Source organism: Etheostoma spectabile, chromosome 7 (assembly GCF_008692095.1).
Source record: "Etheostoma spectabile isolate EspeVRDwgs_2016 chromosome 7, UIUC_Espe_1.0, whole genome shotgun sequence".
In the NCBI taxonomy this organism is placed as follows: Eukaryota; Metazoa; Chordata; class Actinopteri; order Perciformes; family Percidae; genus Etheostoma; species Etheostoma spectabile.
The window spans coordinates 30790697-30853084 of record NC_045739.1 but is presented as its reverse complement, the minus strand read 5'-3'; the positions used below and the strand labels follow the sequence as shown (position 1 = coordinate 30853084).

The 62388-nt window shown below is 41.7% G+C and overlaps 1 protein-coding gene across 4 annotated transcripts; it reads right to left on the bottom strand.

The window, feature by feature from the left end:
- Window positions 1-28349: 28349 nt before the first annotated feature.
- Window positions 28350-62178, bottom strand: nfatc2a (nuclear factor of activated T cells 2a). Of its 4 annotated transcripts, XR_004332719.1 has the most exons (11): window positions 60073-60371; window positions 58800-59724; window positions 58492-58660; window positions 53977-54179; window positions 53717-53889; window positions 51220-51360; window positions 48466-48521; window positions 48206-48338; window positions 46712-47452; window positions 36394-37374; window positions 28350-28361 (listed from the first exon to the last, which is right to left on the bottom strand). XR_004332719.1 is itself a non-coding variant. In XM_032520864.1 (10 exons), the coding sequence occupies exons 1-10, from the start codon at window positions 61690-61692 to the stop codon at window positions 37319-37321; spliced, it is 2655 nt and encodes an 884-aa protein (XP_032376755.1). In that variant the 5' UTR covers window positions 61693-62178; the 3' UTR covers window positions 36145-37318. The 4 variants fall into 4 exon arrangements, 3 of the variants coding, with proteins under 3 accessions (XP_032376755.1, XP_032376753.1, XP_032376754.1); XM_032520864.1 differs by lacking the exons at window positions 28350-28361; window positions 60073-60371 and adding an exon at window positions 61635-62178 and having other exon boundaries at window positions 36145-37374; XM_032520862.1 differs by lacking the exon at window positions 28350-28361 and having other exon boundaries at window positions 36145-37374.
- Between the last annotated feature and the right edge of the window lie 210 nt (window positions 62179-62388).

Genomic DNA, 62388 nt, shown 5'->3' with positions numbered 1-62388 from the left:
TTAAAGTCCTTCACTTGGGGTCACTCCCTACCTGAAGAAAGCACTCCATCAGTTTCCTGCTAAGAACCATGGCCTCAGATTTAGAGGTGCTGATCCTCATCCCAGCCGCTTCACACTCAAACCGATCCAGTGAGTGCTGAAGGACGACCGACAAGGCCATCAGGACCACATCATCTGCCAAAAGCAGAGATGAGATCCTGAGCCCACCGAACTGCAACCCCTCCCCGCCCTGACCACGCAATTAACCCGAATGTAACCTTGTTTTTTTACATTCAATGAAAAGAGACTGTCATGATGTCCAATGCCATCGAGGAAATACACACATTTCAGTATGCGTGGCACATTCTGTGCATTACATCAAAACTGTGTTAGGGTCTATTATTCCATTATTGATCTTACTGTCGTGAACCGAATGGAAACTGCAAGAGTAAACACACACGACAAGTCAATCTCAGTGTATTATTTCCACTCCAATGGCGTTATGGCTTGTAATGTGAAGTGAAAATACCTAAATATGCATCTTTTTTTTTTTTTAGTGCAGGTCCAATTTTCTTCCCATGTCTGCTTGTGTGTGTTTAAAGTGATTATTCTTTTACGACTGTGGACCTAGCACTGAGTACGTGTGTTCATAAAGAGACATATTGTAAAGGAAAGGAAGCATGTAATTCCAGTGAGCTATTATGGCTCCCGTGCACAGCTGTTGTCCAGCTGGGCGACCAAAGACAACTGAAGATAATGATACAGACCGAGAACAACAACATTTTTGTTGAAGTAAGAGAGAAAGCAATCTGTAATCCACTGTGCTGCATGGGGAGTTTGAATTCTTTTATATTGAGCGATATGAGCGAGGCAGTCTTGGTCAAAACAAGTTAAATGATTATTATCTCCATGCACTGTTGCATCCACCGGGCTGCATATTGATTTCCATTTGACTGAGCTTGCAGCGCACAGCCAGGCCACTGTGGCAAACTTGAGTGCTGTGTGATATATGGTCATGTACCATGAAATCAAGACAATGCTATATTCAAGACCATCCTTTACACAATTGCTGCAATGTTAAGGTGAATTACAGTGCACTGATTGAGAAAGGTAGGATTCTGCAGTAAATGGACTGTATTTTTAAAGCACTTTTCTAGTGCCCATATTATGAAAAATACACTTTTTCTGGGATTTTGGGGTTATTTTGTGTCTCTGGTGCTTCCACACGCATACACAGTTGGACAAAATAACATCCATGCTGTTTTGAGGGAGATCCAGTTTCTGAATGTCCTCTGTCTTCAGTCTCCAGGTGAGCTGTTCAACATCTGCACGGCTTTCTACGTCACTAGAGACAAGTTGGCTAACCGTAGCATGCTAGCTCATTCTCAATGGCAAAACACTGCTCCAACAGCCACTAGTTGACCATAATCTCCAAAAGAACTACTTCCTGTCCCTGTTGTGCAGGTATTCCACAAGTGGCCCTAGTTTAGAAGAAGTCTCCTAGCCAATCCTGCCTTGGACTAACCAAAGCTGGAGAAAGTTATCTAGCTGATGGGATCTTACCTAGCTACTGAGCATGTGCAGCTCCCAACAAAGATATCATAGAAGTGAGACGTCTCACTCTGGAGCTAAAACAGAGACCTAAACACAGGGTGAAAAGAGGATCTGAAGCAATGTGCAGTACAACAAAAATATGGTGCTTTTTGAAAATGAAACCATGGAAACCGACTCTGGTACAACCTCAAAATACAATTATGAACCCAAAAATGAGCACAATATGGGAACTTTAATGACTACTCAAAGCACAGGAACCATTCACACACTGTGGCCGAGGCTGCCGTACCAGGTGCCACCTGCTCACCAGATACACACTCACACTCTGGAGGACTTAGGGTTCAGTGTCTTGACCAAGAACTCTTTCACATGGGACTTCGGGGCCAGGGATCGAACCACCGACCGTCTGGCAAACACTCTACCACTGAGCCACGGCAGTCCCATTTATGCTATCAGCACTGTGAAGCAGTGTTGCAAACCCCACACACACACACACACACACACACACACACACACACACACGTTACACGAACAGTTAACTTAATTTACTTATTATGTGCCGTTTTCTTCGTTTTCTCGTTTTGCCAGGTGCAAAATGTTCAAAGCAAAACAAGTTCCTTCTCAAGCCTATTTCGCAGAGCCAAGGTCGCTGCGTCCGGGGACTGTGATTGGTTATAGAAAAGCAAACAACCCAGAGAGTATTTTTCTCTTCTAACCTAGAATGTATGGCCCTTTCACCCATTTATCTACTAGGGATTGTTACAAAAATTGCCCCCCTAACTGTCCTCACTCCTGAGCCAAAGACTCAAACACTCATTCTCAGGACTGGCTTACTGTCACTTCCTGTCCCTGCAGTAAAAAGCAATCATGGAAAGACAGGCTTTTATTTTATTTCCAATTATGCTTGCATACTGCTTAGTGTATCAAGTGGAATCCTACAGATGTCTAGGCACAATCATCTAAATTAAATTTCCAGGAGAATTGTGACAACAGTGTCTATGCTGCTTGAGAAAATTGTAACATTTTCATATAGACAAGACCATGATGACATTGTTTTATCATGCATTTATTGAATCCATCATATCTTTCTCCTTAGTGTCATGGTCTGCGTGTGTCTCAGTGTCTCAAGCACAAGAATTACTTAAATCAAATTGTAAGCTGGTCAAGTAGGCAGACTGGGGACAGAGACCCAGCTGGACCCCACGTCCCTGTATGCTGAACAATTACAGCGGATAGCTACGACAATCTTAGATGATAGCCTACACACTTTGAAAAGGGAATTCCAGAGCCCCTTGGTTTTAGAACTACAAGATATAAAAACCATTTTGTCCCAGCAGCAATCACTCTGTTAAACAAATATTAGCATGTAGCATTACTTGCACACAACGCACAAGCACCTTGGTCATGTACTAGCTGCAAAATGTCTGCATTTACCTGCACAAATCAATGTGGTCATGTAGTGTTTTTAGCCATGTTCTAAATGTTTTAATGTTTTGTATTTTATGGGATGTCCTGCCTCTTAGACTGTAACCCTAGTTTACCTACAGATACCAATAAGTTATTTTTTGCCCCGCATGTTTCCTTGGATCAGGGAGGTTCCAAAATCATGGTAGCAGCTGTCGCCATGGTCCCGCTACACGTTCTGCGGTGCCATGTTCATCCTGCCACGCTCTGCGGTGCCCCGCCACGTCCTGATGTGCCTTGTAATGCCGCACAGTGCCCTGCTATGCCACAATCTACTACAAAGAATAAAAAACAACTACTCTTTTTTTGTGACCGTTATTGCCACTCTTCATTCTAACCCCAACCGGCCCCTCAGACACCGCCTACCAAGAGCCTGGGTCTGGGTCTGTCCCAGGTTTCTTCTTAAAAGGAGTTTTTCCTCACCACTGTCGCACTGTTGCTTGCTCTGGAGGGAACTACTAGAACTGTTGAGTCCTTGTAAATTATAGAGTGTGGTCTAGACCTACTTTATTTGTGAAGTGTCTCGAGATAACTTTATGAATTGATACTATAAATAAATTGAATAGAATAAAGTAACATGAACTGACCTATTGTCTTGATATTACTTAGTACAAGCTCTTATTTTCATTTGATTGTATTTTGGTTTGATGTTTTACTTTGTACTCAGGTCTCACTTGGAAATTGAGAAATTGATCTCATTGTAATTTTCTGATTAAATGAATTAGCATATACAGTATGTGTGTGAGTATGTGTGTGGTGTTACTAGACCTTACTCTACAGTGCTTTAGACATAGGTCTTGCAATGCAATAATACAGTCTGGATCAATCCAAAGAATCCAAAGTGGTGGACCGACCAGAACCAGACTTACATTGCCATTCATAGACCCATGCAGCCAATGAGGCTAAAAATGTAACACTCACTTTCATCATGTTACAGCTTTTGGTGGCAAGATTGTGCATTTGTAATTTTAAATTAAATATGGCATGTTGTCTTTGATGACTAATTATGACTTAATGTTTAAACTTGTGGCTTTCCACTTGAGTGGGCCAGTTTATGGGTGAGAACTGAGCTTAACTTTGACTGCATGGCACAGACAATGGTTCAAAATATCCAGAATCACATCAAAAAAAAAAAAAACGTCCTTGCAATCCATAACCCCAGTACATTAGTGCTTTCTAGAAATGGAAATGTACAGTACAACTTAGAATATTAAATCATCTAAATGGCAGATGTAATAGGAAGAAAGAACAAGTGGTTGTCAGCTACAGCAGTGATTGCACCTACAGGTGTTACAGGTTCACCAGCTGACTGTTGATTGCTAATTACTGATATAATTGTCACATGTGTCGCTCTTAAGATTAGAAACTTTTTCTCTGACAGTTTTCTCAGTGGTGAATTTCTCAGCAGCTGTTTCTCTCTGCTGCTTCCTACAGCTTAAAGAGTCCAAATATTCAGCCTTCACCTTTAATCCTCTGGCTTGTGGAGAACTCCAATGGTTTAATAATCACATACCCTTTTCAAAGTTACCTTTTATCTCCAAAACTTGATAAAAAAAAAAAAAAATCTTGAAGGTAAAAAAAGTCATTTGGGTGCCCCCACAGGGTTAAAACGACTATTCAAAGTTACACATAAAGGAGATCCCACTCCCAAAGCAGATGAAAACTCGGGTTTAGTTCAAAAGCATTGAGAAGTTCAGCCTAATTACTTTTGCAATGTATTTCAGCTGCTCTGTGAAAAAGATCCAGTGAGTTTTTCACTGGTAGTCAAGGATCGTGGTCTTGAGAGTGACTGCGTGTCTTCACAGATTGGGACCTGGCTTGGCCACTGTTGGTCTTCAGTGGCAGGATTAAGCTGTGGCATCATGTGAGGTTTTATTGATCCGGAAGACTCATACTCTCCTGTTGGTACAGACCTGACTCCACATTAACAAAACTTGTGGTACACATTAACAAAGCCTGCTAATAATCATTCAAATGTGTCCAAATGTCTGAGTTCTCAAAAGACATTTGAGAGTAATAAAAGCCCTCCAGTGTGTCCTCTTTTACAGATTCAACCATGCAAAGAATGAAGTAAAGCCTCTGTGGGAGGCATACTTTGAATAAAAATGGACTAGTTCTTTATTTCAGTGCAAACAGACAAACAAGCTCTCTCACTCACTCACATAATGGCATGGATTCAACAGCTGTTGTTCCCCACCATTGTCATCAGAGTAGCTGAAATGGCTTCTTTGTTGTGAGCAGCAATTGCTCAGTGCATCGTTAATGCTGGTCACGCAGCAGGCCTGATGACATTAATTAAGGCAGCAAAAGTTAGACAAAAGGTCTTGTAGTTAATCAGAAGCACGCTCATTGTCCCCCTTTGTTTTTACCAGTTCACTGAAATGACAATGTATTCTGGGAATGGCTGCTTGGGGTTCTCAGAACAGAGATCAGCATGCCCTACATCCTGGCTGGGCTGAATTAAAAAACAACAACTGAATGAGCGTAGGAAGGAAAAATAAGATTGATCATCTACTTTTCTCATTAGCTGACCTTCTGTGGCAGGAAACATATGCTACGCTGCCCGGAGCAACCAAGGGTCGATACAACAGCAAAGAGCCAGTGTGCAACCTGCAGCGGGGATAAATGAGAGCTAAAGCACAGGGGCTTTGCTTCTGTGATTTCTAGAGATGAAAGAAGAGTGCAGATGCTTACTTTAGTAAGTACTGCATTCAAAAATCATCATTCAGTATCAGCAAAATTTAAAAAAGTACAAGTAGGCATTCTGCAGAAAAATGGCCCCATGACGGAATTGCTGTATGGGCCTACAGTATATTACATAATACTAAAGCATCAATCAGTACCTTTACATGCACACCAACATTCCACTATAATTCTGAATGTGACAATTTTCCGAATTTGATACCTGTCATGTAAACAGCATTTTCGATTTGGATATTCCAAATAAGGGCATTTTCCGATTATGGCATTGTTCGATTAAGACGTCGGGTATAATTCCAGTTTTACAGGCATTCTTTGGCAACCCGGTCTCATGCAAAAACAGAGTGAATTGGAAGGAGACAAGTTAAGCAAACATTTGTAATTAAGCTCAGTACTTGAGTAAATTTACTTGTTTACTTCCCACCACTTGTGATTTATAGATGACACAATATTTAATGTCTGCTCATAGGAATGTAAAGGTCTGAAAAGCTATTATCCAAAGTGAGAGAATCGTTTCGGTGGCGCCAAATATCAATATTTTAAAGAATAAAATAAGGGGCTTTGAATAGAATGTGGCACACAACACATGAATGAGGAAAACTTGAACATAAGTTAACTGGCCGAAGAGGAAGAGATGTTTGAGGAAATAAGAGACGCCCAAACCATGTTAAAGTCCAACGTCTCGACCCATAGTTGCGTCATTTTAATGCATGGATTGAAAAAGTTGTGCTGCAGAATTGTGCTTTTTTCCAACAGTTTGGAGCTGCACTTAACTTTAACACATGCATTTTGCATTCATAGGTAGACCAATAATAGCAAATTTCATTATTGGATTGTCCAGTGACATATTACAGAATTTCTGAAATGCTTATATTATCGTATCCTGAGCCATGTAATGGTTTCATATTGTGATATACACCGTTTTTTCCACTCCTACAGTAGAGGGTACTTCGTTTATATTCAGCTGCGGACCATTGGCAGCAAAAATACTTCAAAAAAAAAAATCCAATGTGTCTGTTTGACTGCGGCCACAACTTTACCTTGCAAACTCAATAGCGTTTGAGATCTTGCTTTACAAGTGGGAAAATTGTAACTTTTCTGAGCGCGAGTAGAAGAAAAAAACATGCCCTCAGTGTGTATAATCGAATCTCATTCAGGAGAGGCATGTTTGCAGATATGCAAATCAAATTTACTGTACAGATTTATTACACAGCTCAAATAAAATGTGCAAAGTCTTTGGCGATTGAACTTCAGCGCCATGTGAATATTTCGTACGTAGCTATGTATAGGGGGTAGAGAACCATCAGACCCCCATATGGCATCTAGACACTGGTAGTGGCGACAAAGGAGCCCAAAGACGAGACCGGAGGCGTCTCCGGACCGGTCAGCTGGAGTAGATGACTGGAGGTGGAGGGTTGAAACTCTTCTCTGCAACGACAGCTGAATGGCAAGAGAAACAGATTTAAAAGCAGGGTTGAGACTCTGTGATTGGCCCTTGCCATTGTGTAACGATTCTGATTGGTTTAGCAGGAAGGTGAACACCTCCAACAGAGGATTTGAGTTTGGTAAAGCAATGATTAAGAGTGAGGTATTCCTGAAGGATTTACACTGAGATACGTTCCAATCGGGAGAGACCAGTGCAGATATGCCACAGTATGATAAAATACACAGTACCTTTGGATAACAGCTAAATCGATTTAGGCATGCATCAATTTAGGTTAGGTATATTAGGTAATAGTTAGGTGTTTCTGAAAGAATTTACGCTGAGCTACATAAGAGAACGAGTATACAACATAGTGAGAGCTGCTGTCACGGAGCAGAAGAGTCAGAACACATTGAATGACAGTGTGGAAACGTGTGGGAGGTGTCTATGACCTTAGCCTATTTCTGACAGCTGTCAGGTCGCAGTGTTGCTTCAAACAACACACACTTCATGCTACTCACATGTGAAGAACATTGGATACTTGCACCACTGAGGGCTTTGTTTGTGTGAAATCTATTTATTGTGCCAGGTTCTAGCAGATTGCTGTTCTCCACCTGTAGTCCCCGGGCAGGCTTTATATTGAGTATGGGTTTTTTGGCACATTGCAATTATTTGGTTCAAGGTCCAAATTAAATCTTCGGGATATAACATAAACAACACATTTAATACATCTTTACTCTTTGATTATCTGTGTAATGGCCCATTTTCACTCATGAAATGTTAAGTCGTCCACCTGGATGCTTTAAAACTCCTCCAGAAGTAGCCCAGGGATCTATTTCAAACCCAGTTTTTTGGCAGGTGGAGTGGTCCATCTGTCGGGTGAAGCGGTTTGGATCATTCCTAAAATATGAGCACGTTTTGAACATTTTCCTCTTGAAGCGATGGCTTATTAAGCAGCATTATAAAAGTGTCCAATGAGTACGCAGTGGGCTCAAAAGCAGCCAGATCACAGCGGTGGAAGAGGTCCATGGCAGAAATACCAGCACTCATCTGATTCAAGTGCTTTCACATTAGCCTGTAGCTGTGTGTCACACACACGCACACGCACATGCGCACGCATCAATATTTAAGGAAATCTTTGGTGCATTGATGCAGGTGAAGCTTTACTACCATTCATTATTTCAGGGCCACTTGCAATATTCACCATTAAAAGACATTAACAAATCTTTGTTTCATCTTAAAAATCTATAATAATATACTATGGATGACACAAGGCTGCCTTTGCATATTTAACAGGACATTGAAGCTATTTCGGTCACCCCTATGAGGAATTCTAAGTAATGACAACACGGTTGGCGCATCCAAGAGGCACAATTTCAAGTTCTGATGAGTGTAATTTACACTCTTGCATTTCTTTACACACTGACCATTAAGAATATCTGGAGATTTGGTTTGCAAAGAATTCACAAGATAACCTCACAGTACAGAAACCTCGCACAGTTGGAAGCAGAGCCCCCGCCGGCCTTTTACTTTCACAGGATGACTCAGCACATCATCTCACCGGCGCTCCGATGGTTTGTTCACCAGGTAAACACACCTCCGAAGGTGAAAAGTGGACCAGTTTCCTGTCTTTCTGAGACGCTCTGATCCAATCTTCAAAAAACAAAAACAATGACGGGATCAGGAGTCGGGACATCTCAGTCATAATATACATTTCAATCTACAGAAGAAGGGGAGCGGTAGAGAGCAGTGGCAGAGTCATGATAAGCAAAAGGTGTAAATCCAGTGAAGGGGGGAAAAATGCGCTCATTGTGTTGCCTTGATTTTGAAATATGAACTACAATGCTTCATGTTACAGTGTGGAGAAACATGCAAAAAAGGCACATTACACTCATTATGCATACTGCAAAAAAGAGCCATTAGAAGGTCAAATGTAGAACATCCTGAACGCACTAACACAGCGTGTCACATGTTTTTAAAGTTTATACATATGAGAAATTTAAGATTACACAAATGATGTATAAAGCAGAAACAGAATTTTTTGATTCAAGAGTAAAGTTTAATTTAAAAAAAAATGGTCCAACCATTGTGAAGAGTCTTCTAATTTCCACTTTGTGGGGCATATGGAATGGTTTGGATATTAAACTTGACCTATATCAAATGTTCTTTTTAATTCCCTAAAATAACATTGGCAAGTACACATCTCTACTTTCATTCATTTTGGGGCGTCTTATTTAATTTTATAGCATTTGAAAACAAATTGAAGTGGTTTTGAAATAGTATTGACTAAAAGTTGACACATTCCAGTCTGATTATCCATCAACATCCATTCCTTAATATTTTAGTCTAAATAATTCCTAATTTCTGCTTTTCTAACTCAAACATTAGGTATAATTTCCTACAAATGGAGGTTTTTGACCATACAAATCCCCAAATAACTGACAAAAATTGTGAAAAAACGTGAGAAAATGTTAAAAACATTGATAAAAGCATCAACAAAAGTGTTGATTTTCTATTTTGACAGAAAGACAGCACAAGGGTTTAAGAGAAAAGCACTACCACACAATTGTCCACAGATTAAAAGCAACCTTCTACTCTGAGTTCAAATGTGTGTGATTTTGTTGTCATATAGCACTTAACAAGCTGCGGTGAGAGCATTACAGCACAGGTCTTGGTGTTTTTGGTAAGTGTTTCTGCCGAGCAGCATGGGAGTTCAGAGTACACCCTGGCAGCTTGATGGTGTTCTGGCACATTACCTGCCATCTTCGCCATAAAACATATGAGTGCCACTGAAAAGGTGAACAAATTCCAGATGGTTAATAACAGAGTCTGAGTTGTGAAATGAGGAAGTTGTCAAGAGTGATGAAAATCCTGTTCAGTTTTATCCAACTCTCTACTCCACTGTATCATAAAAATTCCTTTAACTATGTAAATACCGTACATATTCACACTCCTTACATTTCTACACTGATATTTATATACACTTGCAACTGGAACACAGAATTTCCCTTTGAGGATTAATGAAGTATTTCTGATTCATTTACTTTTCCTATTGTGCTATTCTTATTTGTATTACATGGGTCTTCTCATTATATGACAAACAAAGACTATATTGAAATACATTCACCTTGACTGGTCTTAAAAGGGAAAATCAAGTCTGCAGTTAAAATATGTTAACAGGTAAATATAAAAAAAAAAAGTCAGGGTGTCACATATGGCTTTTCACACTGTCTGTCATCTACACATGAACATATTCATACTCTATATTGCAGCAGAACAGTGAGTTCTACAAAAAAAAAAAAAAATCCCCTCTGGAGCCGAAACTGCTAAAGCACTTAATATTCAGCAAGAACCAAACAAAAGCGTGAGCTTTTAAAGAAATAATTAGTTTCAGAGTTTAAGAAGGTACTCTAATATACTGTAATCCCTTTGTGTGTTTCCTGCTCTTCTCTACCAGAAGAATGCACAATTTAAAATATATATTGTTCAGCATTCATAATTCTTGTGAAGCCCCTTTGGCTGACATGACATTTTGAGAATATGAGTTTGACAGAACATAATGATATCAATGCTTCACATAAAACAAAAGTAGAAAACACAGTTGGCATGGTAATCATATCCACACGCAGTATCCGCCGCTTCAGCAGGGACGTCAAATGGCTTGAAACCAAAAATAGCACACAGTCTTGGGCTGGCATTGTGTTTTAGTCAAGATGATGCTGCAGCTGAATAATATTGTTTTGTGTTATGTTGTTATGCACACATTATTTCCTTTGCTCCCTGCCTCCTCTCCAGAGACTGTATCCAGCCTGACCTGCATGTCTGGAACCTTAATTCCCTTAACAAGCTAATTTTAGCACTTAGATTGCTTTTAAAATCACACAATGCCCTTAGCAGGCTGATACAGACTGAAATCTGTTTATGTCAATATCGTTTCCCAGAGTTTGATGACAGTCTCATGAGTACATGTGGCAGAGCTTATATCAATATTTTATGTCTGTGTCATAGTGTCTGACAACATTATGGAAAGGATCTCTGCAGAGATACACCTTTAAAACGTTTTTGCGACCTTTCTGTTTAACCAAAAACAGCTTTGAAGTAGTTAGCGTTAAACCAACCAGACTCGATTTATAAAACCAATCATTTTAGTGTGTATAAGGCCAACATATTTTTACATGTAAATCAGTTAACTGTGTGTTTATTTTAACCAAAACTAGAGCTGTGATGGTAGGAAAAGTGGAACAACAAAACAAAAACTGCGTTACATAGTTTAATTTTGTTTGTTCACTTTAAATGGTTTATTTTACGATACTAAAATTCATGTTTATTTACATGAAGTCTGGTGGGTTCAGCAAACACAATTTCACGGAAATTAACAGAAAGGTTGACCTTCTTAAAAATCATTTCCATAATGTTGTCAGACTCTTAGAATATTAATCTGATCCTCTCAGTGGCATAACAAGCACTTTTGTGAAGGTAAAGACAAGCTGGACAGTTTCCTATTAAATCCCATTGTTGCTTGTTTCTCCGATGCAGACTGCAGCGATCTCGCTTCATACAGGACCGATGTCAAAGATTGTTGTTCCCATCAGACACTTATGAAACACAACAACCACAAAAACACCAACACACACAACACACCACACAACAACCCACAACACACACACAACACACACACAACACACACACACACACACACACACACACACACACACACACACACACCACACACACACACACACACACACACACACACACACACACACACACACACACACACCACACACACACACACACACCACACACACACACACACAACACACACACACACACACACCACACCACACACAACACACAACACACACACACACACACACACACACACACACACACACACACACACACACACACACACACACACCACACCACACACACCACACACACACCACACACACACCAACACCACACACACACACAACACACACACACACACACACACACACACACACCACACACACCACACACACACACCACACACACACACACCACACAACACACACACACACACACACACACACCACACACCACACACACACACACACACACACAACACACACACACACACACACACACACACACACACACACACACACAGCAATGAGAATGCAGTATGAAGCGTGAATTGTGATAGTTATATATAAATGTGGAGTGTAATGCAAGAATGCTGAATAAATGCTCTTGAATAGAGATGAGAATAATAAATAGTGAGGTATGATAATGAGAATACATACTAAAAGTCTTCATAAATACCACTTTAGTGCATAGAATCCATAATGCCTGTAATCTGAAGTAGCTCTTAACCTAAGGCCCATAGCCATCATTTGTTCCATCACAAAAATGCTCATTTATATTTGCTAATGTTGGCATTGTCTTAAAAAAAACAACTTTCAAAACGATAATTGAATGGCCCCCTGTATTACCTCCAATGACCCCATAGAGGTCCCGGACCCCCTGTTGAAGATCTGTGTTGGACAGCGGGCAAAACCGTTACATACTGGGGGCCGAGGCGGTCTTCCACGTACAAACGCCAACATAGGTAATTTGTTCAAGCAGCAATTATGACCAATGTTTGTGTATAATGACACGCCCTCTAGTGGATGTAGTAGTTATGACGGGAGCAAAGCAGAAAATGAGGTGGCAAAGTATTAGACATCAAATGTCCTGGTAAGGAGGCAGGTTGGGGTGGTGGTCACTTACAAATGTCCATACCACTCCATTATAGACAGAAAACCAGCTATCTGAGTGGGGGTGGGGCTGATCTTTAATGCAATATCTACATTGCCCATTATCAGCAACCATTCCTCCAATGTCCCAAAAGCTCATTCCGTTCACTAGTCTGATGTCATTTAAAAGAAATTAACTTAGAAAACATTGGAGAACCCTTTTGCAATTATGTAAGCACATAATGTAATCTGATAACTGCTGCCCTGGTTTATAAAAAAAACAACACCAACAACAACTGATCTAAGCTGGTATTCTGTCTAATTTCTAAGTGACCCCAAACTTTTGGCCGGTGGTGTAGAGTGGAGAACTTGTTGTGCAGGCCTTCTGTAATATTTCTTTCTACACAATCTTAGCAAAACCTCAAAACTCTGGGACACGTTTCCTAGCTGATAGCTTGACTTATCTTACTGTAAAAAAGCACAGGTGGTACGATGACATTAACGACGGCTCTGTTCCATTAAGCGTCCCTGGAGGCCTCTCTGGTGAGTCAGCATGTGCATTACCAAAACCTGGAACTGGCTCAGCCAAATGACACCCAGCCAGCATTAACGTTAACCACAACAACGTTAATGGAAACCACAACTTTTCCTGCTTTGACATGTCAAATCTTTGCAGTTAACACTTGCTAGTAGATTGACTAGCAAGTCCAACTTGAATTAGTTCTTTAGACGTTATATAAAATGATTCATCTAAAACTGAATCATGTAAAAAAAAAAAACAACCAATGAATTCCATAGGTTCAAAAAGCCTTGTGTATCCCGTAATGATAGGAAATGGGGCTCACAGACTACAGGTGTGCAGACTGCATTAAAAAACTGATGAGCTAGAGTATTTTGTCTTTTTTAAAATGGATATTGCCGTGGGAACGAAGGAGTTCGACTTAGGTCTCTATGAGGTGCTCTGAAGAGTCTTTTTGTCGGCCATGGAGGTTGGTTTGGGAGATTATAGAAGTCCAAACAAGTGGTGTCACTTTCGTTTGGCACCTTCCCGTCATTTTGGGTAGAGCTGGGCAATATATCGATATTGTGAAATGAGACTAGAAAGGTCTTAGCCTTTTGGATATCATAATATGGCATAAGTGATGTGTTTTCCTGGTTTTCCCCCTTGCTTTACCTTCCTGTCAAAATTGAAAATCACTTTTGTTGATGCTTTTTAAAATCAACGTTTAACTTTTTCGCCTCTTTTATCAACACTTTCAGTGTTTGTCACTGACAATTTCAACACCACGTAACACTAACTTACTCACTCTAGTTTTAGTCATTTTTGAATTTATGGTCGATAAACCTCATTTATAGGAACTCATACCTAATGTTTGAGTTAGAAAAGTAGAAATTAGGAATTATTTAGACTAAAATTAAAAGGAATGTATAGTATGCTGATGGATAATCACAGACTGGAATATGTCAACTTTTACTCAATACTATTTCAAAACCACTTCAACTTGTTTCCCAATGCGATAAAATTGAAGTCACCCCAAAATTAATGAAAGTAGAGATTTGTACTTGCCAAAGAGCGTTGTGTGGAATCAATCATGTTATTTTGGGGAATTAAAAAGAACATGATATAGGAAAATGGGTCAATTTGGACACGAGGACAACATGCGGGTTAAGGCTACATACAGTAAAGTATTGTTCTTACCAGACTGTTGTAACAACGAAGAGGTTACAAAGAAATTGACACATACTGCCCAGAATAATAGACTGAAATGTTGTGGACCCTTTGATTTGGCTTCAACGGGCCATGATGAGCGTGAGAGCTCAGATAACCCGCGGGTTGGTGATTATGTTGCCTCTTGATGAAAAACTACAAGCTTCTGGACTGCATGTTGTCTGTCACAAGCATAGACTGTATAATATAAATGGACAGAGCATGTGTGACGTCACCCATTGGGTCAGTGAGGGAGGAGCTGGGTTACACTTTCACTGTCAATCACATAGCCATGCCCTGAAACACCCCCTGCTTTATCACTGATTTTTAAAAATCAACAAGACCATAATTAAAAGAAAAAAAAGAAGAAAAAAAAACAACGCATTCTGTGTTCAAGACTTCAAACTACCAACTGAGACCATACAATCATTTTTTAAAAGGTTTACTGAAGTAATAATCAAGTGAGAAGTGGTTCACTTTCTCAGACGGACCTCCTTTTGCAGCCACATGTCACCCCTGCTTGAATTTAGATAAAATGCACGTTTCAGGCACTTCTGCATTTGCAGCACTAGCCAAATAGGATGCTTTGTTCATTAATAGTCTATGGTTACAAGAGAAAAAAGAAAAGTCCAGACAAATGAAGTGAAGACAGAGCTCAGTCTCATCTACAGCAAGGAAGAGTTTAAAGCCTGTCGTGGTGCTGTGGAGCTATTCTAGCGGATTGTGGAAAATAATCTAGAGGAAGTCTTTTCCAAAACTGCTGACGGGTGCTTCTCAACCTTGAAAAGATTAAAAACTTCTCAGAAGCACAGTGACCCAAGAGAGGCTGAATGCACTGGCCACGCTGTCTATGGAAAAGAGACTTATTACTGAGATGACTGAGTCTCAGGATAGGAACCAAATGCAGAGGGGAGCAGGCAGGCAGAAGAGGTTGCAAAAGGTCTACATCAACAAAAGGTCAAAATCAAGGCCAAGCAAACAGGGAAAGTCCAAGGAAAAGGGAAAGCTCAGGGGCTGGCAAAAACTAGGGGTGGGCGGATCGATCTAAATATCGATAGTATCGATGCCAACGCTGGTATTGGTATTTGATCGATACAACTGTAATTGAATCGATATTTTAATTTAGATATCTCTCCTCTACGTTCACTATACTTTGCTTGTGTCTTCCACCTTCCTGAGCAAACGCCGCTTTCACATCTTGGCCCACATTGCTCCTCCTCCCCCTCCTGCTCCTCTGCTGTGACTCGTTGTTGTGTCGTCACGTGACTCACTGACACAACGCGCAGAGGAGCAGCGACTCGCTGTATTCATTCTACAGTGCCTAATAACTAATAATTTTGTGCACTTCAATACATTAATAAAAAAATATTGCCTAAAGAATTGATCATTCATTCACCTCAGAAATGATGAAATGCTCTCCCCTACACAAAAGTATTTTTTTTTAAGTAAAAAGTATCGAATTGGTATCGGCAATACGGACCCTATATGTATTTGGTATCGGATTGTCGCCCACCACTAGCAAAAACACCTATGGGAAGGTAAACTGTGGGGGAATTATGGGCTGGAGAAAGGGCAGGAACACGCAGGACGCCACAAAGGAACAGGAAACGCCAACAGGACGCACAGACATTAAATACATAAGGTAATGAGGTAACGAGAAGCAGGTGACAAGAGGGGAGGGAAGCAGGTGGAAAACATCAGGTAATCACAAGAGCGGGAAGACACAGGAAGTCAAACCAATGACAGGACGAGACAAAAACCCAACTTCAAAATAAAACAGGAAACGGAACACACAGACACTCAGGGGAACAAATGATCGACGCGAACACAAGACAGAACCAAAAAGTGGGAAAAGAACCCAAAAACAAAACCCCAAACATGACTGACTTTAAAATCAGAGAGTCATTGAGAAATTTGCTGGCCAGAAGGAAAGCAAAATGCATGTTTAAGTAGTTAATATGCTTTTTGTTAGTGGGTGGGAGGATAGTGACTCAAGTCAGAGTCACTCTTTTTATGTTTATAATGTGAATCATGTATCATATCGTCTTGCTCTTCTCAAAAACATTTTAAGTATAGTGCTGGTTGTTTTGCCCAGTTTTAAAGTACTGCTTTGAATTTATTTGACCCCCAAAAATAATCACAACCATTACCAGGTAATTCAACGCTCTCTACTACGCTGTGACCATTTGTGAAATGAGGATTACACCTATAAAACGTATTCGCATGGTTATGTATGCCTTACTTCTATAATGTAAGGAATTAAATAATTCATCTTAAATCCTCGAGCTTAATCTGCCGGTCAAACGTTGGCCTGTCTGTCATTTTTTCCTCAAGAAATAATTGCCTTCTTCAGAAGAAACCGCTTTAGCCGGAGAAAGCGAGGATTCCAACTGTGCAGCCAGCTCCTGCTGCTGGTCTCATCCCCGTGGAAACCGGTGTCATTTGATCACTGGGGTAGTTGTGAAAATGAGTAACATACTTTGTACGTACTCTTTAAATGGCATGATGGAGCACTCTGGTGCGAAGGTCAGCGACCAGAATGGCAGAAAGGGTGTTTGTAAAAATTGATCGGAGTGGTTCCTTTGAGGATCCAGCAAAGACACTCTACTTGGACCCAAAATGCAGAGACAAGGCAGCGAGGTTTATTGAAATGGCTTACAACAGAAAGTGTCCTGATCAAGTGTTCAGGTGAAAACTTGCAATGGCGTTCCAACAAAATCCAGTACACTGGAAACACTGAAAAGAAAAAAAAAAAAAAAAGAACACAAGGAAGCAACTAGACAGGGAGAGACAAAGATAGGACAACACAAAGAAAGCAGATGTCTAAACACACCATGTAGCGAGGGTAGCGACGAGGGACAGGTGACATGAGGGAGACACATCAGGGCAGGCCGGACATTAGCTGTGTCCAATACCGTTCCCCATCACGGAAATAGTGTACTATATCAGGGCTGTAGTTAAGACCACCTTAGTTGAGTCCAAGACAAGTCCAAAACCAGGCCTAGTCGAGTCCAAAGAGGTTTGAGTCAAGGACAGGAAAAAAAATAAAAAAATAGTCTTGTGTATGATAGTATCAAGACAATCATTTTGGGTTTAACTTTCCCTCCAATATCATTAACACATGTGGATGTACTACCAAATTCTCTGAAACGCCTTTGTGGACGGGAGGTTTGGGGTCCCCTGCAACCAGATACCGGATGAAGATGGATGGCCTTTGTAGACGGCTTATACCTGAGAAATGAACATTCAAACCACTGTCAACAGCTCTGGTGGACATTCCTGCAGTCAGCATGCTAATTGCACACACCCCCAATGCCGTAAAACTGCACATTTTAGAGTGTCCTAAGGCACACCTGTGCAATAATCCTGTGGTCTAATCAGCATCTTGACATGCCACACCTGTGTGGTGGATGGATCATCTCGGCAAAGGAGAAGTGCTCACCAACAGATATGTAAACAACATTTGAGAGAAATAAGCCTTTGTGTACATAGAAAAAGTCTTTGAGTTCAGCTCATGAAAAATGGGGGCAAAACAAAAGTGTTGGGTTTATAATTTTGGTCAGTGTAATTCACTATTTAATATAGATTATGTAGGGAATAGTGGGAGTGACTAAGAGAACAGTTTTGAACACACCTAATGACAAAGGCAGGAAAATACACAAGGGAGGAAGTAAAACAAGACATGACACAGGAGAAAACGGACACAAAATAAAACAGGAAACCAACCGACATGACGGGGACAAAACAACGAGGACTGTTAACAAGACAGGCAGACAGGGGTAGACATTGATCAGGTGTACAAGGAAAGAGATGCAGGGCAACAGGGACACATGAAGTACACACAAGCACAGATAACTCAAAAACCACAAACACTGTCAGTTTGGTAGCCCTTTAAAAAAAATATATATATATAGTCCATGGAGCAGGATTGTGATGCATTCTGTCTCATTTGCAGAATGACATGGATTTATTTAATGTCATTATGCAAATGTTACTTCATTTGTGTTATCCATGGAGGGCCACAACAATTTGACCGTAGTAGAGCACTGATTTTCAGGGCTCTGAGCCCCTGCTGAGCTTTATCCCAACCATCTAATCACGGAGCATTTTACACCCAGGATGCAAGGTGGATATAATTAAGACGTGGGAGAGAAAAACAGCCATTTGCTGAATGCTGAGGATCAGAGCCGAAGACCATGGACATTTTTCAGGCTCTTGGGATTTAATAGTGTATCTCTGTACAGGAATGATTGCAAGCAGTCAGGTGCAGAGCACAGCCCCTTGTCAATCTACCTCATTATTGCAAATATTTCTTCAAGAATTAACTTTCAATCCCACTTCAAGTCTTTGACCCTCCTGTTTCCCTCGGGGTCAAATTTGACCTGATTTTAGAATCAGAAATGTATGTTTTTTGCAACCAAATTGCACCGCAATCGATTGTTCCAAACAACGCTCTTCAAGTGAAATTAGGATCAGAGCTCCACTTTCACAGAATTGTGGGTATTGTATTCAGTTTCATAGCATTATCCTGACTAAACTTTGACATTTCTGTGATTATCTATTACTTTATTTCCCGATCTTAGCGATGATGAAAAATGATAATTGACTGTTTTTTCCCCACAAAAATTAGGTATAATTTCATATAAATTCCAAAAAAGAAAAGTAAAACTAGTGTTAATGATTTTGTTCTAGTGGTATTGGTGGTAATGGGGAAAAGTGCCAAAAACGTTAAAATAAGCTAGCAAAACGTGACAAAAAGCATCATAAAGTGTAAAGGAACAGTGTTAATTTTAACTCGGGAGGACACCACAAGAATTAAACAGGCCAGCCAACTATTAGAAATGATTGTTATACAGTCCTAGTAATTTTTGAATAACACTGTGGTGACAAACTGCTGGCTGGGTTGCGTTCAGCGGCAACCATGTTGGGCGTACACAGCACACAACAGGGTTATCCTGACTCACATGTGTGAATGGGTTTAGGCAACTAAAGCATTTTGGGAAAGATTTTGGTTTTGGTGAAATGTAAACAAAACAAACAAAAAAAAAAAAAGAAAAGTCTAAAACTAATGCTACAGCCATAGGGCTATGGTAGGTATAAAGAAATAAATTGTGCAGCCGAGGGAGGGAGGCAATATTCAGAGGAAAAACAAAACAAATGGTCATAGAAAAATGGCTTTTGGTCAACAACCACATATATCATTGCGTTATAGTTCCTGAAGGTATCCATCCATCTGTCGTTTTGTTCTTGGGCCAATAAGATTTCTTTATTTGATTATTGGGTTTGTTATGCTCTTTCATGCTGAATGACTCATTTCCAAATAAACATGTTCACATCTCTGGTAAAACAAGACTTAAAATGGTGTTTTTGCACGATTTGTAATCGGTCAATTAAAAAAATCAACTAATCGATTAGTCGACAAAGTAATATGAGTGTTAGTTGAAGAATTTATTCAGTCGAGGACAGCCCTAGTAATTTTAGTTTTTGGGTCTACAAGGGGCCTAACATGTTTCCTTTAGTGTTCTTTTTTTAAATGGTGAAGAAAAAAACGTTTATAGATATGACAAATGATAGATTGGTTATCAGATAGAGGGCATACAAAGAAATACAGGCTTGCCTGTTACGTTGTTCATGAAGTGAGGACCAAAACGCAGGGAAGAGGCAAGCAGGCAGGCGGGGGAGTTTAGCGAGGATTTATTCACAATGGCAGAGTCTCAACAAACAGGGAGCAGGGGGCAAAAACCAGAGACTCAAGGAAACAAAGTCAAAAAAAACAAAACTCCCCATAACCCAAATAAACAAAAAGACCAAAACAGAAAAGGAAAAACCCAAAACTGGATGCGGGAGAAACAGCGACTGGGAAAGACTCACCGGGAAGGTCAGGACCACCGACTGTAAGGACAGGACAAATAATCTGACAAGACACAAAGGGACAACAGAGGTTAAATACAAGAGTTAATGAGGTAACAAGGAACAGGTGACTCATCAGGTGAATCGCATTAGGGTGGGGCATGACAATCAGACAGGTAAGAAGCAAAACTAGAGACAAGACGAGACAGAGACCAGACCACAAGACACAAACACGAGGAGACAAGACAGGACCAAAAAAAAACAAAGCAAACCCCCAAACCATAACACTTACCTATGAAAACTTAACCTAATAGGCTCACAACACCTAAGATGAAAGTACAGTTGTAATAATTATAATGACATCATACAGTCATAGTGATTTAAATTAAGTGTAATAGTCAATTGTTTTGAGAAAAAAATCAGTTAAATATGAACACACTTTAATTTAGCAGCTGAGGAGCCTGATATTTCTCTCAGGAGTTGGTGGAGACCAAACACAGAGCACACTAGTATAATTACTACGTTCATCCAAATGGATTCTAATGTTGCTCTGTGACTGCTGCATGCTAGCAAATTTTAACTAAATATGTGATGATCAGAATCAGATTTATTGGCCAAGTATACTTACATACACAAGGAATTTGAGAGGTGTTAACTCTCTATACGTTCAACAAATAGACATGTAGTAACATACTGTCCAACAGAGACAACACGTACAGGCATGTATCAACATGTTGTGGAAGTTTCTGTACAGCGAGAGAGGAATTTGTTGTCAAAATAAAGACAAACTGAATCAATTTTTGGTCTTCGGTGAAGTTTTAATTATTTTCTGCAGAGAATAATCAAGTGACAAGAACAGTTTTCCCAATCCACACATCAGCTGCAGCGTGACAGTCTTGCCCCCCTACAACTGTACTTTCCTGCCTTATAACCTGTCCCCCCAGAGAAAAGAAGACCTTGTTTGGCAAACAGTCTAATCTTAGTATAACTATCAATCTTCCCAGGCAGACAAATTACAAATACAAGACATAACATCAATTCCAAGTACACATGGAGGGGGATGAAAAGTGCAAAAAGTAATAGTGAAAAGATGCATGTTGGAATGATCAGTATTTAATGTGTAGAGAAGTGGGTGAGTGGCTAAAGTGGGACGACCCCACTTATCAAGTGTTCATTAGAGTGATGACAGTGGGAAAGAAGCTGTTCTTATTTGTGTGTTTTTTTTGTGCGCAGGGATGTGTAGTGCCTGCCAGAGGGGAGGAGGTTAAAGAGAGTGTGTGCAGGATGTGTGGGGTCTTTGGTGATGTTCTCTCCCCGCTTCCTGGTCCTACCCGTGTACAAGTCCTGGACAGAGGGCAGGGGGGGCACCAATGATTTTTTCAGCTGTCTGAAATTGTGTTGTAGTCTGCGTGTGTCCCGTTGTGCGGCTGCCCCAAACCAAACGGGGATGGATGTGCATAATAGGTCAGGGTTGCTTTCACAACTTGGTCCTCACATCTGAGCAGTGGTGGAAGAAGTATTCAGATCTCTTAACTAAGTTAAAGTACTAATACCACAGTGCACTCTGTTACGAGTAAAGCTGTGCATTGAAAATGTAGCGGTAGAGACTCCAGTACCCATGATGCAATGTAAGGGTTTCCCAGGTTGTCGGTCAGTAAAAGGATTGTTAAGCTAACCCAAGGCGTCCCGTCTCATTCATTCATCATACAGAAAATGTAAGAAGTACAATAATTCTCTCTGAAATGTAGCAAGTAGAAGTAGAAAGCGGCATGAAAAGAAAAGAAGTAAAGCACAAGTACCTCAACATTTGTACTTAGTACAGTACTTGAGTAAATGTACTTAGTTACATAACTAAGAACTAACTAATTGGTAAAAAACATCACGAGGCAGCTCCTCAAAAAGCCAAAAACAGAATTACCCATTCCTTTTTTAAGGATTCTTTTTTTCCCACCAAAGATATGACTATCCTTTGTTTTAAATTTGATTCCGTTTCTATGGATACCGCTTTGTTGCCATGTGAACCATAAGCTGGGGACTGTGTATGTGGCATGTGAAGGTATGTAATGCGTGTACCCTACAGTTTGTATGTATTCATGATTCAAAGATATTGTGTCTAAACTAATGGGATACTGAGCTCTTTGTATTGTATTTAAAATCGCTAATAAGTCATTTTAATAACATGTCACAGACTAAACGGAAATCCGGCTCCTTTCTGCAAATACTCACCTCAAATCTGATTTAATTATACTGAGGTCAATTAAGTAGTAAGAGGATTAACCATAACCTTTAGGCTGAATACTGAATATGGCCAGTTTTATCAAAGGGCTTGGATTGACCTAACATCCAGTTTGTCATTATTTCTGCAGAGCTGGTTTATGGATTCCTACTTGGAGCCAAATAGTTTTTTCCTCCATCTTTTTGCTTTCTCTCCTTCTGTCCCGCCTCTCTGTCGTCTGTAGTTTTTTTTCAGAGTGTGAGAAGCCAACGTCTGCTGTCAGTGATGAGGAGATGTCAGTCCATATCTCTGCAGGTCGGTTGATCGCTATGGCTTTGATTATAGCAGTGCAAAATAACAGCCCCCCCCCCCGCTCCGTGCAGTCCTCTGTGCCATTTAATGGGCTCCTTTTGTTTCCTTGATGTGTTCCTGGGATAATAGTTATCATCAGCAAAGTATTACTCACATAACAATTTTCTTGGCAGGTTGGTAATTATACCTCAAAGATTTATTAACAAAAAATGTCTGCCTTCTCTATCAGTGTTAAATTCTTCAACCCATGCTTTCTATGTGGAATTATGGGACCTAGCATCTGGTGAACGGTTGAGTGCATCAACAAACAAGACTATGCTCCCTAAAAATACAAGGTTTTAACTCAACGGGGGCCATATGTCATTATTAAGGCGTTTTTATCAGTGTTACGACATGCCCTCGTTCACTCGCCCTCGGGGGAATCCCCGCCGCCACTTGTCTGAAAAACTAAAGTGAACTTGATGAGATCGACCCTCGGAGGGCTGAGGGAGCGAGTGAACAACGATGGGCACTCCAGAGGTGAATATCACCCACAATGCATTGCAGTCATGCATTCGGTGCAAGAAAATACAGCCGTGGTTAGGTGGCAGTGATGTCCCACTGCTGAAACTCCTGTTGCTGACCACCAAAGAAGAAGATGAATAAATTGTATAAATACAATTCCATTTTTTAGTTTCCTCCTTGTTGATTTTGATATTTGGGTTGGGAACCCGAGGGTGGCCGGTCAAGTCCCCATACAGATCATTTTTGCATGATTTTGACCTGAGCATGTGTGTGTATTTCCGGCTTGTGTGTAGTGATACTAACAAAATAGAGTGTGAATTGTAATTTCCCCACTGGGGATCAACAAACAGTGTAAATTATAATTTAAATTCTTATTATAAATTATGTTTGACTGAAACATGAAAGCTACATATAACTAATGACAGTTAGTATTTACTTTATACTTTTTCTTTCCCAGCTATTGTCTGTGTGATTGATTAACATTACCTGTAAATACAGACAAAGAAATTCTGTTTTTGCGAGACATACACATCACAAACTTTTCGAAATTTAGAAACTCATGCAGCTGATTACCAAGCCTCATTGACAATCTGCTGGCATTTATGATGTGTAAAAAGCAGTAATAACTTTTATAATTAATATTTGTATAGCGCCTTTCACACAAGAAATAGGCATGCTGTACAGTAAGGAAGTTGCATGACATAAGCAGACATAGAATGAACATAAAAAGGGATAGAATGCCATAATAATGGAAATAAGATGGAAAATAAAACAGCAGTTGCGCTAAGCCTACAACTGGCGGTTGATCCATGAACATGGGCGGGTACGTTCTATTTCATCCCCCCCCGCCCCACCCACTTTCCCTCCGTGCAACCTGTGCTCCAACGTCATACCAAGGGCTGAGCGAAAGTGAAGGAGGGCATGTTGAAACTAATGAAACCCAGCTTTAGTCATTCAAATTGATTTTAAATTTGAACTTTAACTACATGCTTTGCATCAGTTCTGCTTTGGTGCTTTTCATCTGACCAGCCGAGGTCTGTCATGGAACATTGGCACAAGCTCTTTGATTTCTTTCCAAATTCTGAGCTTCTGCCATCTTTAAAATGTGTCATATCTCCACTACAACTCACACTATTTGGACTCAGATTCATGCTATCAGACGCAGTCTCTGCTGGATGTAAATTAGGTCTTGGACGCAATGTATAAGTGAGACAAAGGAACAGGAGGCCTTTGGTGTCTGTTCTCAACTCCACAGATGGATTCCCCCACCCAAATCCTCCTTTTTTAGTCCTTGCTCTAAGACAACATGGCCAGCTAACATGATGCTGGTCGTGCTGGTCTTACAGGGAGGTGTGTTCAGGTGCATTCTGGGCGTGCTGGTCTTACAGGGAGGTGTGTTCAGGTGTATTCTGGGCGTGCTGGTCTTACAGTGAAGTGTGTTCAGGTGCATTCTGGGGGTATTGCTATCTTGAGGCAGCGGGAAGTGATTGTACCATCGACTAACAACAACCTGGTCTAAAGTCAATTTTATTGTTATTTAACTGTTAACAGTTGACAGTGGAATCTAGACTCCTGCACAGGCGCCGTAGGCTATTTAAAAAGAAACGTCAGGTTGAAGGTGTCTCTGAACAGACAAAGGTCAACATACCAGACAAAGACCAAAATACCCAATCATGTAAGTTGGACAAAACATCCGTAGTTGAATGCCTCAGTCAGTTATATGTCGGTGCATTTGATCATTTCTTCCTGATTCACACATCTATGTGGAATACCTCTTGGGACAGAGGATTGTGAGAAGAAGGGGGCAAAGACCACACTTAGTTACTAAGTTACTGCCGCGCTACATTTGTTTGCAAGTGGGTCATTCCAGCATCCCCCGAGTTCTATTGGATGCTTATCCCAATCTGCCGTAAATTCGGCCATACATGCAGTTATATTAGGCTTAATCCACCATGCATGTTTACATTAAATTCCCCTTGACACCTGTCCATCAAGAGCATGTTAATTAGGAGTTATGGGGGAGGTTTGGGTTAGGGTTGGCCGTCGACGACAACGGGACTGGTCCGGTGGTTGGGTGATAGGAGGGGATCCGGTGGACCGCCCAAGACGATTGTGATTAGTTTAAAGAATAAACCAGAGCACGTTTTTCTCCGATCTTGGAATGTTGTGTGGACTGGCCAGACCCTCCTCCGCGGCGCTGCGGAAGAAGGTCTGACAATGTGCGACATGTGAGACTGTCAGGTGACGCTCGTGATAGTTAAGTTTAGGCGCCAAAACTATGGAGCTAGATTTGTGTCTTTAGTACATGTGAGAAAATGAATGATCTAAGAGAGAAAAAATACCAATAGCAAAAAAATCTATCTCAAAATATTTTTTTAAATTCTCAAATTCATTTTTTTTGCCATCAGTGTGAAAGAAAATTTTTTCTTCTCGCTCTCAAAACCTAAGTCTTAGCTCTCGATTCAACTCTTTGCTCTTGTCTCAGGATTTTTATGCGAAAATAGTGTCATGGGCGGGGCCTTGTTCCTATTGGCTAGTTGAGTGAGCACCATCTTGTCTTGGGAGTCCATCTGAATTATTGTAACCGCCATAGATACTTCTAAATAAATACCTTTTAATTATCTTACAACTTTTTAACAGTCCAAGTGAGACACTGGCGGTGAGCTCCAGGTCCTGCAGCGGCAGACGGACCACCATCGGGGGGGCTCAGCCAGCGTGGAAACATTGCTAGAAAGCTTGTTTCTCGCATGTAATAAAGAAACTAATCTGGCTCCATACAAAACGACGAGTTAGGATCAGAAAAAAAGTTTGTAGTGATTAGAATTTATCCTAAGGGGAATATGGATGACTGCACCAAATTTGGCAATAACTGCAATAGCCGGGAAGAAATCTTACTGAAAACTACAAACGTCAACCTCATCACCACCAAAATCAGTGGTGTTCATCCCCTGGGGACCATGAAGGTCCTTGATCCAAGTTGACCAATCGACTGACCAACTGCCATCCCTGGAGCCATGGCACTATTATGGTTAAAAAAAAAACAAAGCTTTGTTTTCAACATGATTTTTGTCTGGAGTGAAGAAAACCCAAAAGATTTTAAGGATGATGAATGGAAATATGGCATATTATGTTGTGTGTGTGTGTGTGTGTGTGTGTGTAGAGAGAGAGAGCTATAAGGATCATTGTTGGTCTGCGGATCAGAGGAAAGCACTTGGTAAACGATTGGATTTCCGAGATGAAACCACTGATGCCACTTCCATGCTCCTTTGAGACATTCCTGGAGCTGAGTGCTCGTGAAATGTGAGAGGAAGACAGAGCGCCGTGTCACTCGACTTACGGGCAGCACTACATACTGGACCACCAAGAAACTCTCAATTAAGATGTGACATGAGATTAAACATCACCATCAATATGATACTGCTTCTACTTAGACAAATAATGCAACATATTAGCAAAATACGATTGAATCAGCAGTGAGATATTGTCAGACTGAAGATTTGAATCTACATACTGTAGATGCCTAGCATTGAAACCAATTTTTGATTAGTATTAAATTTAAAAAATGCAGATTTAACCACCACTGATCTAAAAAAAGATGGAATTAATTTTTTGTTTTGATGTATTGAAATAATGTTACGCTGATTAACTACAAACGATTTTTCAAGACATGATGAATTCATACAACATAATATTATTCTTATCATTGAGGTCAACTAGGCTTTAACAAGGTTAGCATCAGAGAGAGAGAAACAGAGACATAGAGACAGAGGGAGAGAGAGAGTGCGCAAGAGACAGACAGAGAGACAGAGACAGAGAGTGTAGACTGAGACTTTCCCAATGATAGACGGAGATCAACCAGGCTTTAACAAGGTTAGCGTCAGACAGAGAGAGAGAGAGAGAGAGAGAGAGAGAGAGAGAGAGAGAGGAGAGAGGAGAGACGAGAGAGAGAGAGGAGAAAGAGAGAGAGAAGAGAGACAGAGAGAGGGAGAGAAGAGGAGAGAGAGAAGAGAGAAAGAGAGAGAAAGAGACAGAGAGAGGAAGAGAGAGAGAGAGAGAGAAGAGACAGACAGAACCAAGAGAGAGAAAAGATAGAGACAGAGAGAGAGAGAGACAGAGAGAGTGGAGAGAGAGAAGAGACAGGACAGACAGAATCGAGAGAGAGAGAAGAACGAGCAGAGAGAGAGAGAGACAGAGAGAGACAGAGACAGACAGACACAGAGAGAGCAAGAGAGAGACAGAGAGAGCGACAGACAGACAGAGAGTGTAGACTGAGACTTTCCCAATGATAGACGGAGATCAACCAGGCTTTAACAAGGTTAGCGTCAGACAGAGAGAGAGAGAGAGACAGACAGACAGAGAGGGAGAGAGAGAGAGACAGAGAGAGAGGGAGAGAGAGAGAGAGAGAGGTGGAGTGGTTGGTTGGTTAGAGTGACCGAAAGTATCTGTCCATTATGTAATGTCCTCTGCTTGCAGTTGTTGTTTTGGATTGACGTTTAATGCACAATGTGTGCTTGTGGACTAATTAACTTTTAAAAATACCAACATCCAGATCCAACTTTAACTTAGCAACTAACTAACCCCCAAAATATCTCCTGAGTGCAGCCAGATGGAAAATAGATGACTAGAGTATGAGGTCAAGTCACGCCCATTATGTGATATGTAATTGGCAAAGGAATTTTAAGCAGCACCCAATCATATTTTGTATCTAAAAGGACTTGAAGTCAAGATAACTTGGTTGGTGTTAAAATTCAGCTGATTAAAGTTACAGTGTGTAGTTTTTGTCGCCCCCATGAGGAATTCAAAGTAATGACAACAAATCTGTCGGCGCGTCCACTTGATACAAGCCTTCCGTGATCGCGCACCTACCCCTCCTCCCCTCCCACTCCACACAGTTGCTAGTAGCCAAGGAGGACAAGCATGATTAAAAAACTTGATGGACTCTTCAGAAGAGGTCATTATCTGAACTCGAGCTTCTACGCGGGGAGTCACCGGACGCCACAATCTCCTGAACACAGTCACACTGAGAGATACAGAGAGAGTTGTGTGGAGTCTTAATTAGCTTTGTAGCAACTCATTTGGCAATGGTGTGAATTTAATGGATGTTATGCACTAAATCTTTAAAAGCAAATGTGGGCTGAAAACGCCACCTAGGTATCCTTGCAGTGAGGCCTAGGACTGCTTTAAGATTAAAATGGGATAAAGCATTAAAAGCCAGGTTCTTTTTATCGGTTTTGACTCCCAATCCTTTTAAATTTGACTTGTTTTTAGGATCCTGGGCAGAGGAGGCCAGCCCAGACGCACAAATCCCTTGTTGTTTTTACTTTGCATTGTTTTAGATTTGACGTAGCCGTGTTCTGACTGTCTGGACTTGAGTGTTGGTATTGCTGCTGCTGTTTCTGTTGCTTGTGTCTCTATGCTTTGTGCTCCTTGTGTTCCCCCTGTCCAGTCACATACACACTGGATGAAATGAACCACTTCAGATGTAAAGTTATTCTTTGTCAAAATGGCGCCAAAATGAATGGCAGTCAATGGGATGCTAACTGCAGGTGATGGCTTCGCAGCATTAAAATGGCGCCATGGGAGCTGTGGTTAGAGAGGAGAGGCTTACCCCCTTGGCTCAGTCACACATTCTTTCCTTCTTCTCTCTGGTTGTCACCTAAATGGTCTGATCACTCCGCCACAGGTGGTTCACATTCACCTTGATTAGGCACAGGGGCGAGAAGGTCAAGTTAGCGTCAGCTACACAAATCAAACACAAAATAAAAGCATGCAAATCAAACTTGCAAAAAGGACAGGCTCTGAAAGGTCTCCCCTGGAAATTCCACGTGAATAATCAAGAGTTTTTATGTGTGTTCATATTGCCTACATGACGATACGTTTCACATTTGGATTGTGTCCTGATGGAGCAAGCCTAATTCATCGTTCCCAAAATCCTCACAGTGACCATGAGTCGCTCTATTTGAAGTAATTGGTAATTGGTTTAACATTTTCCAACAGCCTGTGGCACTGCTCTACTCTAGAAGATGACAAGCAACCACCATCTGTCTTCATTTTCCAGCCCCGACAAAGATGAAAAGCTCCCTCATGTTGTCTTCTTATGTTTCTTATTTTTGAATTTTGGGTTTGAACTAGAACATGTTTACATGCTTTAATGTTAAAAAAGCATTTCTCTCTATTTGAATATACCTGTTTCTCCATCCGTCTAAAACGCTCTTCAAGCCTGTCTTTTTATGCCCCCCCCGCCTAAAACCCCAGTCTACTCTTGTCAACATTTCCTGGTCTTCCATATCTGCACGCTCGGAGTCTCATGTCGGATGAAGCCTAACTGTATATGCATATATACATACATATGTATGTATGTGTATGTGTGTGTGTGTGTAGATATATGTGTACACATGTATGTGTGTATATATATGTGTGTGTATATGTCTATATGTGTGTAGATATATGTATATATGTATATGTGTAATATATATGTGTGTGTATATATGTGCAGATATATGTATATGTATGTGGATATGTATAGATATATAAATATATGTACATGTATATATGTATATATGTGTGTATATACTTATATGTGGATCTATATATATGTGTGTGTGTATACTGTGCAGATGTCCTGATGGCTTGTTTAAAGGCACAGTTTCTAAGTATGTTCATTTCACTGTGGAATTAGTGTTTTGAGACTTTCACAGTATTTAGATATTGTAGCACCTCCACCTGCTTAATAAAAAAAAAAAGACATGAGCATCCCACTTTTTACAATATGGGACCTTTGATAACCACTGCTTGCTCCAGATTTTCTTCCAATATTTCTTGCGTGTTGGAAAATGCCTTGGCACTTTTAAACACAACAGTACAAGGCGAGTCTCCAAATTACAGTGGATATCCTCCTCATACGCCTTGTTGAGGTGATTAATACATTCTGAGACAACTGCCAACGTAAGAATGTTCCCTGATGTTGGATGTTTGATTGGTGTGCCATGGGGATTTAAATTGAGAAACCTATCATGGAATAAGCAGAGACACTAATTTCTCCATTAACAATGCAACGTGACTGTAAGATACAGTATGTTTTGTGTCAAGTGCGAGGTTGTCATTATACGCATGGCACAATGTTCACAGATTAGTCGACTACCTTGCTTGCACCCACACAAACACCCACCTTTGATTAAAGGCAACAAGCTCCCACCCGCTGGTACTGTAGCTACTGCAAGTCCTTCTGGGAAACAGGAAATTACAGAAGGTACAAAGTGAAGTAGCAACATGAGCTACGTTTAGGGGATCTGTGTGCAGCAGATGAGAAACTACCTATAGAAGGTATCTGATGTCTGATCACATCAGCATCACACTGGGCTCTATAGGCAAAAATTTGCCAATGCAGCAGCTTTACAAATTTCATATCCACCTTTTATTAACAAACCAATGACTTCTATTTGAAATGATGCCTTTATATAAATCCAGAGATTTTCTGTAGATATTACCAATTACTCCGCTGTCAGGACTGGACTGCTGTGAAAGGGAAGCATTATGTAAACGCAGGAACTCTGACACTAAAGAAATGATCTATGGAGCAGTGTGTTGCTTGTGTTGTTGGTGGTGGGCGGCAGCTGTATTTACCACTGGAGCCTGTTGTTTCCTGACTTAATGAGCATGAGGGTCTTCGGAGCTCAACTCAGAGCAAGAGTGGGATTTTCACCAACTGGTTATAATAATAATAATAGTCATAATCACAAACATAATTATGATAAACCATTCGAATGGTTTGCACGGCTTTCTGCACTCTCTTTGCTTTTGTTATGTCACTGTGAAATGGAAATGTGGAATACTGACACAGAATCGAAGCTGCAATTGTGACATGTTGTGAGTTGATAAGTGGATGGCAACTCTGTATTATTGCTGTATTTTCAATTATTGTTTTTATTACTGGTTCTGTCTTGTGTTACCTTTATCCTAATGTGGCATTCCTCCAGAAATGGAAAGGCTACAGACATTGATTTACCAATGTACACGTATGTATAATGTATATATGTAACGGTAAATGCCCGATGACGGGTCCACTGTCATACAATAAATGTATATATATTGTATATATGTAAGGGTAAATGCCCGATGACGGGTCCATTGTCATATACGTATATATATATTGTATATATGTAAGGGTAAATGCCTGATGACGGGTCCATTGTCATATATGTATATATAATTGTATATATGTAAGGGTAAATGCCCAATGATGGGTCCACTGTCAATATGTATATATAATGTATATATGTAAGGGTAAATTCCTGATGACGGGTCCATTGTCATATATGTATATATAATGTATATATGTAAGGGTAAATGCCCAATGACGGGTCCACTGTCAATATGTATATATATTGTATATATGTAAGTGTAAATGCCCGAGGACGGGTCCATTGTCATATATTAATATATAATGTATATATGTAAGGGTAAATGCCCTGATGACGGGTCTATTGTCATATATGTATATATAATGTATATATGTAAGGGTAAATGCCCTGAGGACGGGTCCATTGTCATATATGTATATATAATGTATATATGTAAGGGTAAATGCCCAATGACGGGTTCATTGTCATACAATGTATGTATATATATTGTATAAATGTAAGGGTAAATGCCTGATGACAGGGTCCATTGTCACACATGGATATAAAATGTATATGTCCGACGGGTCTATTGTCAGGAATGAATGGACTTTCACTTTGGACAAAAGTGGTCGTGTTTTTACCACACCTGCTGTTGTAAAGCTCTTTTCGTCGTATTACCCACTGTAGATTATAGAGTTAGCATCCCAAGAGGTCAGAAAGTCACTATGAATCTGAAAAACGTTCATATACAATAAAAGAATAAGATACAGATGCATTTCAAGAGTTGACTACGGTAACTAGCCTACTTTAATGTGAGCTCAACCCCACCGGGCTGCCACTTGTGTCTCTGCTGTGTCAATGTGTAGTATCATTTTATTTTATTTTTTTAACCCTATGTCTGCATTATAGCAATCTTGTACACTGTATTTAGGATTTGAAGAGTTATATCTGTTTTACTGCTTTTTATGTTTGTACTGTTCACTGGAATCTCATTGTTATTGTTGTTTTTTAGGTAGACAATTTTAAGATGTGTCCAGGGACAATGGATGAAAAAAAGCCTTTTGGCTAATTCTGGTGCATTTACAGCATTAATACAGTTAATTAATGTACACTGTCCCTGACAAATAAATAATATAATAAATAATAAAAAGCCAAAGCATTAGGCTGAGATTGTTGAAGCAACCAACGTAAAAATAACTTAGATGAATATAGCGCATTATAAAGAAAACAGTAGGCCAACACAAACATATGTGCTGGGGGGGGAGGGGGGGGTAGAAAGGATTTCCCACCATTGTAAAAGAAACTGCTGCCAGGACAACTCCAACAACCACAAGGTTGGATTATGACTCTTTCTGTTCTGAATTTATTAATCCATGGACTTTTTATCTTTGGAAAAATAACTTCCCTCTAGCAGAGAAAAGCGATAGCAGCACATCTATATCTATAAATCTATAAGTCTGTATACAGTAATTCAACCAGGCACTACCAGCTGGAGATGAAGAGGCTTTACAATGTTTGCTAAATCTGTTTTTGGGCCTTTGTCTGCTCCTATATATAATCCCCATGCTTCTTCCTGAGCCAAAAGAGCCATAATTCAGGCTTTTCTTTTTAATGTCTTCATAAATTGCACTGAATGTGTCTGCCTTAAAATCTATTTCAGAATGTCATTATGTAAGGTTAAATACGCTACCGTGGTATAAATGCTAAAATGCCTTCAGAAAAGCTAAATAAAGCGCACAGCTGTTTTGTCAAAGACGCTTTTGTGAGCTGCTGGCATGTGCTTCATTAGCCTACATTCAATTTGCAATTCTAAAGTGAATTTTCCAGTTCCGGGGTAAAAAAACACAGTATATTCCCGTTACTCCACAGAGGAAGCCCTTCTGGATCAGTTAGTGTTTTTCTCTTGATTCCAGTGTGCTGCTGAATCCCATTTACAAGTTCTTGTCTCCCCCTGCAGGGCGTCACCTCTCATTTTTAGTTTCCTCTTGTAACACCAGCTGTCACTGTAACACAGGGTATGAACACACAGTCGACTTGCACATCAACAAAACAGACTACAAAGATGAAGAAACGGGTCTTTTTACGTGAAAGAAACGCAGCAGATTATCATCATTTATCCCAAAGATTGACATTTGGATGCAAGTTCTCTCCATCTGTGCTCCATAAATTCAACTCCCTACATTCAGAGGGGAATTTGCACACTTGAAGCCCAGGAAACTGACTCATGTCTCCAAGAAAAGGATGTGGAGTTTTTCAGAAGTGTCAATGTCACCTTTATTCCACACAAAGCGCCTTGTTGCTCTGCAGGTCAGACAGTCACTTTTTCATTTTGTATTCCTGTTCTAACATCATATGGAGGAAATAAAGGTCTCTATAACGAGTAACACAGGACATGATTAGTTCAAATCTGAACTAATGTGCAGGATTCAATTTGAAGGGTTTGTTAAAAAAAAAAGTTATGTTGTGTAGCGTGGTGCCCTTTGTGCCGGGATGAGCTCAGACGTTTTTTCTTTTTCTTCTCATAAAAGCGAGTTGAATGAAATGCCAAGCTCATCATGTCCTTCATTCTTGTTCGATTTCAAACTCATTACACCACCCGGGGGTAAAGGGCGCGTGAGTCACGGTGGCATATCTGCCCGAGTGGGCCGGGCGACGCGGCTCACGCACCCAGGCCCACGTGCTGCTTTTTCACCCGCGGTGATGTCATCCCCAGAGACTTCCTGAACACAAGGTTCATTCACAGAGCCCTCCTCCCTGACACGGGGACCAAGCACCAAACAAGCTGGCTCCATGGCAACTGCAGCCTCCGGGCATGCTAGTCCCCTTGTCCTTATTTGTTATTTAAGGGAGGACTGATGGGGTTTGGAACTGTGTGTGTACTGTACACGGACACGTGCGCCTGTGTAAATACCTTAACTTGGTCTGATTATTTTTTATGGTAAATTCTATAAATGATAAACAAACATGTTGAGTCTCCTGTGAGTCTGTCTGCTCAGGACATTTGATGAGTCACTGTCTACTGTGGGTCTACTCCCTACTCATCATAGGAAGGATAGAGAGTAAAGAGACACCTTGGAGCTGTCTTTAGGGGGGACAGGGTCAATTGTAACAACTCAAATTGCACCAATCACAAATGAGACAAACTCATGGAACTCTGCACGTGCTCTGTGGTGATCCCGCTCGGCCTGCCAATGGACAAACAGATGTCTCACACATGTCCAAATGTTTCTGCCAAGACAACAATTTTACAATTTATTATACAGTTTAAAAGATACAGTATTAGGGGACCACTAAGGTCTATATAAAAGAGGACTCAGATACAGTATTAGGGGACCACTAAGGTCTATATAAAAGAGGACTCAGATACAGTATTAGGGGACCACTAAGGTCTATATAAAGAGACTTCAGATACAGTATTAGGGGACCACTAAGGTCTATATAAAAGAGACTTCAGATACAGTATTAGGGGACCACTAAGGTCTATATAAAGAGACTTCAGATACAGTATTAGGGACCACTAAGGTCTATATAAAGAGACTTCAGATACAGTATTAGGGGACCACTAAGGTCTATATAAAAGAGACTTCAGATACAGTATTAGGGGACTACTACGGTCTATATAAAAGAGACTTCAATGCGGGTGCTTTAATACTGATTGTAGAAATGACTTATAAAGTCGTTTTTCGGGGGAGGGGTTTCTCAGTAGAACACAGATATGAGTTACCTAGATAAAAAATTTAATCCAAAGAATTCAAGAGGTTTTTGAGAGTTGATATTAAAACCATAATTGTTATAACTGCCCCCGGTCTCCCCTTACTGCACACACTACTATCTGACAACCTTAACTGTTCTGGGATCAGGAGCTTCAACCCATGAGAAATATTAATTTATTCATTCATGGGAGAAACTGCAGAGGATTGATAAATAAAAACAAGAACAAGGATGCATATGGTTATTATTTATTACTTTTAAGGATACAAAAATAGCATGAGACAGAGACTTTGTAGCGTGTAGACTCAAAATGAAACAAATACATGACATCTATCCACACAGAAAATACAACAAGAAAGTTTTAATAACACTTTCATTACCAAGGATTGTAAAATAATAACACACTAAACAAAACTTTAACATATTAAAAGTGAGACTTTTGTCATAATTCATCGTAGTAAAACAGATACAAGATATGATGCTAAGTATAACATGGCGTATATTATAAACACATGTAAAAGGTACTTGACAGACAACAAATTTTAGTCTACTTAAACTTTATTGTATCTAATATTTACAGAAAAGGGAAAAATGATTTAATGTAGATTACATTCAGGAAATGTCAAATACATTGGCTCAATGAGAAATATCATCAATACATCAATATTAGCTCTGCTCATTTACAAAATCATTATTTCTATCAAAACAGGTCCATATCAAATATTAAAAAAAGATTTAAGATTCAGTCTTCCATTTTAACTTCTATTATGTATTTTACCCCTTTATTTCACCTTTTTCCTCTTTTCAATCATACAAATGGCACTTTTAATGTGAAATATTTAAAAAGTATTGTTTTAATAACCACATTATTTCTTCATCAAAGCACACATACACACCGGGTTTCCCTACTGTGCTTACAGTGTGTATAAATATAATATGATGACAATAACCGGAAACAGAATGTATGCTCTTTACATCAGCAAGCAGCCATGGAGCACTGAGTATACTGATTGTCATTATGCATAAATTCATACTATCACAATATGAACAGGAGAAGCTTTGGAATATTTGGTTTTGAGCCGATGTTATTACAATCATCTTTAAGAGCAATAGAAATAAAATAGACAGACATAGAGCAAGGAAACCATTTCAAAAATCTGAGAGTACAAAATCTCTTACTTCAGCTGGCACGAGCCAGAGTTAAGATACATTTTTAAAATCATATTCAACGCAAGATTGAAAGATTGGGCGTAGAAAGCATTTAAAAACGGGCCCCTGTGGAGCCACATCGGCATTATAACCTGAATATAATGCAATGTATTTTCTAAAAATATAAAACGGTACATTATTCACATGACTCAAATATTATATGTATAAAAAAGTAATAACATTGACCCCCTGTTGTTGAAAACAGTGCATATTAGGAGGCGTCACAATAGTCAACGTGTGTATGGTTAAGGCAGTGTGCGCTTCACTTCCATTAGAAAACTGCACTTAAAATGAGATGATCAGCATGAAAAGGCAACATTTTCATGTAAAACAGATGAAGTTACACACAGTGTAGTACACACTTTGTGCAAGAAGAATAAAACGAGCTGTTGGCCACAAGACACATCTGATGTATTGTAATTGGGCGGAATCTTTGGTAGGAAATACAAGCTGTTGACCAACCAAAATCAAATTTGAGCTTATGTTACATAACTGTCAGTCACCGGTATGAGGCACACGTGGAAGGCAAACAGGTGAGTTTTATATGCTTCATTTTGTTGCATCTGTGTACTTCTCTGTAAAAAAACTGCTTCCAAACTTCAATTTCCCCCCCAAAAAAATCTAAAACTTAAGGCGCGTTTGCCTGTTTCTCATTGGTTGGTTGGAAACCTGCTGCTGGGTGAAAGAAAACGAGGAAGAGTGAATTTTGGTGGATGTGCATCACCAGTGGAAGGTTGAAGACTGTGTGTGTGTGTGTGTGTGTGTGTGTGTGTGTGTATGTTTGTCTGTCTGTCTGTCTGGAGGGGGGGGGGGGCGTTGTTGTCATTTCCTGCTCCGGTCTGTCCTCTATGTCTGCCCTCTGGCCTGAACGCCCGTCAGATCCTTTCTTATGATCTCATTCACTGAAAAACAAAGAAAGAGAGGGTTGTTAGACAGCAATGCAATCACTTGATAATAATAAAAATTGATTATAGCACTGAAATACTGCCGACAGAGAGGGTCAGATGTGTGTGTGTGCGGGGCGTGGATGGAAGGCACACAAAGGCTGCGTTAATATTGAGTAACCACTAGAGGTAGAGCAATGCTAGAGCTCGTTGCTTGGATGGTTGAAAGTGTGTGTGTATACACATCAACAGAAGAGGAAGGGGGTTGAAATGGAAAATGTCTGTGTCATTGTTTTAAAAATAGAACCACGATGCGCTGGGTGGGAGGCATGAAGCCTGTGTAAAGCACTCGGAATAAAATTTGAATTAAATGTTGAGATTCTTTGCATTTGCCAACATGTAAGTATTTCAAGTGTTGTGGACAGTACATGCTGAGAAAATAACCTGAAGAGGAAGTGGAACTACCTCTAACTGCCCCCCCCCCCGTGTAAACACAAACACAACGTCACATTTATAGTAGCAGGTAGTGGTAAAAGAAGTATTCAGTTCCTTTACGTAAGTGTTAATACATTGAAACAGACAGGTAAAAGTCCTGCGTTGAAAATGCTACTTAAGCAAAAGTATGTAAGTATCATCAGAAAAATGTACTGTACATATAGTATTAAAAGTAAAAGTACTCAATGCAGGAAGGAATAACGGGTCTGCAGATAAGCCACAGCGTCTGTGTGGAGATCTGGTGTTTATCTGGGAGTCCAGGCCTGGAGGCCTGCTGGGCGACTGTCTGTGTGTGTGTGTGTGTGTGTGTGTGTGTGTGTGTGTGTGTGTGTGTGTGTGTGTGTGTGTGTGTGTGTGTGTGTGTGTGCGCGCACACTGAGACTAGGAGACGTTATAGGCCAGTGCCACTTCCACTGTGCATCGGGGAACCCATTACAGTCGATGAGTAACATAAGTATGTCAAAGTGGGCCAAAAAACCTTTTTGCCTGTAACCAAGCCACTACACAGCATATCGTGTCTGGGATTTTGTAACCATGGCTACGCTTTGGTAAATGGGAATAAAGTGCGTGTTAAAATGGGAATATCAGCAATGATCGTTCATTTAACAGTTTGTAAAAATGTCCCTGGCATACAAGTTTTGCCGTTTCTCTTGCCGAGTTTACACTAAATATGAAGCTACAGCCAGCAGCAGATTAGCTTAGCTCAACATCAAGACTAGAAACATAGCATAGCTAGCTTGGCTTGTTTTTGAAAATAAACTAAAATAATGTGTTAATTAGTGAGCTTTTTTGGACGGAGTCAGGCACTTTCCCCCGTTTTCAGTCTTGAAAGCATTAGAGCATAACTTTTGATATTTCCCCGCGCAGAAACTCGAGTAAAGATAATGACCTCTTCTGAAGAGTCCATCATGTTTTTTGAATCCTCCGTGTCCTCCTTGGCTCCTAGCAACTGTGTGGCGGAGGGGTGGGGGCTTTTCGCAATCACGGAAGGCTTGTATCATGTGGATGCGCCTTCAATTTAGTTACTTAAAATCCCTAATGGGGGGCGACAGAAGCTACACACTATAGCTTTAAATTAAGCTAATTGGCTGTAGTCTCATAATCAACACACGTCTCATTCATTTCTAACTCTTAGCAAGAAGGATAATAAATCAAACTAATCCTTTAAACTCAACAGGATTAATGAACGATGACAAATTTTAAGATTAGAGAAATTAAGATGATTCACAACTGAAAGAACCACCAGAATACTAATGGTTGCTGCCTTGCACGGCCTTATTTTAGAGGTAGACAAACTTGGTTTAGTGTTCTTGTGTGAGCTCTATTTTAAGCCTTGCTTTGCATAGTGACAAACTTAAAACCTCTCACTGATCACTGTTTGCTGTATTCTCGGGTCGGGTGGTTCTCCCCCTCCATTCGGCGTTGGATGCACTGGCATCTTTTTATTTCTAAGGCAGTATTAGGACTTCTTCCTCCTTATCTGATCACTTCCATCCCCCCGAGGTCTACAGGGACATGTCACCTGCCCTCACAGGATCTGGTTTTATTGACAGTCCCTGAAACCCACACTGACTTTGGCAAAAAGGCTTTTAATATTGCAGCACCATCTGCATGGAATCAGATTCAGAATGAACTCCAGTTGAAGGAGTTGGTCTCACTTTAGTCTTTTAAAGGTTTTTTAAAAGGACCTTGCAGAAAGGCTGTTTTTTATAATGACATTGTTTTTTGAATATGATGAGAGAAAGTGTGTCTATGAATGTACTTGATTTATTTATTTGAAACCGCCCTGCTGCCACTTGCCAGGACACTCTTGTAAAAGAGGTTTTATATCCTGGTTGAATAAAGGTTTGAATGAATGAAAGGCAAAGGGTGCAACTTTTGTAACATGTAAAACTCTCATCCACACCTCAACTGTAAGCAGATGAAATATTAAGCAATGGGACAGACATCCTCTTCTATCCAACGAGCCCATCTTTGTGTGTCTCTCTTTTCTATTTGATCATTTGCAGATGTGAGAGAGAACCGTTACCATTACAGCAGCTCAACACTGAGCACATTTTATAGCCAGAGCAGCACCTGAGGGTGCAAAAACTGCAGGAGCAGCCAAACCGGGCGCTCTGCCGTCGTCACAACATCAGCGTGCCTGTTTATTTTAGTCTGTAGTGGAATTCCCTCTGACACCTAACGCCTTAAAGAAACCTTCATCTGCCCAATGGTGCCACAGGACTTTTTTTTTTCCTGAGCATAAAACAAGCTTAGAGAAGCAGCGGGAGCGCCGCAGTGGGACAACACACAGTGGGGCTTTGCTGAATCTAATGAAGGGTTGGCACGGACCGGCTGGTTGAGGCTGGCCTAGGGAACACTCGGGCTAGTCTGTTCAATAGGTGAGTGTCTGGCTCCTGAGTTCTGCACCAATGAGATGCACTGTTTACCAAGCGACTGGGAGAGGAGAGAGAGAGAGAGAGGAGAGAGAGAGAGACACCCTGTACAGTAGCTAACTCAGCCGGTGCACACTGCCTGTTGGCGACCAGGACTATGTGTGTGTTTGCATCTGCAAGTATTTGCATGTTAATACAGTATACGTGTTTGTGTGCAGAAGGGTGTACAGTATGCTCAGGGCTGATGAGGGATTGTAATGACAGCATGAAGCTGAAAACCAAAGAGAAAAAAAAAGAGAAAGTAGAGAGAGTGGACGCACAGCTAACCACCAGTCTCGCCACAGATCTGGTGTGTCAATGCTCCGGTTTGTCTCCAAATAATACACACATGCACAGTGAAAGAGTCCCTGGTCCTTGTTATTGGTCCTTCTCTCTAAAGATTCCTTTCTTGTATAATGTATATATGTAGAAAACTAACTTTGTGGGTTAACCCAGATGAGCTGACGAACACATTTTACCCATTTTAGGGGTATAACTCCAGGGATGGCAATGTCCAAGATGACCAAGGAGCTGGTGGTGGATCTAAGGAGAGCCAAGGCAGCAGTGAGCCCTGTTTCCATCCAGGGGGTCAGTGTGGACATCGTGGAGGACTACAAATACCTGGGAGTGCACTTGGACAATAAACTGGACTGGGCCAAGAACACTCAAGCCCTCTACAGGAAGGGCCAAAGCCGTCTCTATTTTCTGAGGAGGCTGAGGTCCTTCAACATCTGCAGGACAATGCTGAAGATGTTTTATGAGTCTGTGGTGGCCAGTGCTATCCTCTTTGCTGTTGCATGCTGGGGCAGCAGGCTGAGGGTAGCGGACGCCAACAGACTCAACAAACTGATTCGCAAGGCCAGTGACGTCGTGGGGGTGGATCTGGACTCTCTGTCGGGGGTGTCAGATAGGAGGATGCTGTCCAAACTACATGCCATCTTGGACAATGTCTCGCACCCACTCCATGGCTTGCTGCTCAATCACAGGAGCACTTTCAGTGACAGACTCATTCTCCCAAAATGCACTACAGAGCGCCACAGGAAGTCATTCCTGCCTGTGGCCATCAAACTTTTTAACCTCCTCCCTAAGTGTCTGACACACACACACACACACACACACACACACACACACACCACACACACACACACACACACACACCACACACACACACACACACACACACACACACACACACACACACACACACACACACACTTAGAGAGGTTGAAACTGGACAATATTATCTGTATTATCTGTTTTGTGCAATAACACTGGCCTGACATGTGTGCAATCTCAAATACCACAATTATTATTATTATTATTATATTAACTTTTCACCATTCCAAATCCTTAATTATGTGAATTATGTAAATAATGTATAATAACCTTCCTTTATGTAATACCGTACGTATCCAATTCCTTATATTTCTTTATTTCTTGTATTTCTACTCTATTTATAATATGTGCAACTACAACACAGAGTTTCCCTTCGGGGATCAATAAAGTATTTCTGATTCTGATTCTGATTCTGATTCTGATGTCTTGGTTGGTTGGTTAGTTGGTTCGTTGGCCAATTCACCACTTTGGACTAAAAATATCTCAACAACTACTTGATGGATTGCCATGAAATGTGTACAGACATTCATGGTGCCCAGAGGATACATTCAAATGACTTTGGTGATCCTGTAACTTTTCCATAAGGTTGACATTTGTTGTTTTGAGGGAAATGTCTCAACAACACTTTGCCGGATTGCTGTAATATTTGGTACACACATTGATGTTACCCTCAGGATGAATTGTATTAACAACGGTGATAACCTGACTTTTTAGTTAGCGCCACCAACAGCAATACTTCGGCCTATGACCAAATACCTGCAAAGCTAATGTAAATGTGCTGTATTTATGTAGCGTTTTTGGAGCTCATTAGCTTATGTTAGATGGTGAATAAGGTAAGTATATTGTATATGAATTGTAAAGAAACTGTGAACTTTGGCCTCCCTGTCTTACAGTGCAAATGTATCAGGAATAAAGAATGGACTGAGGGAACGTTTACAGCAACTGATGAATCCTGAACTGTACATATGAGTTTTGCTTCATAGAATATCTTTAACAGGCTGACAAAACCAAAATCTACACCCATGAATACACTAACTGTACACTGTAAATGTATCAATATAAGTGTCTAAAGTAGGATATCAAACATACGGCCCGCGGGCCAGAACCGGCCTACCATAGGGCCAGATTAGGCCCACTGAATGGGTAGAAAAGTTTAAAAATTGCAGAGAAGTAATTTTCCACTTCAATGCCAGTTAATATCCAAGGTTTTTCCTGTAAATGTATGGCTTTAATCTTAGAAATTGGGATTTATTTTTTCCTGGAATTAATAGCCACCTCCCCCCACTCTGTTCCTACAATGACCCTAATACCAACATTGCCAACATCAGCCTGACAAGATAGGGTTTCTGATCTTGCAGAAGTGGTTTTACTGGTCTACTTGAGATCCAATCGGGCTGTATGTGGCCCAAGAACTAGAAAGAAAACACGCCCCTGGTCTAATGCAGTTGTCATGTTCTCCTCAGTACAGCTGAAGCCCCGTCTGGATACAGCTAGGTTGTGTATTTGTTCAAGCCTTTCAAATGGGATGGAAGTGAGCTGAGACTAATGCGTGTCCAGCCGGCTGTTGCTGTGTGCTTTATCTCTCCTGCCCCTGGTCTCTACCTGCTGGAACAATTCCACCTGCTCCACTGCCTCTGGGCTTTATTCCACACCCACTAAAACTGTCACTCTCAGCGTTCTCAAACTCGGTGGTAGACGTTCTGGACCTTTGTGGTCTAAAAGGTAAGAGAGGTAGGGGCTGTGCAATTTATTAAATTCTTATTGCAATTTCGGCTCCTAACAATGATTAATTTGCACATTACATTTTGCAAGCAAACTCTTATTTTGTCTTGGGTTCTGAAGGGGAATTCAAACAGAAAAAGTATAAAAGAGAAATTTCACAGTTCAAGGTGTTTTCACTGTGGATTTGTTGAAACTGTTTCACCGTTTTTTTTTCCAATAAATGCAACATCTTTCCAAAAGTCAATGAGTCATTGTGTTCAATAATCGGGATTTCAATGTTGACCAAAAGTAGCCCAACCCACAGGTATCTTTTTATCAGTTTAACAGATTGATATTTGTATTTATCAACACACATTAGCTAAGTCTCCATCCATATGTCAATCAAATTATCTGAAGTTTGGTGAAAAAAAAACTCATGTGAATAAATCTGGTGAAAGTGTGTTTCCATCCAACGGCTTTAAAGCCAATAAAAACCTGGGGATGACGTCACATGACGCTGTTTTGCGATCAAATTAGTATATGGAATTGATTTGAGACATTTTAAGGTGTTTCCATTCATTTTCGCACTGAATCGCACAACATTCAAACAACAACAAAGTGTTTCTAGAGAAAATGGATCCCGTCTACCATCACATGATCAATATGGGACAAGTTGTAATAGAGCTCATGTTCCAGCTGATAGGTCATATCAAGCTATAATAAGAAAACAACCACGCTATCAACACATTGCTATGACGACGCAGATGCAACTTGTCTTTTATTGTCTGTCCGGCACCGCTGCAAGACTCTTTTTTTGAGACACGTCTTACTGTCTGCGTCTTCCATTGACTCCACAGGACGTCCCACGGCTTGTCCTAACCTTTTTCCGTCATTTTCTTCACGAGTTCCTGATCAATTAAATCCAGAAAGTCTCTCGTCTCCTCGTCCGTCCACTTCCGTCTGTCTTTGTTGACGCCCGCCATGTGTGCAGACAGAGGGGAAATACTGGGGGAAATGAACTAAAACTTCTTCTTCTTCTTTGTTTTGTGGTGGGTTGCAACCATAAGATGACTTAAAACTTAAACGCAATTCATTATTTATTCGGCAAATAACGTTTCCATCAGCGTTTGTCACGTAAGCCGTAAGTCGATAAAGATCAAATCCGATGAGACCGAACGTATTTCCTTTGAGTGCATGAAATTACATCAAATTTTACTGTTTCCATAAGGCATTTTTCATTCTATATCACTTAATTTGGATAAAACATGTGGATGGAAACATAGCTACTGTCTTGTTTGAGCACCAAATGGAGGCATGGGAACTTGTGTGGGGGCTGCAGATCCAAGCCCTCTGCGTGAGAGATGACGAGCCACGTTTTAGCACAAAACGCAATACCTGACTTTCATTTAACACTCTTCACTAAAGTTGACACAGTTCAGACATGTTCAGATGTGACAGTTATCGACCACAACACTGGGACGATACCAGGATGTGGCATTACCCGGTTTTCACAAATGACTACAGACTGAAACACATGTATCGATGAGTAATGTTGACAATCTCACTTGGGTGAAAATGTGTTTGATGGTTCCAACTTAAGAGATTGTTTTTTGTCAGGATCAACACCTTTGCAGTCAAACACTGGGGGGGATTTTTGACTTCCCTTATCTTCTCAGCCTGTGTCTGAAAAAAATGGGTTTTCAATATCGGGAAGTCCCCTATTTTTCTCACTGATGTGTCGATAAGTAGATCGTACAATGATGTGGGTGGATGGATTACCATCATGCAACTGGTAATGTGGTATTATTCTATTTTAGTTCTAAAATTAAAAAAATCACCTGCAGTTCTCAGGATGAAAGAAGGCAATTAAAGTAGCTGCTAATTGAGCTTTTAGTTCGTTTTTTACAAGATTTAAAAACTGAAATGGGACAAAGATGCAGAGGCACTTAAGGACGCATCATCTGACAATGGGTAGGGCTTGGTTTAAATTATCTTTGAGCGATCTGATATTGATTCATAAAATCCAGAAATCCATCCTTAAATAAAAGCCTTAACACTATGAATGAAGTAAAAGGTACTTTATGCAAACTATTTGAGGGTCAGTTCTTAATGTGAACATTCACCTGGTGCATTATGAAAAATATCTTTCTTCTTGCTTGTACAACTTACAGCAGAAGTTCTCAGATGATTTCTTTTCCATGCAAAATTGGCATTGTGACTGAAATTTCCCTCACCTAATTGCCACATCGGGACCTTGTGAATTGGACTCTAATCGATTTGGGAAATCCTTGGCGATGCCCATCCCTAAAGATGGGAGGATCAAACAGGAGGCCCAGTTTGACTGGTCCTCTGACTCCATGTTAATTCACAACCACATAGCACTGTTGCTGTTTACTGTGCAGGGAGACCCTGCAAGTTCAATCCAAGAAACACACATTCCACTGCTGGCCCTTTTTCTTCGTTTCATTTTTTCCATCATGCACACGCACACACGCACACACACACACATTTCCCTTTTCCTGCGAACTACCCTCCACCCTGCTGCTATCTTACAGGGATCAGGCTGGATTTCTAGAGGAGAGCAGCTGCAAATAGGACGTTCTTGTGCCAGATTGGCAGAATCCCGCGGTCGAAAAAAAAATATATATAATCCTCTGGTGGGTTCCCCCACAGAATCGAGGGGCGTAAGGCCAAGGAGAAGCCCCGGCCAACTATAACAAACAAAGAGGCTTTCCCCAGCTCTCCCAGGCAGCCCGTTCCACTGTTTGACAATGGTTGCCATGGAAGTTGTTTTTCACTTTATAACAGTGTCAACATGTCCAGCGATCAGGAGAGTGACAATTGTTTTTCTCCCTCCCTCTCTGTCCTTAATGCAAGAGAGAGAGAGAGAGAGAGAGAGAGAGAGAGGAGAGAGAGAGAGAGAGAGAGAGAGAGAGAGAGAGAGAGAGAGAGAGAGAGAGAGAGAGAAGAGAGGAGAGAGAGAGAGAGAGAGAGAGAGAGAAGCTGATTTCCTGATGTGTGGCGTGCCAGACAAACCCAAAACCAGAAGGAACACTGTTGAATGCAGCGGCGTGATGACAACCTCAAACTGCCTTTAAAGCTCACCTTGCTGACACTAAAGATTAGAAAAATACAGCATCACTTTCAGAGGCTTTTTCTTGAAAAAAAACCAATACCGTTTAAAGAACCTTTAACCAAAGTAAGGAAGAGGTTTAACCTCCCGCCTGCTGCTGGATGTGGCCTGACATTCATTCTGTCAGAGGGTAATGGGGTTGACAAGCGTAAGTATAAACACATGACTCATAATCCCTGTTATTTCCACCTTGAGTGGAACATAATTCCAGCTCCTGTCGAGGATTGTTTTAACAGTGTGAGCCTTTTCTGTAGGCTTTGATACTACAGCATGTCCATCATACTGTAAATATCCTTGAATTGTTCTCAGGAAAAGTCAAATCTCTGTCAGCGGGTCTTATCGTCGATCTCTTTCATTAAATGGGAATTGTACATATTCATCACTCGTCTGCCTGCTTATTTTTTTTACCCCATTACACACATAAGACACACACTGTGACCACATGTTATGTTATGTTATCCCACTCACACGGAGTATAAAAGCATGAACTTACACTCACCATCATCTAGGTAGGCCTGGTCCAAGTTCTCCTCCTTGACCGTCACCCTCCTCTGTCCGTCTCCTGGAGCCTCCATCTGCCCCGTGCCAGGAGGAGCCCGGCCTTTCTGCTGCGTCTTCTGCGCGTATGGCTGCTGTTGGATCACGGTGGGATAATGCTGGGCAGGGTGGTTCACAGCCTGGGCCTGGGCCTGGGCCTGGGCCTGGGCCTGGGCCTGGGGGGGTGTGGGCGACTGGGAGGCGGCTGCCTGTGGGGAGTAGCCATCGCAGTAGATGATCTGCTGGCTGTCCGGCTGCGGAGCAGAGAGAGGTTGGGGCTCTTCTCCTCGGAGCAGGTGGTGGTTGATGGGGGAGAACTGGATGATGGAAGGGTGCTGGCCTGCACCGATGGGACCTACAGACTGAGCCGGGGAGCCCGTGTGGACCAGCACCGACCGGTGGGGGTCAGGCATCATCCCTCCAGTCTGCTGATAGAGGCCGGGCCCGCCGCTCAAACTCTTGCCCCCACGGGAGTAGACGATGGCTGGGCTGTGCTGCTGGAAACGAACGTCTTGGCTGGGGAGGCTGGAGCTAAGACGCTGGTAGGCCATGCCGGAGACCAGGCCATTGTCTGGGTGGAGGACGCCACGCGGGTTATGGAAGTAGGAATGAGGGGATAAGCCCAAGATGTGAGGCATGGCAAAACCCATGTGGTCCGCTTCATACTCATCTAGGGGCTCTGTCTTGATGGATGGAGCTGAAAAAAAATCAAAGAGATGAGTGCTTTTTGTGAGCAATCGTTTTTTGTTATTTACATAAAAATAATATAAGCTGGGAGTAGGCCACGGGGAGGACCCAGGACTAGGTGGAGGGATTATATCTCCAACCTGGCCTGGGACGCCTCATGATCCCCCAGTCGGAGCTGGTTGATGTGGTTCTAGAAAGGGAAGTTTGGGGTCCCCTGCTGGAGCTGCTGCCCCCGCGACCCGATACCGTATGAAGATGGAGGGATGGATGGAATATAAGGGGAGGTTACAACTTAACAGATGGCTAATTATCCTCACAAATGTATATGAATTGATCCATATAAAACCAGCTATCAACTACATGAGGAAACAATAACACAAAAGCAATAAAATAGATTTAAGCATGAAAACAATTTAATAAATGGATAAATAATATTAATTTCTGCCTCACCCTTCCGCCATCCCTAAAACCCCTCCCTTTGGATTGAATTTGGACGCTACCCTGGTTCTGCTGGTCCATATTTGCTATGTGTATGAAGTGGAGAAGCCATCTTTGTATACTGACCCAATGTGGAGCTTTCCATCTGCGAGCCATTAATCGTTTAGCAGCTAACCATTCTGAGAGGAAGTAGTGTGCACTTTAAAAAGCATTACCTACTGAGATTTCTAGTGAACTCATAACATTAATAATAATTGTTAGCACTTTCCATTCAAATCCTACGCTGTGATAAGCATAGCAAAAAGAGGCTGAGCAGCATTCTTACATGCCAGTGGTGTGTAGGTGAAATGTTGAGGCTGGCTGCGCTTCCTCTTGCCGTTGATGACGTAGAAGTTGACTTTGACAGAATGGCAGACAGACGAGTCTCTGTAGGACGGCACCTCGACAAACAGCATGCTCTGCAAGACAATGCACTCTGTTCTCAAACAGTCCTTATGGGTTGAACTATGAAACGTGACAGCTGGCCCGTGTGGTGTGTTTTACAGGTATCATACAAGTATGTAACAGTTGTATTATAACACATACAGGCTGGCTCTTGTCTTTGTCCACTGTTGCTTCCATTTCCCAGATTTGCTGCCCATCTAGAAAAGAAGAAAACGAAAGAAAAGTCGTAAACAATGCGGCAATTAACTCTGCAATGAAGTCAGTAAGGTTGAGTGTTTCAAGATGTACTAGACTAGAAGTCTTCAGCCTTTAAATTTGGAAATTGCTAAACACGCAATCACCTTATTCAGAGTTTTTTGTATTTTAAAAACAAATTAATTTCATTTTGATATCATTCAAATGCAGTTATATGTAGTACATTTGTAGCCTTTATCTTACAATATCTGATTTCAAATCCATGAAAAGGCCTCTTGTTGCATGTCACTTTTAAAACCACTTCCTCTTACACCACCAAGCACAGCTAAAGACGATCTGCGGGTTTACCCCACACACGTAGTCATCCATTATTAATCGGAGAGACACATGGCTGTGTGTAGTTCCTGTGTGCTCTCCAATGCAGCGCTGACAGAAACAACATTAGCAGGGATGTAATGAGAACCGCAGGTTCTGCTTTCCGTCCATAACGATTATGGCACATGTTATGTTACATCACACTTCTTCAGATTACATGTAACCTGTCGCTTAGGTTGAAAAAGTAGAAAATGTGCTGGTGACTGTAAACTCCACATGCCCTAACACATGATAGGACATGTGCTAGTGTTGCTGTAGGTGGGAAAGCCTTTGACAAATTAAAAACACATGGCTTAAATGAGTCAGCAGGAGAAAGGGGGATTCCACACATCGCGCCAACTTTTCTTCTTTTTCTTCTCAATAATGTATTTTTAATGATCCACTCTCTCCACATGAACGTGATGACTTTCTGCTTTCTTGGTGTTTGTGTTTGTTTGCAATGCTGCTCTCAGGGATACCCCTCTGGGGGTAATTGTGTGTGGAGGTGGTAAGGGGGAGCGAGAGAGCTGGAGAGAGAGCCTGAGCAGGGGGCGCCTGGGAAGCTCACCTGGTAGAATGGTGCCCCATGTATAGAGGCTCAGTCCTTGCCGCAGCAGCTGCAGGTTCAAGTCCGACCTGGGAACCTTTTGCTGTATGCCAGTCCCACTTTCAATGGCTGGGTACCAAATTCCATACTTTTTAGGCAACAAGCAAATTTTGAGTATCGAAAAATGTCTTGTAGCCAATTTCAATACCTGTCATCAGTGAGTCAATAAGCATGCAACATGCTCCTACCAAGCTCTAATAATGTTTGCGATTGGCTGTCTGACAGAACATGTCGGAGAGACATGCAGGAAAAACTCTACGTTACTGGGCTCACGTAGTACGAGTTGAAAAATGAGAAACAAGATTTGTGCCGTAATTATGTAATTTTGTATTTTCCTTCCCTCCGTACAACCCTCCCTGTCCGAGCACAGGAGCCAGGGAAGCTCCAGCCAGAGGCAGCTGTCTCTCATCCAGAGGGATTTCACAACTGCACGGCTCCAGAACATTGTGTCATACAGAAACTCTCCAAAACAATGGCAATCCCTCCACATCGGATTTCTTTTTTTCCGACTCTATCCATTACTATTTTGTGTGTCGTAACACAGCGGCAGGGAACCCCGGAGAAAGAGAGAGAGAGAGAAAAATGAAAGCAGCCAGGGCACGAGGGGCCAAGTTTGAGTTGAGGTAGCCTAGAGAGTGCCTTCATTTAAAAAGCCAAGCTCACAGCAAGCCGTGGAATCAGTGAGTCCCAATATCAGACTGCATTTTGACATAACCGTCTCGTCGACCATCGACAGAACCGAATATTACATAACAAAAGGGAAAAAGCTGAATTTCTCTGTCCCAAACCAACATAAAAATCTGTTCTTTCCTTACATCTAGAGGCCCTTAGGTGTCAACTAGAGGTGTGTCATGTCACGTGACACGCAGAACTAATAATCACACAACAAAAGGCCGATCTGAGTGGAGATCATTGGAGTCAGTGAGGAAAGGGCAAAAGGAAGTGAGGCTGCAGTGTTTTCATTTGGATCATGCAAATAGCTCTATAGCAATGATGGGGGGGTATGAACGCGGTACACAGACACAGCTGCTTACGAGTCATTGTTATCACTGGTGTTGTGGTGTTACTGTGACACTGTGTGATAGCAGAACTAACACATGCACACACCCCAAAGGTTCATCGCTTTAGTCATAGGTTAAGTTCCTGCGCAATGTATGTTTTTTGCAATTTTTGTGTCACGTCAAATTTTCGGCCCATCCCATATGGGATTACAAGACACCACTATTGAACAGACATCACCCAGTGTCGCTTATACAAATCATGTGGAGAAATACCCGAATAACAGGAGACGAAAAAAATAAAATAAAACCAACCATGGAACAAACTGTTTGTTTCTCTTCTCACAGGCTTTCTAAAGATAACCGGCTACTTAATATGTTTCCCATGTGAACAGCCACCTCATATAAAAATCAAAAATAGAAAATGACTCTCTCCTACAGGTGGTGAGTGATGCTGGGTGGATGAGGTGATGCAATATTAGGGCTGGGTAATGTGTCCATATTTTATCAACGTTGATATATGAGGCTAGATACAGTCTTAGACTTTGTATACATGTTGTTTTTTCCTGGTTTTAACGGCTGCTTTACAGTAAAGTGATGTAATGTTCTGTTCTAGTTGTATCATTTGCATTTACACACTTGTGATTATGTATCAAAACTCTCATTGTCTCAATGTCGTGATATTCGATTGAGGATTTTCTCCATGTTGCCCAGCTCTAATGAGCAAGCGATGCCACTCACCCTGGGTTTTCTCCAGAAAAATGACTTTGGAATCGGAGCTGAAGTTCTGCCCAGTCAGGATCATCTGCTGGCCTCCCAGAACGGAGCAGCTGTCCATGTCCTGCTTCTCCACCATGGGAAGCTCGTGTGCTGAACGCTGGGCTGCCGGTACACACAGAGGGCCGCTGTGTTACATTCACTGTCTATCTACTGTCACACATGCTCATATAAGGGAACATTTAGCACATAAACCAGCATTTTCACTTTACTGAATGACAATCAGGGAAAAATTGTCCCATATCCTCTGTTACTTTCTCCAATGTGACAATTTACAACTTCTATTTTATATCTTTGTAAACTGAATATTGTTGGGCTTTAGAGTAGGTCTGCACTGTGTTTTTTCAGGCTTGAGGTAATAAGCAATGTGCTACAGGTGCCAAAAAAAAAATCTATTTTTGGTACTTCCACTTTGTTTTGTTTTGTCATGGTTCATGTGTGCAATAAATATTACACTTTGTGAGAAAAAACTCACGAATATCAATTCTAAGCTAAAAAATCATGATTCAGATTTTTTCCTTGAATCGTGCAGGCCTATTTTACAGTGTTAGTCAGAGAAAACAAGACATTTGAAGAGGTCACCTGCATGCAGCTATGAATATTTTTTGACTTTAGGACTCAATCAGTCAATGATAAAAAAAAAATATTCGCTAGTTGCAGCCCTGAACTACAGGGCCAAAACATGCAACACTTCCTTTGACAGCTCTGCAGTGATTACTCACAAGAGCACTAACATAACCAAGAAGTGATTGTGTTTAACAAAGAAAAATGGTTCTGAGTTATTCCACAATCACCACCCTCGCTTTCGGTTTTCATAAGCAGCTCTACAAATCTGTCAAAATCACAAGTGAGGTAGGTAAAAATGGAGGTTGCCTTGGTCTGCATAGTAAAGTGCTGTACAGGAAGAGGACAAAGTAAGAGGAACAACTGACAGTCTGATGCAATCTGATACCACAGCCCTGCAATAAATACTGTATCTACTGTATGTGACTCTCAAAATGTTGAATCTTTGTTAAATAAATTCAGTGAATACAAACTGATAGAACTTTATTTGACACTCTTGTGGGAATCTCAAGGGGTCCGAAGATACCAAACATGTCTGGCAGAATATTTGTGAAGTGTGCATAACATGACGCACAAGGCATTAGAAATATAGAGCTCAGCAGTGTGGTTTGGGAAGTAAAAATCCCATTCATTTGTGATTGACCACAAGCTATGAGGTTGTAAAGAGAAAGTTTTATATGCGTATGAAATCAACCTAATTCACCATCTTATGGAGTAAAACTACACTCTCTACCAGCGTTGTCTCTGATTGGTGGAACTACCTCTACCATTGAACTCTATCATCGTATCTGTGTCTTAACTTTGCCAAATTTTCCTTTTTTCATGTTTACAATTCATCTCGTAGCTGGCTTAAAAGTCCTTATATTAGCATTTTATGAAATGTCAATGGAGATATTGAACGGGGAAAAAATATTTCCAGAACCTGAGATGTTAAAAAGGTCGTTGTGCACTGTTAGCTCGATAGGGTTTGAATATAGGGCTATAGGGTATGTTGAGGAGTTCATGTCAGTGATGACTTCCCATGTTGTACGCTATGATCATCCAGTATTTCAGCTGAAACTCCACACTCCATGAGCCGAGCTGAACCTTTGAACAGGTTTGTCTGCCCTACTACACCCCGAGCGGATAAAACGAAGCGCTTGACAGCAGCAGGGGCCCTGCATGCTCAAATACACCATCAGTGACAGAGTGGGCTTATCACCGGGCCTGACAGATGTCAGCAACTTCACGCTCAGTTGGTTTTCACTGACGCCAATTGTTCTGAAGTTTGTCTTACGACAGACAAGTTGGTAACATGTTGTTGTGATCAGAAAACAGACGGGAAAGGACGATTATAAATGATAACGTATTTGGTGTAATGATTTTTTACAATGACAGGAGCATATGGCGTGCAGCCCGGGTCACTGATATGCTGAATGCTATGTGTTGACCAGGGTGTTAATCAAAGCCAGATAAAGGGTCTTCTTGTTTGGGTTTTGATAACACCAGGTGCTTTAATAAAACTGTGTACACATGCACTGATGTACCCAAACACAGGCTTTACTACTGCACACATACAAACAGATCCACCGACACTGAGACATGCAGCGCCCACCTACTGGATGGAAGCCCTGGTTGCATAAAGACATCTTTGGGGGGAGGACTCTGGACTATCAGCCCAGCTCCAAACTGAATGGGGGTTTCTTTTTTCCTGGCGATGCTTATTTAGTATGGATGCGTAATGCATTCACTTAAAAAAAGCCCTGTTTTTTACAAGATAACCACATTGTTAATTCAGAAGCGAGGTAGTAAAGTCGTTAAAAACAAGGCTGAATGCACACACTGAATCAAATCAAAGATGAGGTCAAAATATAGCACAAAAGGCATACTGTCCAAGTGTTTAAGGTGTAGAGCTTACAGCACTCGATAGGATGGGAGGCCACTTGGAGAGAGACGTGCTGTCCTCCAGGCTGAGGTATGTGCACACGGAACACAAGACGAACGCGGGTGTTCTTCCGCCCGACGTCGGTCTCGCCCTTCCTCAGCTCGATGTCGGCGTTCCTGAGCTTCAGGATCCCGGCACAGTCGATTCTGTCAGAAGGGATGACTATGTAAGCAGAACTGACAGTGGGAAGATGCTGAATGATTTAGAAATGCACACATTCTTAAAATTCTCACATTGCTTTCATGTTGTTCTTTGGCTCCAGGGGGATCTCCAGGATCTTGGTGCCGTGGAGAACCTTCTCGTAGCTGGTGGTCGTGACGGTCTTACCGGTGATGCGGTGGACTTGGTAAAAGGCGTGGGGCTTCAGGATGCGCTCATCTGCTGTACCAATGAAGATCTGCAGACCAAGTGGCTCCTTGCCTCTGTAGCCATGTAACTGCAGACATAAACACAGTCAGAATCTCTCAGCTGAATACAGTACTCTATGAAGGAAATGGTTGTTTCTCCATAGCTGCTTGTTCTAACTTAGCATTTCCATGTTGCTTCCCCCAGAGGAGGCTAATCAGTGTCAGACCTGCATCACATGTAAAAGCATGAGTCTTCTGTCTGTATCATACAGCCTGGCCCTGCTCGCCCTTTCAGAACCAGATGAAGGAATTTAGGCAAGGCAAGGCAAGACAGCTTTATCTGTATAGCACATTTCAGCAACAGGGTAATTCAAAGTGCTTTACACAAAAAGACAGATAAAACACAAGAATAAAAGTTACAGTGCAGTATAAGAAATTAAACATTAAAGACATGAACAACCATTTAAAGAAAGGTCTTCAGCCTTGATTTCAAAGAACTGAGAGAAGCAGCAGATCGGCAGTTTTCTGGAAGTTTGTTCCAGATATGAGGAGCAAAGAACCTGAACGCTGCTCTTGGGACAGAAAGCAGACCTGTCCCAGATGACCTGAGAGGTCTGGGGGGGGGGGGGGGGGAGGGTCATAGATCAGAAATAAACCGTTCAGTGATTAATAAACAAGCAAAAGTACTTTGAAATCAATTCTTTGAGGCATAGGAAGCCAGTGTAAGGACTTCAGACCTGGGGTGATGTGATCCACTCTCCTGGTCTTAGTGAGCACCCGGTTGTGGTTTGGGATTTTTTCTGCTTTTTGTCTCGTCCTGCCTTTAGTTTTACTTCCTGTGTCTTCCCGCTCATGTGATTACCTGAGGTTTACCACCTGGCTCCCTGCCCTCTTGTCACCTGCCTCTCGTTACCTCATTACCTTGTGTATTTAATGTCTGCTCTTCCCTCGTAAGATCCTTTTGTCTGGCCTGCGTATCCCGTCTGCGTATCTTCCCTGTGAGGTTTCTGCATTTAATTTTCCCTGGCACTGTTTTTTTTTGCTTTTGCTTTTTTCCCTCCCCGGACCTTTGCCTATTTTTTGCTTTGGACTTTGTGTTTTACCCTGTGTTTTTGTGGACTTCATTTTGTTGAAATAAAAGCATGTTTGAAGCCTTCTACCTTCTCTACTTTTGGGTCCTCCTTCTGCATCATAACACACTCGAGTAGCAGGGGTTCTGACTGGAACAGTCAGGAACATCCAGCCTGACTGACACATTTAAAAGTAATCAGATAGGGGAAGCTGTGAACTGGAGATAGCTGGCTAGAGAGGCGGAGCGAAAGCGAGAGATGTTACTTTTAACCTGAGAGTGCCTCCTGAGGAAACCTGCAAAAACCACAAAGCATCAACTTGCATGTAAATGCTATTTTTGTGTGTTTAGTGTCGTGCATAACCTTTGTCTTAGAAAATAACAAGCAAGTGGTTGCAGAGGGGGCGGCACACACACAACAGGCAGTTTTTTTTTAAAGGCTTTCTACAGAAAATGTCACTGTAGTAAGTCCTACTGCATTTCCACACCAATTCTAACTAATGCTTACAGTGCTGGAAAAGGTATTTTTTGCATATTAACCCTTGCGTTGTGTTCCCGTCAAAATTGAAAATCAACACTTTTGACGCTTTTTTCAATGTTTGTCACTTTCTTTGACGTTTCAACACTACGTAACACTAACTTATTGACTTTAGTTTTACAGTTATTGTTGGAATTTACGGTCAATAAACCTCATTTATAGGAAATTATACCTAATGTTTGAGTTAGAAAAGCAGAAATTAGGATTATTGAGACTAAAATTAAAGGAATGGATGTTGATGATAATCACAGACTGGAATATGTCAACTTTTACTCAATACTATTTCAAAACCCACTTCAATTTGTTTTTCAACTGCTATAAAATTGAATAAGACCCAAAATGAATGAAAGTAGAGATTTGTACTTGGCAAAGAGCGTTGTGTGGAATCACTCGTGTTATTTTGGGGAATTAAAAAGAACATTGATATAGGAAAACGGGTCAATTTGACCCGAGGACAACATGAGGGTTAAGAAAATGTATTTTAAGATTAGTCAAGAAAAACTACATAATGCATCAATCCCCTTTTAGGAATGATTATCTGAGTGAATGCAGGTGACAGTCTTGCCAGCAGCCAGCTGCTGAATGTGAGCGGGAACCATGGCAACGTGAGTGAGCATGCTGGCTCCCCATCCAGGTAGCTGACACACAGGGAAACAGAGGAAGCTGACTGCAAACACTCAACGGGCCATGTGAGCGCTCGGCCCGTTGTCATGGTAGTGGCAGGAGCAGTGAGTCATGACAGAAAGCAGTGTAGGAAAAGTAAAGTGGGGAGTACGAGGCTCAGAGAGAAGGAGGGAGGGAGGGAGGAAGAAGGAAAAACAGGGCGCGAAGGACGAGAAGAGGAAGGGAAAGACGAGGTGAAGGAGTGCAGCCGTGGCTAGCCAGGCCTGACCATCTGATTGGCCTGGCAAACCAGGCAGAACTGACCTCAGGGGATGGGCAGAAAATGGAAAAGAAGCGAGGGAAGCTTTATTTCCAACAAGTCCCTACTATCAGCAACACAAACAGCTTTGAAATGTTGCCCCGGTAACACGAAGAAAGGGAAGTTGGACCTATTCTTGGACAATAAAACCAGCCAAAACTGTGTCTCATGGCTAATTTGGAAATGCAACAGTCTATTTACTATACAACTCAGGGTTTCCTCCAGGAAAGTTGTTTAGCCAGTTGGCAAGCGTCCCCCCAACACACACCCCGCCCCGACGATGGCCCAGCTGATGGCAGCATTAATGTAGAGCCCATTAGTTTCTGTGATAACAGTATATTACACGCATGTGTGAAATTGAGAATTTAAAAGGCGCTAAAAGCTAACTGGAGATTTGAAAATATGACTTCATCTAATTTTCTAACCGAGTCCCACTGTTATTGTAATTCTTAAAAATGCACTGTAAATAATGCCTGTGAAATCTACAGTTATGTTCTTTAGATTTCACAGTAACACTTTACTGTAAGTGATTTTTACAGAAGAATGTTGTAAAGTTACATTACAACCTTGTCGACATGACAACATCACAGTAGTCTGAGTATCACAGTTGAAATCACAGTAGTCAAAGAAAAATCCCAATATATAGCCGCTATAGTACTGTAAATAGTTAAGTAAACCACTGTATTTTTACTTTTTTATCTTATGTTGTGTTTAATTGTTTTGTATTTTACAGTAAACACAAAATACTGTAAATGGAAGTACGGTACCTTTACTGTAAAAAGAATCCACAGCCTGTTGTTGCCAGTAAGTTACTGTAAATTCTACGTTAAATGTGTTACAGTGTATCTTAAAATACATAAAAAAAGTATTCCCAGTGGTTTAGGCCTGGTGGGGGGTAATTTGGGCCCAGTGGGCCACTCTGCTTGCAATACACTGGGGGATACCCTGGAACTAAATGTCCCCATTGTGGGATTAATAAAGGATTTTGAATTTTGAATCTGTGTTTGTAGTGACTGTGGGAGAAATATTAGCACACATTTCCCCCGATTCATTTGCTTTTACACACGTCTAGAGAGTGTTACAACACTTTAGGTTAACTTCCTAATACGGGACCCACGCAGTCAGCAAACCAGTGTGTAAGAGGAAGTCAGGGACAACATGAACACAGGCCTGTTTGTGTGGTTTTTAACCGCACCATGGGGGCGAGGGCGCACAACAGCAAACTATTTTAAGCTGGAAGGCAGAAAAAAAAACAGAGAACTTGTGTTGCTCACTGACCTGAGTTTTCATTAGGCAACGGGGTGGTTACAGTGTGTCATACTGTATGTCTGGGGTTAGGGCATTCGTTTCAGAGAGTGAAAAACAACAAAATGTGCTATGAGAGTATCCAGAGTAACTCACATGGAGTCATTTTCATAATGCTGGCCCTGGGCAATAACACCATCACCACTGAGTGCATAATGAGAAGGAAATACCATCACACGCACGCCCTCCTATCAGGGCCCCCCCAAGCTCCCAGTTGGAAGGCTACTGTAATTCAATGGACAACCCTGACAAAGTGCTTTCATATAGCCGTTAAATGCAGTGTGGAATTAATATTTAATATTTAAAATGACTGCAATACTCAGGAATTTTGATACACCAAAGCATATTCTGCATTATGTGTATACACACCCTTTATGTCTCTACTAATTTATATATATAATTTATTTATTGATGCTCTCAGGCCTGTGCACCACATTCCCCCCTCTCTTTTTTCTGCACTACTTACATTTTAATAAAGGCATTCTATTCTATTCTATTCTATTCTATAATTTGGTGCTAGTCTTAATGGCATCAAGTACTTTTTATTTAATTCTGTTTTGGCTGTACCTGCACAACAGGATGTCCTCCCGTGGGGGCTTTGACTGCACCCCTACTTCCCTCTGTCTCGTAGTGAGCTCTGTGGTGTGGCTTGGGCTGCACGTCAATGTGGAGCTCGTACTGGTCTGTGCGTCTGGGGATCGGCCATTCCAGCGGGGGAAGAGAAGCCACAGGGATGCTACAGAACAGGAAGGATACAGACAAGGATAGAAATCATGGAAATTATTGAAGTTGTGTTGCTTAGAAGATGGAATTGTATATTTTGGGATATTTGTGTTAACCATAAGCAATAAATCGCGGCCTTTCTGATGATTTACCTGCAGATGCTGGAAACCAGCGGCTTGGACCAGATTGGGGGGATAACAAAGAAAGGCTCTGCCACAGGTTTGGCTTTTATGTCCTGGTCACAGGAGACCAGGTAGTTCCCTTCTACGTGGTTCTCTGGGTAAAGAGTGTAAACCTGGTTGGACGTCTTGACTAATTTAGTGGGCAACTGGCCTGGCTGACCATTACCAAAACCATTCATGGCATCGGATAGGTTGCTGTGTGTATAGGGGGCTCCTATGTTGGGATCTTCATGGCTGCTGAGGGGGGAGGGACTGCGGGAGCGGTGCCCAAGCACTAAGCCTGGATTTCTGTACATGTCGTAGGTGCGTTTGCACTGTGGGGAGGTGGAGCGGGAGCCAGGTCTGGAAGAGGGCGAGCGGGGTCCCAGGCAGCCGTCCTCAGCTAGGCTGGTGCGAGGAGAGGTGCCTGGAGAGGTGCGCGGGGAGCCAGTGTGGATGTTCTGTAATCTAGGGCACAGGTCACCAGGGTTCTGGCCGTTGCTAGGGGAAACACAAGGAGACGCCCAGGGGGAATAACTCTCCGAGTGCCAGCTGGTGGAGGAGTTGCTACTGGCGGGACTCAGGCACTGAGGCTCACGGTAGGCAAGGTTTTCATGGCCAGGCACAGTGAGGGTGGGTCTGGGGCTAATGTTCAGGTGCTGGTTCTGCAGGGAGTCCCGGCCATGGTTGTAGTGCTCACGGGAGGGGGTGATTTCGATCCGCGGGCTCAGGGCGAGGCCTGCAGGCCGGGTATTGTCCAGGTAGTGTCTGGCCTCCTGGTTCTCATACCCAGAGAGAACTTCGGTGCTGTAGGAGGGACTGCAGGACTTGATGCCGTATGGGGAGGCCTCCTCCAGGTGGAATCCCTGCTCAGACTCAGGGCTGAGGACTTTGTGAGGTGCAAGGTTGGGGTCATCTGCACGGGAGAAAAGATGACAAATCATCACAAAACAGACATTTGTAAAATATCAGTGGAACAGGAGATATTCCCCATCATTCCAATAACAAGCGCACCTCTAAAAGACACAAGTAACTCCACCTGTAGACATAGATCTTGTTATATTAAGTCAATTAAACAGCTTTTAGCTAAAATGGCCCCTTTATGTTGACATTTTCTCTCAAAACCCTCATCAAGACACTTTCTTCCTGTTTTTTTTTTTTCATTCACATGAATAAGCCTCACAGGCCAGACACTGCTTTAAATCTCAGTCACAAATAACCAAGAGAGAGAGAGGAGTCCTCTCGGGTTTCCAAAGAGACAGACCTTGATCTCCCCCAGCAAAGTCGCTGCAAGGTGGTTCATATTCAAACAAGTACTCAAACTCCAAATCCTCATCAGGGCAGTTGACTCGGCTGAGCTCTTCCTCCAGGTCTTTCTCGTCGTAAAAAGAGGTCATCTGTCTCAATTTGTTTCATCCAAGGACTGTCTCCGAGTTCAGGCGAGAGCGACAGAGACGCGGCTGAGCTGGATCTGGGGAACCTGCGCAAGTGCCAAATGATGCATCGGCGAGCCCTGCAGAGAGGTGAAGCCGCGCGCAGGTTTCCTGTTTCAGCCCGCCGCAGTTATTTTCAGATGAAGGCGGGTCTATAATTTTTTTATTTTGTTTTTTGTTTTTTTTTAACACTGAATGCAAACAGAGTTTCGAGTTCATCTGTGTGTGTGATCACGCCCCCCCCCCCCCCCCTTCCTCTTTGACGCGTCAAAGAAAGAAAAAAAAAACAGAGACGTACAGCTCGGAAGTGATGAATTGACTGCACCATCCAGATTGATTTTGACGCGCGTGCGTGTGCGTGTGTGTGTGTGGTATGTTTGCGCAGGCTGGTGCTGCCCCCGGGTGTCTGACACGGGACAGTGGCACAGCAGCAGGGTGCTGACAGCATGGGCTCATCACCTGTTCAACAACTACCCGGTCACACAGGGTTGGAACGCATCATTCCTGGTTTGTGTGTGTGTGTGTGTGTGTGTGTGTGTGTGTGTGTGTGTGTGTGTGTGTGTGTGTGTGTCTACATATAGGAGGTAGATGCATGGATGAATTCATCTGGTTCCCTCGGTGGATTGTATCCCACAGTGCGTGTAGACGCGCTTTTTTACAGCTCATAAAAGCGCTCCTGAGGGAATCCCCGGACGCGCGGCGCGGCGCGACGCAGCGCAGCCATGCTCAGTCAGCAAAGCAAACGTACCCCATTTATAAAAACTTTACATTCCCTGAGCTTTTTTCACAAAATGAAAATCCCAACTTGACTACAATATTGACTATGGGTTAATTTGGGCGTGCCATCCACATGAACCACAACCAGTGGCTAAGCAAAAGTCCCAAAATAGTCAGGATATTAGAAAGTAGCCTAGTCGGGCACTTATATCTAAATATATTAATTATAGCCACACCCAATGTCAATTAAGTACCCAGGTAGGCTCGGGGATTTAATAAATGCAATGAAAAATGTACCATGTTGTTCTCATAACACACACTGATGTCATAATGTATCTCTAAAGTTTGACAGCATAACTCATAATAGCTTTCCTTTTCATTAACACAAGCCGATTTTGATCAAGTAAAGCTGTATTATGACACACAGTTATGTATTTAATTGACTCCACGTTTCTCCCCCAAAATCTATGGCGCGCGCTGCTGTGCGCGGATAACCTAAAGCTGCAGCAGCGTGTCCCTTTCCAAACACCACTGACACATGACATCACAGCTCACATATATCGTCACAGAGTTAATAAAACAAGGGGGGGGGAGGGGGGGGGAGGGTTGCACACTACTCTATCAATTAAAAAACAAATGGTTTGATTACCAGATAATCACAACACTTCAGCAGTACCTTGATCCATCGAGCGCATGGTGTGGTACTGTGCCAGCATCCAAGTCTCTCTAAACATCTGGAGAGGGAGAGAGAGAAAAAAATGGGGAAAAAAAAAGAAATAAAAAGAAAAATTTAGGGCTTTCCGCTAATAACCATAGCAGAGGAAGCTCTCTTCGGTTAAAAAATTGTCGAAAGAAGACTAAACTTCAAGCTGCGACACAGCAGCTGCGCGTAAACTCCCTTTCTTTTCTAAAAAAGCATCAAGCCGCAGCAGCTCCAGCAGTGGATCTGGTATGAAGTCCCCCTTCCTCGAGCTCTATAAGGATTACTTGTGTATCAAGAGCGGCTTCCTTCCCCGCTCTGGGTGTTTATAATGCTCCAATGCTGTAAAATAACGGGATTCCCTCAGTGTTTCCTCCTGTTTGTGCGCCTTTGCCATGGAAACCTGGAGCCGGTCCATGTCGGAGACTCAGGGCTTTCCTGCAAAGCCCCACACTCAGGAATCCATGACGTCTCCGGGTCCTGCGCCAAGGCATTTCTGCGGCTTCTCTCAGACAGTAGCACACAAGAACTTCATTGTAGGGATGAAGAAATGACTGTAGGACACTGTAGGGGAGAGAGAGAGTGAGAGAGAGAGGGAGAAAGAGCTTAGACGTTATATTACTTGCTTACTTACTAGTTTACTAGACTTTCCTAGCAGTTCACTCTATCTTTGATTTGTGAAGGATTGTAGACCCAGACAGCTTTAAAATGTTTCTGTGGCCATGGTTAA

Excerpts from the sequence above, each read along its gene's own strand:
- nfatc2a (XM_032520862.1), bottom strand. The coding sequence starts at position 60,205 with ATGACCTCTTTTTACGACGAGAAAGACCTGGAGGAAGAGCTCAGCCGA. Across the intron at positions 51,361-53,716 it reads CTCCCATCCTATCGAGTGCT|CCCAGCGTTCAGCACACGAG; the intron begins GTAAGCTCTACA and ends GTGTACCGGCAG. Across the intron at positions 47,453-48,205 it reads CACCTACACACCACTGGCAT|CTCCATCCATCAAGACAGAG; the intron begins GTAAGAATGCTG and ends ATTTTTTTTCAG.